Below are 60,948 nucleotides of genomic sequence, written 5' to 3'. Positions count from 1 at the left end.
AATACCACTAACAAGCTGTTGGACAACAACTCACAACAGTGTTGATACCAATCATCTTTTAACGGGGATTTGTCTTAATATTCTTAAAGTGCATTGGCTTTTAAAGCTATTGGCAACTCTGTGGGTAACCGCAATACATCACTTCATAACACACCTGAAGCTGCGCCCGGAGAGCAGCTGACACTGACAGGCACACTTCTAAACGCCGCCCTGACGGAGGAGGCGACGACTCGGAGCACGGGGAACTTCAGAGGGCTTCCTCACTATGAGCCATTGGCTGTATAAATATGGGATCTCGCCCCTGTGGATCACACACTTGACCAATTGCACGTGCAAGAGTCCGATGGGTCATTCGAATTCCGCGATCCTCCGTGGGTAGGCAGTTTCAGTGAGGGGCTGTGCGCGCGTGCGTGTTCGTGTGAATGTGCACTCGTAGAATGTAAAGCCAAAGAAAGAAGAAGAAGAAAAGAAAAAAAAAGAAGAAGAAGAAGAAGAAGGAGAGGGGGACAAGAGAGAGAGGCGGGATCGGTTTGCTCCTTGTTCAATTTCCAGGGTGAAGCAAAAACAATAATCTGTAACAGATCGATCAGCACTTCGCGCTCGCTTTTTTGATTTGATAGATCAGTGGATGTGATGCCCATATATATCATCGACAGGAATTTCCCCGACACATCTGGTAAGTCGCTCACTTAACCACGAGCGCTTCTTTTTAAAACGCGGTGCCATCTGTGTCAGTCGGCGTCGGTGTGTGAGTGTGTGTGCGTGTGAGCGCGCGTGAGTGCATTATTTGTGCATGTGTGCGCGTGCCGGCTGGGTGACACGGGGCAACATACACCGGTTGATTATACCACCCCCTTGGAATTCCCGAGGTGCAACAGGAGATGAGGATCTGGCACGCATCGAACCGTCTTGCTTCACCGCGTGTGCTGCAGCTGCAGATTTGTATCACTGGAGTTTTACCACCGATTGCATTCGGTGCTATCCAAAAACATCAGCATAGCATCACAGCTGGGTATCCAAGCTTAATGTGTGCGTTTGATTCACTGTGCAGCTGTGAGTGCTGTGCCCCATTGTGTTCCATTCCATTCATACTGCTATCAGTGTAAGTGGGAAAGCAATTTAAGAGGTAGACTTCATTCCAGTTTAGATTACAACACCTTTGGGCATCAATTCGCCGACTCCCCACAAATATTTTAAAGTGATTTTAGTCTGCAGTGTGCAGCTAGGCCCAGTGCAGAAGATCATATCCCAGAGAAGGTGTTATACTAAGTTAAAGTAGGCCACATTCCTAAAAGTATTTAAACTCAATTAAGTACATGACATGTTCATGGCTCTCAGGTTGTAAAAAAGTGACTTTGTAAGTTGTGCATGTGTGTGTGTGTGTGCGTGTGTCCCGACGAATGGGTGTCTTTAGGTGTCTCAGTGAATGATGGGTTTCATTTTAAAGAGGTTTGTGAGGTCTCACAAGACATTAAACTGTTAATGTTTCAGATATATCATGGCAGACATAAAAAGAGGGGGAAAAAAGCAAGAGAGAGTTTTGAAACATACCTTCCAAAACACACTAAAGACTAAATGATCAGAGCCACATCAACACAAGTTTAACCCGTTCCTGCATCCTGCAACAGGAGCAGTCACACCAGCAGCAGAAATGACAGCTCACTTTACAAATAACTCGCACTCGTATTAGGTTTTCTTCCCTCACACTCAGTGCCATGGTCAAACTACAGTCAAAGGTTCCTAATCCACCCAGAAGCAATGTTGAACTGGAATCCCTTTAAATGTGCATAAGTCACATAAAATAAGCATAATGCATCACATAAGGATGATGAATGTATGGTTAGAGCTCCTTTAGATTCATATTAAACATGATTTAGTACCTTTCAGTGTCAAGTGTCCATCTCTGCTTTTACGACCCTCCCCGCCTCCCCCCCCCACTCGCCCCTCACCCTTATTTTTGCACATTCTTTTACTCCGTGTTTATGTCCCTTTTTCTTTGAAATACATTTCACAGATGTTTACATTTCTTATCATGGGACTTGTCAGGATTAGCGTGAATTAATATAATACACAGCCACACCAATGCTTACATGCACAAAGGATTTCATTAAAGACTGCAGCTCCTGTGAAGTGTTTGCCTGCATTGCCAAGTTTACGGCCCTCCTGCAGCCAACCAGAGGCAGGGGAAGTTTAGATCATTAACACATCAACTTGGGCCATTCTGCTGTCCCGTCTCCTTTTTTCTTTGGCCTTCGATCATTAATTTTCTGCTCATATTTGCCTGAGTAGAATCACATTGTTCCCACATAAACACTGCAAAAGGGAAATAATCCATTACATGCAGGCTCACCACTGTCCTATAATTAATCGTAGGACCCAGAGTGACATCATGCATGCTGTAGCCTGTCGTGCAGATGTGGAGTTGGGAAAGAAGCCTGTTGGGATCAGAACAGTAAAGGCCAATCACAAGCCTAAACAGGGACTGTAGTTTACTTTACACTGGGCAATTTAGTCATAAAGAACAGTGATAGGGATTTGACATTTGGCAGGTCAGTGGTGATGAAAATAGGTGACACTGCGTGTTGATGGCTGCCTGCTTCTTCACAGGAAGCTAAGAGACTTTGTCCTTTGGTCGGGCGTCGCTCTCATCTCAGCCAGCATGCAGAGAGACCCACCCATCTGCACAGATGCCTCATGACACCAGCTTGGAAAAGTGTGTGTGAGAGCATGGCTGTGGATGTGTGCGTGTCTGTGCTGTAATTGCACGTGTGTGTGTGTGTGCCTTTCGTAAGGGATTAAGGATTAATTGCCTTCAGAGATAGACTTAACTGCACTTTGTAAAGTTCTCACTTGGCCCCAGAGGAAAAGAACAGTGAGGAGCAGAGGAAAGGTCTCTCTTGTTTTCCGTTCTTCAGAAGTGTGTCTTTCTTGTTTTTGTCTGGAGGGTTCTGCCACGAAAGGGTAAGACCTTTCATCGTTCTCGCCTTTTGCTACAATACTGTTTTTTTTATAGCTTATTTGCTTTCTTATCACAGCCAGATTTCTTGTATTTCGCTTTCACTCTTTGAATCTTGTCTAAAAAGTCTGAAGATTTAACTGAATGTTTTCCTTATTAATGTCATCATATACTATCGTTGAATATATATATATTTATATATATATATATAGTATTTGGTATTAACATGCATTTTTGGTTAATATCTTCAACAATGAATTGATTCTTAATTTTTAAATATTGGTAACATGATGAAAATCTGATCTGTTATTTTCAAATTATTTAGCTCATGCATTCATGTATGAATTCAACTTGTTTATATTTTTCATGACTTATAACATCTCTGTTAACTATGTACGTCTCTAAGCCTCTTCTTTTTTTCTGTTTAGGGCAGCAAATAATGATTATGTTCATTATCAATGAATGTATCCATTATTATTCACCAAATAAGAAATCTTCCAATCTCTTGTTTTGTCCAACTAACAGTAAAAAAACAACTCAGTTTATAAGTATGTATATACAGCACAGGAAGCAGCATATTTCACATTTAGGAAGTGTTTAGCATGATTACTTGGTGAATGACGATTCATTGATGATCTGATTTGTTGACGCATTGTTTCAGCTTGACCTCGGTGGTTTCCCTCTTTCAGGTGAGTTGATACAGCTGGCAGCTGAAGGAGGAGACCCGAGTATGACAGAGACCAACCGCCCCAAGTCGGCTAAGAAGTCCCGCTGGACCTCCCTGGAGGTCGGCCTCATTACTATCGTCTCCTTGCTCTTCATCATCATCGTTGCCCTCATCATCCTCTTTACCACACAGAAGACAGGTGAGTGAGGACAGAGTGAGAAATAAATGAAAACCTGAGTGGTTCCTAAATAAACAGACAACAATTTAGTAAACCTGACAGAAAAACAGTGATTTCCTTCAATCGACCACTTTGCTACTTGTAACGACAAATTTCCCCTTTGGGATTAATAAAGTATATATCTATCTATCTATCTTAATGTTGGGAATCATTTCGCTTATCGAAAGTGTCCTTCGGAGCTTTTATTAATGGCAAGAATGCAGTTTGCAAAGGTCCCTTTTACACTTTCCTTTCTGTTCTCAGGCATTTTAAAACAACCTCAAAGCGTTGAGTTTTTTCACAATTTAAACTAATTATCTAACGTATTGATATCTAATATCTTGCTGTTAGTGTATTCAATTCAAATGGATCATTTAAAAATGAACACGGTGAAATCAAACAGACACCAATCTTTCCTCACTTTGGAAAACCAATCGATACTTCATTGAGATCAATCTCACACTGAGTATCACATGGGTCTTTTGATTGTTAATATCATGACTGCTTGCTTTTACCACTTGTTTGGAAAATGGGAATGTTAAATGACTATGGTTGTCATCATGTGCTTTCACACATAACACAAGAAGCAATGCATTTATGGTGGTGTGTGTGTGCGTGTGTTTTTCAGTACGTTTCAGACTGAATTTAATTAACAGTTTAGCACTTAAATTATTCCTGACAGAGTGAAAGCAACACTAAAGTAATTTGGGGTAATCTGCGTGAGAAAGATGAGATGGCAATAGAATATAGTAAAAGGCTAAGATTAGAGTTGAGAGTGGGAGCGTTTGCCATGACGGATGACTGCAAAAATCCCACTGAATGATGATTTGTTTGTCATTTTCTTCCAGATGAAACCTGCACATCGTCTGACTGCACGCAGTCAGGTAAGCATTGTGTTGTTTGTTTTGTTTTCTGTTTATCCTCTTATTTGGAGGGCTTTGCTTTATTCTCAAAGGGGGATAGATTGTGAAAATTGAGACTGTTGCAGAGACCCAGGGCACTTAAAAAAAGAATCCACTTCAACTGTAAATATGTTGGCCACTAAGTGAAAACAGTGATCACGCAGGAACATGTTGCAAAGGGTTATTGTTCTCAAATCAACTGTAGAGAAGTTGTGAAACTGGTAATGTGTGCACAGATTTAATGTGTACAGCGGTTTTCACAGATGGCACGGAGGACACAGCAGTTAGGGCAGCAATCACAGGCAGAGTCAGGCCGGCAGAGTTTAAGAGTTGTAATTAAATAAACAAAAAATAACTGAAAAAGTAGCTCAGTCTCGAGCTCTATCTATTCCTTACAAAATCTATCTCAGCCGGGCCGCTAGCCGACTTACCGCCTTAATCTTCTTCAGGCAGCGGCGAAGTCACTCTTTTCCTCACGTTGTGTTTTTCCCCTCTGTGCTGTTTCCCTCCTTTCCCTTTTATTTCTCCCCCTGATGAGGAGATCACGATCAGGTGTGTCTCTTCCACACCTGATCCTCATGCCCTCCTGATCGAGTGGGTGGAGACTTCTGGAACTTAGACTCCAGCCACCACCTTTCCCCTCAGGAAATACATACAATTTGAACACATCCAAACTCGTATCCCTTAACTGTCAGCAATTCCTGACCTCATGACTCCAGCAATGCCACTGAAACCTTTTTGTAACACACAACCCCATATTCATATCATTTTAAAGTGTTTTCCCATAACTAGCATTCCAAAATAGACCAGTGTCAAATCCTTTATGCACCAGCCTCATAAATATCACATTGTCCTTCACTTCAGGAGTTTATTTTTCGTATTTTTCATTTTAAGTAAAGATACAAAATTATTCTTCTAGTTTCCAAAAACAGACAACAAATCATTTGCGATGCATTTTTGGGCAACCGATGTCCCAATTCAGTCAGATTTGATGGACAGACTTGTCACGAGCGATCGGTCAGCTGCCTCATGTGATGTAAATGCAGCTCAGAAAAGTTCACACATTTCCAGGACTGTTGACAAACTTAACCCAATCAGTGCCATGATACGGTTTTACTTTTGCAAATGCCTGCATATTAGCTTTTCTACAGGTCTATTTGTGATACTGTAATAAAGTTACTTAAATTTTTTTGGGTGTGTTCTGGGGTAAATGATCCTCGCTAAAAGAAGATTTAAAGTGGTCCGTAATCCTGAACTGCTCTGGGTAATAGTCAGAGGAGAACATTGATTCCACTCTTAACATCTGTCCATTCGCTGTAAGGCTCCATCCAGCAGCCGCTTATCATTGGTGGAACAGGTGGCAACACAAGTTACTGAAATCAACACCTCTAAAGATCACAAATTAACACAAGCAGGTTAAAAGCGAAATTGTAAAACCCACACAATATGTGCCGGGCCGGACCGGTCAGGAAAGCTTTGTGAGCTTTACAGTTGCTGGTCGGTGTATTTTGGTTCCCTGAGGAAGATTTTGTCTCCAGTGTTAATGCTCAGCGAAGCTAACCGGCTTATACTGAGCTCTCCAAAATGAAACAAATAAGCATATTTCCCAACTATTAAATGATGAAATGGTAGGCATCTCCTGCATAAAAACAGTCTCTATATGAAGTCCAGTATATTGAAGTAACTTTAGGAAAGCATTTCCTCCAGTTCTCAGGGCTTGTTTCCTCTCTGTCCTTGCAGCTTCTCGCCTCATTGAGAACATGGATGCCAGCGTGGACCCCTGTGACAACTTCTACCAGTACGCCTGTGGGGGCTGGCTGAAGAAGAACATCATACCCGAGACCAGCTCTCGATACAGCACCTTTGACATCTTACGAGACGAGCTGGAGGTCATTCTCAAAGGTCAAACACCTACTCACACACCCACCCGCCCACACAAACAAATCCAGACAGAACGGCCATAACACAGACAGGCAGGGGGACTAATTGCGTATTTATACTGTGTTTATTTTAGTCCATGCTCAAGAGTTGTGAAGCTAGACTAATAAGTCATCTTGCATTGTAAGAGGACGGAGAGCGGATTGATTACGTTCTTTGAGAATACGAGCTGAGGTGGACTGCAGCTCTATAGATATCCCGGATGCCATGGGAGTTTGGCTTCAGTAACACCATGCGAGTGAAGTGTTTGTCAACAGAACTGGCATTATCAGTGTGTGTTCCGCTTTCAGGCTGTTTTCTAAAGACGTCAACACATCTTAATTACAAGTTTGCATGTGTGTGTGTGTGTGTCTCATGTGTTTTGCCAGCTTCTAGCCAGCGTTAGAGTTGTGTTAGTGTCCATTTTTAAGGAGGGTAAAGGTATTTGTGAGAAGGCCAGTCGAGTCCTGAGCAGTGGGTGCTAAATCTTCAGGGCGCACAAACTTCCCACGGACAACTGAAACTTTTCTTTTACCATAAATGTACAATTTATATACCAGTGCCTTCCACTGAAAACGACTCTGCATATACCGCACAAGAAAAGGAGTGATTCAGAGGTGTGAGAGAGATGGATCCTGAGAGGGGAAACATGGGTTTAAAGTGAAGCCTGTCATGTGGACTCTTGTGGATTTGTACCAACCAGAAGCACTTCATCTCTCCGATCTAGATGGGAAAACACATCATTGTGTCTTGGGACAACATGGTGTTCCTTTTGCCATCTGGCCTATAATGACAACTTATTTTTTCCATAATGATAAAGCTGAATGTGGGGGGTAATGGCGAGATGTATATATTTCAATCCAAACTATATGCATGGTATTTAGTCTTTCACGAAAATTGGTTATAACATATTCATGTTTGAAAGGATAGCGCTGCTATCATCACATGATTTGTGTACTGACAGCTTTCCAATTGTCCTTCTTCTTCTGGATGAACACCTTTTTACAGATCAATATAACATCCATTAGGGTTTAGACATTACATGGAATGGTCAATATGCATTTGTATACCATTTTTAGAGGTTGCTTGTATTGGCAAAAGTGCGTCTTCGTTGCCTCTTTGTAGTGTAATTATGAAAGTGGGCTCATGAAACTCTGGCTCTTATTCCTTCACAGTTTTTTGCTTGATCACCAGCTTCTATGGGAGTCACATATCTCTCTCGTTAGATTTCTAACAAACATGACATGTTGGTATGCAGGTGGCAGGAAAAGAGAATGCAGCAACTATGAGAGTTGTCAGAAAAATTCAGCATGTTAACTATTTGGTATATCGCCAACAACGTATTGCCCATCTGTTGTGTACTTTGCTCTCTTCTACATGGCTTAAGACAATTATTTACAAATCACACGCAGGGAGGAAAACTAAAAGAATCACATTGCTCAAACTGGGCTCGATTTTGACATTTTCCTACTACATGTGCATTTGCTTAAATATCATGTCTGTGTGTAAGTGTGTGGCAACATTTCCCATTTTGTTGTATTTGTACTTATCAGGGATCTTTCTATTTTCTGTCTTAAAACAAAGATAGAAACAACAAAAATCCACTTCTGCAGCTGATGATGAATTATTGGACAACGTTTAATGGTTGATGTTTTAAAATCATTGACTTAAGTGATCTAAATTATGCAGTTGTTGCAGAAAGTAATGGAGCAGCTAAAGAACTGGTTTTAATCATTCAGCAGCTTTAATCTCCCCTCCAAACATTGTTGTTGTTGTGATCAACAGTCGGAGTTGGAATGCCTCTGACTGTACTGGAGACACATGTTCAGCTTGACTCTGTGTGTTCGGGTTTCTGCGTGTTTTATCGAGTCATAAAAAGGCATGCTGTGTATCTAAGATCATGCTTGATGTCAAACCACGGTCTGTGTGCGTTCTGTTTTCTTTACATGTTCAGAAGCAACGGGACATACTAGCTGTCAGAATTCTTGTCTTAATGACTTGTGCTCCGGCAGTGTGAGGCCTCAGTCGAGCTGTGACCTCTACTGTAGAGGTGACGTCAAACATGCGACCTCTGATCTCGGGCTTGGCTGCTGCCACCTGCTTGGATACCACAGAGGGATCCTTTGTCGCTGTCAACAGCTGCAGGGGCCTGGAAACACCTGGACTTTGCAACTCTTGGACTTTAGGACGGCAATAAATAAAAAAAAGACTGCATGCATGTGTATGTGTGTGAATAGCTCTGTAGATTTGTGGTAGCTTGTAAATGCTTTGGATTGCTCTCTGCTGCTGTAAAAGGCCATAAATGATTCATAATGGGGACACTGGTTGTGACCACTTGTATGTGTGTTTATGTGTGTGTAAGCGCCTGTTCAAGATTGTTTTTCCACTTTCCCCTACTCAGGTGTGGCATACTGTGCAATAATTTACCCAATGGCCGTGAACATTTTAATTATCAGCTAGTGTATGTCAGCAAGGGGAGTTGAAGAAGGACAACAGACCACAAAGAGGGAAATACAATGTAGGTCACGAAATGTGAAAAATCATGTGGGAGTCATCTCCAAGTTAAGCTCTATGTGCTGACATCTGTCTGCGTGTGAGAACACTGCTTCTATTACACACGGTTTTTCATACTCCAGGTCTAAATCTCATTCAACAGAAACATTTCTCACCAGAGGCAATGCAACACAAGTACCAGCTTATGTTTGTGAGGGGTCTGTGTCGATAGATTAGTGCTCACATGTCATGTGTTTGTCAGGCATGCAGCTAACAATCAAACACGTAATGTCTGTGATAACAATAACTGAAACAGAACTTGCATTAAACACAATAAACGACAAATGGTTTGTTAGGACGACCTTCCAGTCAGAACCATAGCACAACACCCTTCATAGAGTGTTTCTCATGAACATATCAAATAAGCATTGCAGACCAGATCTTTGTCGCCAAGTAAAATAATGTGACTATTAATGCAGCAATTCTTGGCCAACAAAAATACATTGAATAAAAGATCCTGAATTGAATATGTTTTTCTGTCAGCAAGGATGCTTTTGAATAACAGGAAAGACTCAGGAAAGAAATATGTCCTGTTGGCTGCTTCTCAGCCAATACTGGGCACACTTCTTTTCATCAACAGTGAGACTTGCCAACGGCCAATTATTTGACTGATAACATGTTGCTTAGTCAAGGACATAATTGGTATGTGGTGTACAGAAGAAGGCGGGGTTTGGCTTGTGGGCAAATCAGGAGTACCCCAAAAACAATGGTTGTGTTGCTGTTGAACACTTTTATATTTGCTACATGACACTGTTGAGCAGGAAGACTGTGTCAAGCAGCCACTGTAATGATGTTAGCTGACACCAGTTACAAAGTGGGATTGAACTGGTTTGTTCCCATTTATTTTATTATTTTTTTAAAGAAAAAAAAATATGTGTGTATATACAGTATATAATATATATGTATATTTATATATATTTATATATATATATGTATATTTATATATATGTATATTTATATATATATATATATATATCAATCAAGTAGTTCTATTGGGCTGTTATACTGGTTTCAAAGCAGTCTATATTTAAAAAAAATGTTTTTAAACAGTAAACTGCTCTATTGTTGCATATTGAGACTAATGCCTCTCATGAAGTGTCAACTCATTTTAGGTTGCTGCATGTTATTTAACACAATGTATGCTTCATTATGATAGATTGTGAGTTGAACTCCTGAAACAACACTGCAAGTGAAATGCCATGTAGAGGCAGTCAAGGATTAAATGTCAATGCAGAGAAGAAACTCCAAATTCAGATTCTGTATCACGCTGAGTGGTTTGGCTCAAATTGACGTGATGTTTCAAACAAACATCAGGTGGCACAAAATCCATTTTCAAATAAATAGAGAGAGAGTAAGAGAGAGATAGAGATTTTAAGCCTCTGCTGTGGTTGAACATTAGCACCAGGCAGTCAGTAATCCAATCATGCACACATGATCTGTGCCCTTTTGCAGGAAGCGCCCTGTGAAGGGTCCCTATTGCAGAACTTCATTAAGATTATATGAGCACATAAATAGTGCACACATGGTAATGAGAGAATGGAAGGATTAGAAAAATGAAAGGATAGACAGTCATGAAATGAGTGAAACAAGTAAACATGAGGGATATGAATTACTTAAAGCACTGATTAAATTAAAATAATTGAAAAAGATAATGATTAAAAGTGGAATTAAATGTAGAATATCTAATATAACTGCTAAATATAATGAGAGTGGATATTTCATAAATTATGCAACACGATGATCTGATTTGACATGACATGACATTGGAGATTAAAGAAAGGGACACACCTTTAAATATGCTTTCTCTAACAGTTTTTATTGTCATTGAACTCCTGAAAATTACAAAGAAAGGGAAAAAAATTCTATTTGCCCCACTTTTATCTTTTGATCCCGACTCCCTGAGACAAGAGTGATAGACTCAGGGGAGAGTTTGCTGTCAGTTGTCTCTGTAATTCAAGATCCATCCTCTTTCCTGTATTGATCTTGGCATTGCATTGAGATGTAGTGTTGGATTGTGTGTATCTGTTGATCCTGATGCAACATTTCTAAGAGTTAATTTTGATCAGTGACCATTAGTACTGAAACCATGAGTTGTGTGATGGTTTATCAAATGTAAAAGTGCGTGATACTTTCATGTTACCCCCTTGCAGGGTGTCCTTTTAATCGGTAATGACATTTACATTTACATGTCATAACCTTCAGAAATACAAAAAAAGTCTCCCTACAAGCACTTCTGAATCTCTACAAATTCCGGACGAGGTCAAATCAGCATCCACCACCAAGGCATTTGGTTCTCGCCTTAAACGCCATCTCACTTCATTTTGAAAGTTATTAATATTGATATACAGCCTGGCGGCACAGTACAATAGAGGAAAGATATTTAAAATAAAATGGATATACATAATTTGATGTTCGTGATATTATTATTTTTTTCTAAGTTATCAGTAGTTCACATTTGCCTTTTATTATTATTTTTACTATGTCTCTTTCTTTTTCGTTTTCTTTTGGTTTTCTTTTTCTTTTTCCTGTTCTGGTTTTGTTGTTGTTGCTTGTACGACATTTTATGTTTTGATCCATATGTGTGTGTACTGTCTGTGTGCCTGTAGTAGTTGGGAGAGGGGGGGGGGGTTAAATGGTTAGGGGAGGGGCTAAAGGGTCAGGGGAGGGGCCGGCCAACTCCTCATCTCAGAGGAGCCTACAGACCTCGGTCTTTGGACGGTCCTCCATTCGTACATTTTTTCTGTTGTTAATGTCTGTCAGTATGTACACGTTATGTATGTACTTATGGAAAATAAATTACTTACTTACTTACTTACTACTTGTATCTTATTTATTTAATCTGAACAGTGTGATCCGATGACCACCTTGTGGTAGGCTATGTGTTTGAGTATTTCTTGGCTGGGGCCGGTAACCTCCTGAAGGCTCGACTAGTTACCTGGCAAAAAATAGTCCAGCACATATCTCTGTTTGAAACAACAAATTGTATTTTTTTTGCCCTTTGGTACAATATATTTCTGTTAATATGTGAGCTTTATGGGTTCTGGTAGGTGTATTTTCTTATCTCTTGACAGTGACGAAGCAGTTTTCAGTCTTTGTTCTTTCACAAAACCAACCGGCTGCTGGATGTAGTTACATATTTAAGGAATGCTAGTTACATACTGTATATCTCTACATCTATATCGTTTACAGGCAGGCCCGGGGTGGGTAATCGGGAGAATCGGGAGAGTTCCCGGTGGGCCGCTTCACTTCTGGGCCGGTCGAGAATTGTATTTGTTGACATTTGTCACGTTAGTCCATCTTCTCTTAAAGTGGGCTAAACACGTTCCGCATTCTGACACCGCAGCCTCTGCATGGGTTGTACCATGCGAGGAAGTTCACCCCACCCAAATAATAGAGTTGGTTCAGTCCATTATGGAACCAACCAACTCAATTTGGGAGAGGAGCACTTCCTAATCGAGTTGGTTCGGTCCTTAGCCGTCTTTTCCAAAAAGTTTTCTCAGCTCCTGATAGCTGGGCCGGCCCGACCGCAACGATACGCGTCAGGGAGGATGGACGGGAGGAAGAGGGAAGGAGGGGCTGAAAAGCCAGGTTGAAAAAAAGAAAGGCATTGGAGGAGGATGCTGCCAAATGTGCCAAGCTTACAGATTTATTTTCAAGAGGACAAACACAAGTGGCATCTGGTAAAGAGAGACAAAGGCCTAATGATTAGCAACATAACTATTCGGCTAACGTTGTAGCCGTGATTAATATCATTGTAGCGTTGTCAACCTATTCCCAAGCAAAATATTACATTGAATTAAAATATTATCCTTCTTATATCACCCAAAATATGGCGATCCATAGACGTTGCAAATATTATGGAAATATTGATATATACTATTGATATTGATATTGAAGTATGCAGTAATATGACTCTTAATTTTTCTTTGTAGCTTCGGAGTAGCAGATAAGAGTCTCCTGCTGAAAATGATGAGCTCGACATTTGCAATGAGGAGGCCATGACTACAGGGACAGGTAGAGAGGATAACAGAGGAAACAATATGAATTAAAGTTATATATTCTAAGAAAGAGCAGTATATGACAGTACTTGATGAACCAATATGCATTGTTTTCTCAGAAGTGGGTGTAGTAAAGGAGTAAATCACCACTATATAATACTCATGCAAAAAAATGATAATGACCATGACAATGACGGCCCCCATGAGGTCTCACTCCAACAAATCTGGCCTACTGCCTAATCTGAGTCTGACACCCCTGCTATGCCCTTCTGCCTTTTTTAATGTTATGCATATTTTTTGTTAACTTCTCATCTTAAGTGGATTATTTTTGTTGTATTTAACCTTTACATTATTTGTTGGACCATGGTATTAATAAAAGAACTACAGGATAGTAAGAGCTGAACTGTTGCTTCATTTATCCAATTTCCACGACCATAAAAAAAGTGGGCTGGTTTTGAGCCTGAAATTCCCGGGCTGAAAAGTGGCCCCACTCCGGCCCTGTTTACAGGCATAGCCCTCTTGGAGGTGTCGCAAAGCGGTCCATCCCAGTGCACATGCATGGTCATGAAGATGTTATCCGTGGACTTCTGCTCTGTAAGATCCGCTCTTAAGAATCTACATATAAACCCTGTGTCTCCCATAGACCAGCATTTATTCAGAACCAGAGCCGCCCACAGCTTAGAGGGCTACTCCTGAACTCACAGTTTCTGGAGTGTGCGTCCTCCCTTGTTTAACATGCGTGCGTCATACAGACAACGAGTGCTCTGGGCAGAGTTGGTGAGATGCTTCTTCTGCCTCACTCGGGTGAGGAAAATCGCCAGAGAAATTATTCTTGACTAAAAAGAGTGTAAATGGAATATTTAGCTGTAAAGTTGCTGCGCTTCCATCCTCTCTCGTGGAAGGATGGCGAGGCCGACACATAGGTCACTCACTCATTGGGCTGATGTTTGGGCTACGAGAAGCGCTGTCTTGAGAGAGATTTAGGCTATCGCTCGAACCTACTTGGCACCCCTAAGGATGCGCAGAACCATCTGTAAAATATAAAAAAATTGATTTAAAAATAATGCGCCAAAACAGATCTCCCTCCATAGCCCCGGTGGCAGGGTGAAATGGCTGAAGTGTAGGACAATGGCGGACGTTTGGCGGGTGGCTCCTGCTGGTGCAGTTTGTTCTGCAGGCATCATGATGTCTCTTTAAACAGCCGCCGTTTTTATGATGCTCTGTAAGTCTCAAAAAAATGCCTTGGCGGCAGGAAAAGTTGCGTAGAAGGAGAAATATGCTTTAACGGCCCCCGAGATAGACACAAATGCCTCGTCACCCTGTTTGGGAAGTAGACGCATACAATGTTAGGCTAAATTACTGGAGTTAGGTAGTTAGTTCACACTACTTGCTGCTCTTTTGCTCGATTAAACTTACATGACGTGACAATGGTGGAAAAATGACCTTGTCTTTGAACACAATTTTTTAATCACGTCGGCGTCATTTTCATCGGCAATAGTGGTTGCGTAACAACGAGGACAACAATTCCCACAATCCCGCTATACTTCACGATGTCATCAAAGTGTTTTGATCCACAGACGTCTGGCGGCTGAAATTTCATACTGTGCCTTTAAACAACTGTGCTGTAAATGGTAACTGTGGATTTGAGCTCTTAATCCCTGATTATATGAAATGTTGTGCGTTGTGTTTGGCACTGCTTGACTGATCCTCAGATAGTTTAAGCTGAAGTTGAGCTAAAGCTTCAGGTACTCATTGAGTGGGTGTGAGGTTTTCACCTCTTACAACCAAACACTTTCATTCATCATTGGTGGTTTTTAGCAAATACCAAAATTACCATGTGGGTTGAATCCTGATGATGACTCTCATGTTCGATGCTCCTGAAAAGCATCTGCGCATTCTGAAGGAATTGTTACTTTACGTTGTGGCTTTGGTTAGAGCAGAAAAAGTGCATTGTTGGTCCCACTCTTGAGTTAGTTTACACTCTTATCACTCATTTTGATGAGCTGTCTACCTGGAAACTCTTGCCTGGGGCTGAGCTACTGGCGTTCATGCCCACAACAGGTGTTGAAGAGACAATGAATGCAGACAACAAAACAAGCAATGGGGTTCACGCTTGTTTTCAAATGGCCTTTTACTGCCAGACCTTCAGCTTTGCTGATCGCGGATTTTGTTCTCTTGCCTTATTTTTGCTATGACATCTCTTTGATCACATGTTAAGAATTCCCTTGATAGCAACCAGGGATTGAAATATGCATTACATATTGCAATTTGTAGTCTATTTGACAGTGTTGACCTCCACAGCAAATGATCGAAATACTCTTAACCAGTCAAATGGAAAGATCAATTGCAATGCAAGTAATTCATGTGTTTAATCATGTCGTCAATCCTTCAAAGCAAAGATTGGCCATGCACAGTATTGGGGAACAATTTCCGATCGTGCACTGGTGTACTTGCTATTGGTATGCGTTCCTGGTTCCTGCTCTATAAATTAATTATTGCTACGCTTCAGTGCATTCAGTGTTAGATGAAACAATTGATCTTTTCAAAGCTGGCAAGTGTATTGATGCACCATTGCCAGAATAGTGGAAACTGACTGACTATGCTGGTTTAATAAGTGTAAGTCAGCATTAAAGTTGCAATGTGTAAGATCTTGCCATACTTTTTATTTTGTGAGTGTTATCTATCTGGATTAAATCCAAAAAATTAGGGAGAATGAGAAAGTGGCATGCCCTCTTGCGTCATCCTCCCCACAGTCAGGAGACTACTTAGCTTTGGGAGATGGACACAGACCTTTAGTTAGTAGTTAGAGCTCAAATTCAACCAGAGTAAATCTCAGCTCCAGCGGTCTGATCCCAGGGTTCTGCCCGCCGGATCAGCAACATGTCTGTTGTTCCCAATACACAGGTTAGACCCCGCTCTCCATTAGTGCACTCTTATTCCTGTTGGCCGGGGTGTTAGTCGGCTGAATCCGAGTTGTCACAGCTGCCGACTGATGAAACGCAACAAAGGTAATTCTCTTGTCTCTGCCAGCCCTGACTCGAGGCAAGAAACAAACTATCAAACTAGCATTACTTTTGTTTTTATTTACCGATAACTGTAAATGAAGATTGTAAGGAGCCAGTAGTAGTGAAATGATGACCCTTATTTCTTAGGAGCAGGTGAAGACTGTCTTTACAAAGTGCACATGTAAAGACAGTCTTCATAAAAGATGGAATCTGTAAAAAAAAGTTTCATCATTCGTTTTCAGGTAGCTGATTGTTTCTTTTTCATCAGTTTAAGAGAATTTTTTTGTGTTTTTTTGTCCTTTAAGTTTTGTGTTCCTTAAATTCAGTCATAATTAATCCAAAGTGACTTAAAATAAGTGCATTCAACCATGAGTACAAACTCGGGGCCCGATCCGTTCGCAGCACGGTACGCCAGAACCAATGTTTTGAAGGGGATGTGGGCAGCCACTGGTAACCAGTGAAGAGAGCGGAGGAGTGGAGTCGTGTGGGTGAATTTCGGGAGGCTGAAGACCAGTCCAGCTGCTGCATTCTGGATGAGCTGCAGAGGTCGGATGGCCTCAGCAGGTAGAGCTGCCAGTGGGGAATTACAGTAGTCTAGTGAAACGACCAGCGCCTGGACCAGAACCTGTGCCGCCTTCTGAGTAAGAAGAAGAACATGTTCTTGATTTGTCCCCGTGGATTAATGTCATGCTGTGTGTTTGTCACTATGGATTGTCACAGTTTGAAGTCATCACACTATTTTTGCTGGGGCTTTCTGACATAGTGACAGACAAAGTGCCCCAATTAAAGTGATTCAATGATTCTGGACGACAGCAGGATTCTATTTTGAATCAACAAAGATGGCAACATGATGTACCTGAGGTTATTGCACCCCTCTCTCTTTCCTCTTCGCTCTGTCCCATGTACGCTCATTCTTCCTTCATCATTATGTCTTTGTCGTTATTTATTTCCTTCATGCTTGCTCTGTTTCTCTGCTCTATTTGTAGGTGTCCTTGAAAAAACAGTGGAGGGTGAAGCCACTGCTCTTACCAAGGCTAAGACCCTCTATAAGTCCTGCACAAATGAGAGTGAGTCAACTTGCATTAGAAACTACAGACTATTCATTTTTGTATCTTCTATTGTCTTAAAATGAAAAATGTTTCTCACAGTCATCGAAGCTTCTGTACCTCATTTTGCTTGTTGCATTGTCAAACTGTAAGACGTAATCTTTATCAATTATTAGTTTTAAAATATGTATTTTTTACAGCTTTATATGATCCAAACAAATACTTTCTTCAAAAACATTTATCTTTAAAGTGAATTCAATAAACCCCTCACATGCCCTTAAATTAGTATAGATTAAAAAGGCTTTATAATAAGTAGGCCAACATTGCATGAATTTTGCTTGGCAAAAAATAAATATTGTTTTGTAACTAACTTTTGCTTGTTTGTATCTTCGTTTACCGCAAGGTTTAATTGAGCTCAGAGGAGGGGCTCCTTTGCTCGACATGCTGCCTGATGTGTTTGAGTGGCCCGTAGCTGTGGACAACTGGGAGGCCGACTATGGTAGAGTCTTGTTTTCCACTGTCACCCACAGCAGATGTTATCGACAGGCAATCTTTTTCTTTCTTTCTCACTTTTCCTTCTTTCTCCTCTACTCAGGTGAAACATGGAAGTTGGAGAACGTCATCGCCAAGTTGAATGAGAAATATGGAACTCAACTCGTGGTTAACTTTTTCGTCGGCACCGATGACAGAGACTCCAATTCATACATCATTCATGTAGGTGTGAAACTGTAGCCGAAAGCCCTCTCTCGCTCTCCATTGTATAGACCCACATCCATACTCACACTCATACATCATCTCCATCCAGCAGGAAACCCACCACGTTATTCCAATTTGATGTATTTTGAGATACATATGTATATTTTCTTGTCTTTGCCAGTTCGACCAGCAGACAAGCCTCGGCCTCTTGTCCAGAGATTACTACGCCTGCACCGGACCCTTTGCAGAGGTAGGGTTTCTGTATACACACATGCACACTCCTGTAATATCATTCAGGATCGCAACTGATGCACGAGGAGAACAGCTAAATGAGTTTATTTGGGCCAGTTCCACTTGGTAGTGATTCTACTTCCCCAAGAGTTTGTTACGGTAAACTTGATGCCCAAAGAATGGTGAGGGCATCAGTTGAAACATCAGCACCTGACATGAGCTTGTGTTTATTTCTCCACTTGCATGGATTTATGATCAGTTGCGTAAGGACAAATACAAATGTGCTCTGAGGCAGTAAGTGATGATTGAAGCCAAAGAGGCAACACAAAACAGATTTGATTGTGTCTCAATCCAGACCAGATGTGTGCGATTGGAACAAACATCCTCTGCTCTGGTTTTACTTTATAATGTCGATGGAACCGCAGTCATTGGTTAAATTAAAACATGAGACCTGTTTTCCTTCCTGTTTAATCCAAGATTTGATTATCATGAATGAATGTGTGTTTGACAGGCATGTCGGGCCTATAAGCAGTTCATGATTGACCTGGCAAAGCTGATCCGCTCAGACCGGAATTTGAACATCAATGAAACCCTCATCAATGAAGAGGTCACACGAGTAATGGACCTGGAGAGGGACATCGCCAATGTAAGCATGCATGCACTATTTTCCCCAGGAGAAGTCTAAATAGTTGCTGTGATTGTCTCCAAGTCTCTTTCTGTAGGTGACCATGTTTCCAGCAGTAGGCTAATGTATTCCTTATCTTCTATCTTAGCTTTACACAACAGGAGGATTTTCAGAGCAAATTACTTTGCACATGTTTAGCCCAAAGTCTCCCCCATGCTGTGTTTGTGGCTCCCGTCTGGAGCAGCTGCTGTGTAAAACCAGCCCTTAAGCAGCTTGATCCCTACACAACAACTTTTCTCGGACACCAACAGGTTTCCACACCCCGCGTTTGTCATTCTATGCTAGTTCTGTGCTCTGCTCACTGCCACGCTTTACTTCCCCTCTGCTCGACTGCCAGCTTTACAAGGCACTCGCACCCTTCAAGCCCTGACATTTACAGGCCTGGAGCCTTTTGGGACTTCACATATGTTTGTTGCCGCTGGAACTGCGCTGCAGTTGTACACGTGTCAGGAAACAGGAGAGTTATCATGTGACAGCATTCTTGATTTTCTACCTCCCTTTCTTACAATCACTCCAAGGCTACTGATACTCCAGAGGACCGTAACAACCCAGTTTTGCTTTACAACAAGATGGAGTTGGGAGATTTGAACGGCAACTTCTCCCTTGAGGTCGAATCCCAGGTAAAAATAAACTCATTTTCGGTCAAATTCTGCTCTTTCTTTTTCACCTCTTATCCTCTTTCTAATGTTTCTCTTTTTTTCTGTGCTTTTGGACTTGAAGGTATTTAATTGGAGTTACTTCACACAGAAGATAATGGATACAGTCAACATCAGCGTTACTGACACGGAGAAGGTCATCAACTACTCCCCCAACTATTTCAGAAGACTCAACCTCATCTTGGCCAGATACAGCAAGAGGTGTTGGTGTTTGTATTAGCCTGTAGTTGTGTTTGTGTATGATAGCCTGATTGTGGGGGCGGGAGTGCATCGCAATTAAAACGGCACATTACTTATATGTCAGAGCTTTGTGTGAGAAAGAGAGTTTCTTCTAACATCCCTTCTCTCCCCGCAGGGATCTGCAGAACTACATAGTGTGGCGTTTTGCTATGAACATGGTGGTGGGCCTGAGCAAAAATTACAGGGACACCAGGAAAGCCTTCCGCAAGGTACACTGCCACTTAATCTTTCTGTAGATTGTCTCGATAAACAGAATCTGTATCTGATGCAACGGGACAAGATTTAGCAATCGGACGAGTTACGGTTTCCGTTTGTAGTTGACCAATCACATTGGGGCAGGCTTTGGTTTCCTTGCAGGTAAACAGTCCTTTTGGAGAGCAAACAACCCGGACCACATTGCCAGAAACGCTACGCGGTAACCCGTTGGCCATTGTTTTAGAATTATTTTATATTTTTCTTTGCTTAAAATTAAATTGTAAACATATTTTTACTTTAAAAAAAATATTGTACTCATTTATTTTTCCTCCACATTTATAACTTATCATTTATCTTCCGCCGTGTTTCTTATAGTCCTCGAGTGTAATGGTGATGCTACATGAAGGTGCAAATACAGAACTGTCACAAGTCTGTTTACCCAACATGCTGAGTGGTGTACACTGCATCTCTAATTGATCGATGCCTCGTAACTTTCTCTGCAGGCTTTGTCTGGTACAACGTCAGAAACAGCAGTGTGGCGACAGTGTGCACTCTACGTCAACAACAACATGGACAATGCTGTGGGACGACTGTATGTGCAGGAGGCCTTCTCTGAAAAGAGCAAAGAACTGGTCAGTAGGGTGTGGATTATGCTTTCAATCATTTGATTAGATTTACTGCAAAAGAAAAAATCCTCTGGACCTTTACCCACTCACATTGCACTCTGAGAACATGTTTGTGTGTTTGTGTGTGTGTTGAAAGTGACACTGAGCTCAAAGTACATACCAACACCCCTTTGCCCAAATCCATAGCCAAACAGTGTAGGTGTGTACTTGTGCTGAGTTAACTTGCAGCTGGCACACATGCTGCACTTCTAATATAGCAACCTTCTCCCAGCCACAGAGATTCATTTCAAATATGATCATCAGTGGAAGGTAGCTCTTTACTGTACTTGTACTCCTAGATTTTGGGGTTACTTATACTCTACTGGAGTACTTATATTAATGCTACTTAATACGGATACAACCGTACTATGATTTTGAGGCAGACCGTTGCAGGATTTAGTCAATGGCATTTATTTGACATCTATAGTCACTACTGTAGTTCCTTTTTCTGATAAATATTTCACAAGCAAATGGCATCAGCCTTAACAATATGATGTTGGGCAGAGAGACACGGGGGAACAGGGGTGATCAAATGTGAATTTAATGATAAAGGAAATCTTCCTATACAAAACTGGTAGGGCAGGGGAGTCGAAAAATGTATCGGCAATGGGTAAAAAACAATACAAGAGCAAGAAGTGAAGGGAACCCGGGACACGAGAGGCAGGGTAATACACAATAAATCAGAAAACCAACTAAGACTGTGACAAAAATACTAGCTACACATTAATAAAACTATCATACTAATCTAAAATATAACATTATATTATATCACTCATTTTGTTCAGCACGATGAGTACTTAAACTTTTGATTCTATAATTGTTGTATAATGATTGCTATTCATCAAGTTTACTTCAACACACTTTTACTCTCACATGTTGTATGCACAACCTGTGTACTTGTTTAATAATTGGAGACAAATTAAATCACAATCAATAACAGTGGATTATTACCCAAAATGGAAAATCCATTCCATTGGAAACTATCATGATACACACAGCTGTAGTAGCTACTCCATTGCATAATAAACCCTGCATTTGACCCATGCAATTCATATTATAGCATTTAACATGCAGATATAGGCACATATATGCATGCAACCACAGGCATCTAATTATGCATACAGCACAAAGTCATGTGTGCACACACACACACTCACACACACACACACACACCATTTTGTATGCTAAAAGGTTTTCAGAAAAGCCTCATCAGTGTTGTACCCTGTGGTTTGAGGCGAACCGCTGCATGTTGTCCGAGTGGCCATGGGGTGTGTAAGCGAGGGGTCTGCTGATGTGATGAGACGTTGGAATGCCTCTGTCAGCTCGTTGCAGTCTCAGAGAACAACTTAGAGACCTAGGACGTCGGCCTTCTCTTTCACTCCGGTGTTCAGTTATTTCCTCTTTCCTATTAGGCTTTCATTCTTGGTTCAGGAACATTTTTGTGATTTATTCAAATGTTGTTTTCATTTTGTTTCATTTTGTTTGTGCCATCATGGCGGCGTCAGGCAAATCCTGTAAATCAAGAGCAATGCATCATAGAAACGTTCAACTTGCACCACAGCTTCCCCCTAAAAAGTGTGCTTTGGATGTTCATTTTGTGGCATTTCCTTTTAATATGTTGCACAATATGTTGCAAGACTGTTTATGTGTGTGTGTGTGTGTGTGTGCGTGTATGTGTGTGTGTGTGTACTCTCCACTGGGTTATCTCTGCAGACCTTATGAGAAGAACTCCTCCACGATACTCACCACCAGAGAGTTGATGTTTTATCATGATATACATTTGGTTGTCAAATATCAGTGACATTTTTATGATTGTTGTCTCATTCTCCTTTTGTGTGTGTGTGTGTGTCTGGGCATCAGATGGAGGAGATGATTCAAGATATTCGTGCAGTGTTCATTAATAATCTTCATGCCCTGACCTGGATGGATGCAGAGACCAAGATAGCAGCTGTGGAGAAGGTATTGGTTATAATGAACTGCCTGTTTCATTGCTTTGCACTCTATTTTATATGTGATGACTACGACATGTGTTCGTCAAATTGTCTCCTCTACTTTTCTGTAGGCCCGAGCTATTCGGGAACGGATTGGCTATTCTGTCAACATCAAGGATGACGAGTATCTTAACAATGAGTACAAAGATGTAAGTGTCTGAAAATATGTGATTGTGCATGTTTTTCTTCTTTCACGGAGTTAGTGTAACCGTATCCAGAGTGGGTTCATCGTAGCTGCTTATCAGCTCTATGAAAACACGTGGTGAATTCTTGGCTTTTATGAGTTCTGCTGCAGAATATATGACCAAGTGTTGATAGCTCCCATCGAGGCTAATCCTCCTGTTTTCTCTGGCTGTGTGTTGTGCTAGCTGGGGTACAGTGCAGAGGAGCACTTTGAAAACATCCTACAGAACCTGGAGTATGCGCAGAAGAAACGCCTGCGGAAACTCCGAGTCAAAGTCAACAAAGACGAGTATGATTATTAATTGATGTATTACCGGGGACATGATTACATCCTCGCTCTCTCACGGACGCATATGAGTTGTGTAGTAATTTCAAGAAGCAATATTAAATGTTTACGTCCTTACAATTAAATGATTTATTTGCTTATGGTGCTAGTGATCGACACAGCATCAAACATTTAGCACAGTGGCTTCTCCCACACAAACGCCTACGCCCACATACAGTTCATCCTTCCACTAAGCACAGCAACAATGCCAATCGTAGCTCGCTGTTATTGATCACGGGTTTAATTATAATATCAAACGGGACTCATCCTGAACTATAGTGCTCCTCGCTGTATCATTCTTCGATTACATGTTCCCTGTCTTCTGCAGGTGGGTAACTGGAGCTGCTGTTGTCAACGCCTTCTACTCATCCAGCAAAAACCAAATAGGTATTTTCACATGTGCATATGCAAACATACATTTGTGCAATTACTCAACATTTGACATCTTGTAAAGTTGTGTGAAAACAAACGTATTGTGTTGTTCCCTGGTGGCAGTTTTCCCTGCAGGTATCCTCCAGCCGCCTTTCTTCAGCAAAGGCCAGGCTAAATCTCTCAACTTTGGTGGCATTGGCATGGTGATCGGTCACGAGATCACACATGGCTTTGATGACAATGGTATGAATTTCTACACTGTTGCTCTCAATTTTGGCAGATTATTAGACTTTGGATAGAAATATTTCCCTCTCTGTTTTCTGGTACCACAGAAAAGAAGTTTTTTGAAATGCCATTTCTTTGTGCTGCCTCAGATCATACTCCACAGCTTTCATTTTCATTGAGTTATGTGAAGTGATTAAGTTCAATGATGCTTTTATCATGATATCCACAACTGCAAGCCACCGGAAAATCAAATGGGAAAGGTGGTTCGGCTTAGAAAAGTGTCACAATCCTGATTTTTCATGTTGATTCAATCCAACCAGCACACCTTTTATTTGCATTTGGCTTCTTTTTTAAAAGGTCGTCACTATGATAAGGACGGCGACCTCAAAGACTGGTGGACACCTGCCTCCACTAATAGGTTCCTGGACCTATCAAAGTGCATCGTCAATCAGTATAGCAACTTTTCCTGGGACCTGGCCAATGGACTACATGTATGTCTTATAGAAAATCTCTCTCACCTTCTTCTTCCCACGTTTTCACAAAATATAAATGTTCTCAAAAAGTATCACAAAACCTTGTTTATTGTCAAATTGTTTCGCTTTTCAACCTATCCATTTCTATTTTTGCCCCAGTTTTGCAGGCTCGTCTGTTATCTGCTTCGAGTGCCTTTTAATATTCTGTGTTGACATATCAATCCCTCTTGCTCTCTTTGTTTCTCCTACTTTGTCCTATTGCTTTGAACAATGTTTCATTCATCCACTGAGACAATGATTTCTTTTATCCCAAAAAAGTGATATCTGTGATTTGCTGAAAACAAATTACCACCTCCCTTTGTCCTTTTTCATTGCCTATCTATGTGTTTCCCTCCTTATTTCTCGACTCTAGTTAAATGGTAACAACACCCTCGGTGAGAACATTGCTGACAATGGAGGGATACGGCAGGCGTATCAGGTAATGAGCCTGAACACAAACCAGGGAACTCGGCGGTTGTTTCTGTCTGCTCTTTTACATTAATATATGGGTTATTGTGCCAGGTCACTGACAGGCTCATTAGCTTCTGTATACACAACAATGAAGGACATTATGTTGTTTCTGATTTAATCAGATTTTACTAGAGGTAAAGGGCATTCACAGGGTTATATGCAAAACTTGAAACCATAATTATTTAAGTCTGTTATGATTTCATGTAGTTTTTCTATTCAATTTATTCCTCTTAAAATTGTCCATTTAAGACAAAATGTAGATTTGATTTCATTCATGTGAGACACAGTTTCAAACAGGCAACATGCCAGTTCCTCTATTATTAGTTTCACTCTGGCTTACTATTACACAAAGTGACATGATTTAGCATTGACATGGGTTCGATTAGATGATGCAGCAACTTTCAATTTATTTAAATAAAAAACAATTGCAATTGAGTTGACCAGGATATTTTTTAGCACACACACAATTCACCAAATAGTCCATCATGTGAACTGAATAAGAAGTCTACAGGGAGTAATCATAGAAATAAGACATGTTGACGAAGACAACAGAATAACAGCCGTAACTGGAATAATTTCTCTAAAATGTTTCATGTCAATACTGCAGGCCTATAATAACTATGTGAAGGAACATGGAGAGGAGCCATCACTGCCTGGCATTGACCTCTCCCACAATCAACTCTTCTTCCTAAACTTTGCTCAGGTAGTTGATGGATGTATGGTCAGAATGATTTATTACTTGACTGATTGATTTGTTTGATGAATAATGGATAACTGGATGAAAGATTGGAAACAGTGCAGTATATCGTAAATGATATTGGCCGAATGACGTACGATCCTAATCTCTGTTATTTCAGGTGTGGTGTGGAACACATCGACCGGAGCAAGCTGTGAATTCCATTAAAGTAGACGTACACAGTCCAGGGAAATTCAGGTACATTAAGTGGTTTCTGTGACATCAATGTGAGGCAAAGTAGAGTTGTAGCTAACATTTTAAAACCTTGAGAAAACCACATGCCTTTGTAAATTTCCTTTTCAAGTAACTTTCAAATACAGCGACTTAAACCCCAACCAACAATCTCTTCTGTGTGTGTTACAGAGTTCTGGGCTCCCTTCAGAATTTCCCAGAATTTGCCAAAGCATTCCACTGCAACAAGGGCAGCTCCATGGTCCCTGACAACATCTGCCGTGTGTGGTGATCCTCAGACCTCTGGGATGGGGACAGTTCTGACGTGGGTTGCCCCGGTCCCACTGTACCTCACCCTTCTGACTGGCGGAGCCCTCGTTGGGGCTACAGGGAAATGGGATCTCCCCTTAGGCTCGTTACTGGATGGAGCAGGGCTGGTGGACTGACACTGCAGTCTGCACTTCCTTCATGGAAAGCAGTGGACTGTGCCCTCACGGACAGACAGAGCACTGTCTCTCCGACTCTGATACTGTAGTTCATTCAATCAGCCTGATTATTCTGCTACTCACTGGATTGGATGTGGGGTTTTTTCCTGCGTTTTCATCTCGTTTTACTCATCATTTGTGAGTCTGCCAAATTGAGTGTGTTTCAGTCAAAATACTGTAGTTGTCAAGAGAGGGTCGGACAGACAGATGTGTTAAAATCCACTGGCATAAGAATACACCACCCACCCACTCACACTCATCTCACAGGGCTGGACCACTGCACTGTATGTGGGACTGAGCTGTCTGCCTCTCATAAAACCTCAGCTGGTTTCCGCCTTCATCTACATGTTGATACGCTCTACAATGCATCCGAAATGTACTCTTTGTTAATATGTATAACCAGATTAGATAAATTATTACAGATAATTTGAAATGGCTGAATAGACCAGTACATATTTAACCCTAACCATATATTAAACAATACTGTTCTATATATAATGATAATGACTTAACTGCAGTTGAAAGGCAAATAAACCAAATTAAAACGTCTACCTTTAGGGTGGTCATGACTCATTGAGCTGACAATCAACACCAAACCCTTTTTATATGTTCACTGAGCCCCCTGTGTGTTTCTGGATGTACAGTATGTCTCTATGTGTTTCCCAGTCTGTTGAAGTCATAATGATCGATCGCTGCCTACTGTTTGTCAAGCAAATTGGTATGCCTGACACGACCTGTTGTGTCTGAGACTTTGTTCAAGTGAACACAGAATAAGAAAGTCTATCATTCAAGCAATAGTTTTACTTTTTTGCAGAGAGTAAGAAGAGAATATCGATACCTCTCATTTCTTTCCGCTACAGCCAGTAGACGGTTAGACACTCCGTCCAAAGATGAAACACATGCCTGTTAGCATCTCTAAAGCTCACTAATAACCATGTTTCATCTTGTTAAATTAGTGTAAAAACAATAACTTGTGGTCTACAGGGCGTTATGAACCGGACTGTCTCCTGGCTCGGAGCAGTGACCTCTTGACGTCTGCGCCAGCTGCCTGCAAACTGATGGTGCTAACCAATCTGGGGACGTTACCCTTTCTTCTATGCATAAAAGATACCAACATAGCATTAATTGGTTAGCTTTTAAAGTGCTGGTAGGCAGATTTAGACGGAGCCAGGCTAGCTGTCATTATTTTAAGCTAACCATCTACTAGCTGTAACTTTATATGTATGAGAAAGATATGAGTTGTATCAATATTCTCAATTCATGTGAACAAAGTGAATGGGTAATTCACTAAATGTTGAAGAAAGGTGTCGCGATATTTCAGTTTGATCTTGGTTTAATCACATGGAGAGCTTTGAGCATCTTTTTTGTAGTCATTTTGAATCATTATTTAAGATATTGAAGCAAAAGCCAATGGACAGAAAATGATACGCTTAAGCTTTTAGGGTTCTTTGCTGGAACCTAATGGATTTTCCAATTGTTCATCTATTTTTCCAAATTCAGAAGGTTGTATCAAGTTAGTAGATCACAGTTTATTATTCATGGTTTAATATGGTTTTATTTCCAAAGTGTAACTGAGGGCGTTTCTTCACCTTTTTCTTTTGCTTTTCGTGAATGATGCGCCGCAATCATGAAGACCACTTTTTAGACAGTATGTATGTATAGTTTCCTCGTGTTTTGTTCCTTTCATTGTATGTGCAAGCTTTCTGTCCATGTCAACCCCGCTCACTCCCTGAGGCTTTCTTTCTTTCTGCCTCTCTCTGTCACACTCCACCTGTAGAATGACAGATATACCTCAGTTGCCTGTTTTTAGATACTTTATAATAATCATCTTGAGAAGCATTTCTTTCTTTTTAAATAAATATTTAAATAACACGCTGCAGGTGAAGATTTGTCTGTATATTGGTGTCCATATCTGTCACATGTAATCTCTCAAATTGATTCCAAAGACATGTTAGGAAACATTCCTTCAGTGTCAGACTTTTGCACCGCATAACAGTGTGAATGCACAGAATATCTTGGTTCTGCTGACATGACTTGTGTTTTGTCTGGACTTCAGGGACTTTATATAAATAAATTGTGTATAAATGTTCGACATCAAAGCAGAAGTTCTGCAGCATTTCTATTCCTTTCTTTACCTGCAGTGCTGCCTGTGATCATCATGATTAGGTTCAACCGAAGAGAGACGTTGACATTATGTTTTACTCATACGGTATTAACAGACTTGAGGGGAGTATTATGAATATGGGGGTTTAGTATATTTTTGTAATTTCCACAGAGATATAAAAAAAAAACACAAGTTAATTTAAATGCAGCATTAGTCCATATTCTTTCCTCACAAAGTGGACTTGTACACATTGGAGGAGTAAGGGCTATATTGTGTGAAGTTAGGCACAATGCAAAGAAATTAATGTGCAATATCTGCATGGCTGCTCCCAAGCTGCCTGCTGGTAAATGCACCCCATGCTGCAATGAACCAGAAGATTTACTGTATATATTCCTAGGACAGGGAAGGCTTGTACCTCGGCTGAAATTGGAGAGGCAGTCAAGGAGTCAGTGATGTACAGGGAATAAGAAACTATTTATTTTCAAGAAGTTGAGGTGTAAAACAGAGAGCCAAAGAGAATTCTTACAGGATAAAGGATAAGTAGGAGCACCAGAAATGTCAGGCCGATGGGGGAGTGCATGAGGGGCCAAAACCAACACACTTGTGCAAATACACATTAAGTTGGGAAGTTTATGACCTTTATTTAATTTATTTGTTCATTCCAAGTGATAAATGAACATTTGAGTTTCAACCAGTCAAATGTGAATACAGCTGATTGGTGGAGCAGAGCAACAGCATTTTGGTAATTTTACTTCACATTCCACAACATGTGATGATGACCGAAAGCACCAACATGGAGTCAAATAGACAACAACCAACTACAGAATGCAGCTTTTAAACCTTTTCCAGTAGTTAATTTGGCTGCAAGTCATTTCATGTTCGGTATAAAAACAAGTCTGTATTACAGTGACTCTGAGACTCATTCAAGTATTGATTTCAGCTGAATATCAGTTGCAATTGCTTATCTACGTCTTGGTAACTCTTTTGACCCTCAGTGGCTGGAACAATTTGTATAACTGATGCTTCACACCACCCACTTTCCTCGTGCTCTCGCCCTTCGTCATTAGCAGCTTGCTAACGCGTGCTACCATCACAGCTTACATTACGACACCTCAGCATGTTCCTGGGAGGCAGACCAGTGTTTTGAACTTTGTACACCATATACATGTTGCCCTGAGTTAACACAGAGCATAAAGAATGTTTGAAACTTTTAATCTTTCTAAAAAAAAGAAACATGATTTGATTAAATGACATTTGTCAGTGGGAAAATATATTATTCACACCGTGGCACTTTAAACCTTAATTGTAGGAAGTCACCAATGTTAGACCTACTTTTTTTTGCTCTCCTCTGCTCATAAAACCATCCAGTCTTCTTTCATGTGCCCTTTGGGCGACCCTCACAGTGGGTCCAGTGGTATGTGTGTGTGTGTGTGTGTGTGTGTGTAGGGGCGGGGGGGGGGGGCATGCAGCCTCTGGAATGCTTTTCAGTGTGTGTGTGGAGATTTGTGGTGTCCGAGATGTATGAGAGAGGAGCACAGCACAATTACGTGCGTATGTGTGCACACACACACGCACGCCTTTAAGAACAGAAAGTACAAATACACACATTCTGTATTGAGATCATAACAGACAGTTTTGTGGATAATCTGAGCGGGAACTGTGTTATTGCACACTTCATTTAAAAGAGGCTACTATTGTGAAGCACACTCTCATGCACTCATTGGTAAAGGCCACTGATTACCCTCAATTCTGATTTTAAAGAGGCTGCATTTTCTGTAAAATGTTTTAATTGCCATGGCGTTGATCCAATACTCTTCCAAGCTCTGGCATTAAAGAACTTTTTTTTTTCCAATGCCCATTGTATTTAGTGTTCATGATTTATTGGGGAAACACATTGACTTCTTCTATATATACACATGTTGTGTTGACTAATCAGTGAACAGGCAGTAATAGACAGTGCACCTTTTAGCATGCCCTTTTTGTATTGTGTTGAGAGTGTATATATTTGAAATAAGTGACACATGGTGCACGTAGTGGTTTGCCTGTCAGATGTGACATCATCTGCAAATATTGATACAACTATAAGCAACATATTGCACTTCAAATAATCAATATACATATGTAGACCATATGTATAGTTTACTTCTGAAACAAATGCTGATTCAAACATTATAGAGACTAATGATGAACCCTTTCACAATGTTTCCATTCATGGCCAACATGTGTCCATCAATTGGTCGCAAAAATGTAGGAAACAACAAGTTTCACTTGATATCCCAGAATACACACTCTATATCTCCTGTTTGATCCATCACACGCTCACTTCATAATTAATGTAAAACAGTGACATCATGTGGTTGTTCAAAAGATCTGTCGTTCAGCTGAGCCTGCACTCACTGGCTTGAGGGCAGTAACAAGGTTTTCTTAAAACGAGCATCACATTTATTTAAAACAATACATATAATGTTGGTCCTTCAAATGGAAGATATAAGCCATGATTTCAGCATTGAATCGTATTCCTTCTTCACAGGTTAAGCTGCATGTTGGCTTATTTTAATGCACTTCAAGACACATGTGCTGACAGCTCACGGATGCCATTCATGCTCCCCCGCAAAAAGAACATTAATCCTGCAAATCCAGATGAGTAAAGCTTGTTTCGTAGAATTGTAGTTGTTTTAAACCAATGAAGAGTTTAATGAATCAACCACATTTGTCTAGAAATCCACTGCAGCCATTAAAGTAATTGATACTCTGTTAGATGCAGACAGGCGAAAGATCAGTTTCATTATTTTCAGTGACACTGTAGACCAGTGGTTCTCAACCTTTTTTCAGTGATGTACCCTCTGTGAAATACTTTTTTCAGCCAAGTACCCCCAAACCAGCGCAAATAATCGTTGGTAAAAAAAAAAGTAGTAATACACAGCACTGTGCCATCAGTGTCGGATTTATTAAACTGTCAACAATGAACATTGCATTAAACTGAATGCTTTAGCATTTACGTTTTAATGAGAAACTTGTGCTTGTTCTTCACTGAGGATCTTTGTCAGTCTTGGTGGCAGGGAGGCCACTGCTGTGATTAAGCTCTTCTCCAGGCACAGTCTGTTTCTTTGCTTTGTTTTGATCACAGTCATTGCAGAGAAGGAGGCCTCACATAAATATGTGGAGGCAAAGGGCAGTAGCTGCTCCAAAGCTTTCTGTCCCAGGTCAGGGTGCTCCTGCTTCACACACACCCAAAACTGTGTGAGTGTGGATGTGGAAAACTTCATCTGGAGGCCACGGTCAGATGACACTTCCAGGAGTTTCTCCTGATAAGTGACAGGTAGCTTGCTTCTGTTTGCTTCAGACAAGAGAAATGGGTTTCTCACCCAATCCAGCTGTACAGATTTATCCTCCATGTCAGGAAAGTAGGAATGAAAATTTTTAATCACGTTGGTCAAATGTCCCACTATGACCGACTTGACTGGAGCTCTGTCCACATCCTCACGAGAGAGAAAAGCATCCACCTGGGGAAAGCAGGTGAAATCTCCCTCTGCAGAGGACCTTCTCCACAGCTCTGCTTTCTTCAGGAAGCCACCCACCTTGTCATACATGTTTAAAATGCTGGTCTCCTTGCCCTGCAGAGACACATTCAGTTCGTTCAGTTTGCTGAATATATCTGCCAGATAGCACAGCTTTGCAAGCCAGTCTGTGTCCTTGAACAAGGTGGCATGGGGAGACCTGTGCTCGATCAGAAAGGCGTGTACTTCAGATCGTAATTCCAACAGCCGGTTGAGTATTCTCCCTCGAGAGAGCCAGCGTACTTCTGTGTGCAGCAGCAGTGTGTTCAGCTCCCATGTTTCACAGAGGCGGCGAAACAGGCGTGCATTGCGTGGCCTTCATGAAGTTGATCACTTTGATGCTGTCGTTCAAAACGTCATGTAACACAGGACTCATTTTCTTGCACGCCAACGCTTCCCTGTGTATGACACAGTGAGTCCACTTCATATCGGGGTTTTCTTTTTTAATGCGCGCTATGAGTCCTCTCGCGCTGCCCGTCATTGAGGCCGCTGCGTCCGTGCAGATGCTGCGGCAGGATTTCCAGCTCATGCCGTTTTCACAGAAGAAGCTGTTAACAACATCAAAAATGTCCTCTCCTGTTGTTCTTCCCTCCAACGTTTTGCAGAATAGAATGTGCTCATAAATGTCGTCAGTGTCGATGTATCTTACAAAAGCAACAAGTTGTGCATTTCCACTGACATCTATGGATTCATCCAGCTGGAGTGAAAAAGAGTCGCTAATTTTCCCCACAACTTGCTCGACAATGTCTGTTCCCATTTTGTCTATTCTGCGGCAGACAGAGTCATTTGACAAAGGCCCAGTCTTTAACTTCTCCGCTGCGTTTGTGTCCAGCATGGTCTCAGCCAGCACAACAGCGGCAGGAAGGAGCAGGTCTTCGGCTATGGTGAATGGTTTCTTGGCTTTAGCTATGAGCAAAGACACCGCATAAGATGCCTCCAGGGCTTTGGCTGATGTCGTGGAGGCTTTACGCATTGTTTCTTGAGATGACCGGAATTCAGAGAGTTTCCTCTTGAAAAACTCAGGTGGTTTACCAGCGTAATTTGCATGTTTTGTCTTGAGATGGCGCTCAAGATGGGCTGGCTTCATGCTACTGTTGGCTAACCTCTCCCCACAGAAGAAACACAAAGGCTTGGGTGGGTTGCAACTCGTGGACGTAAATCCCATTAAAACATAGTCGTCTGAAAACTGACGGGATTTTGCCGGCTCTGGTTTGGCCTTCTTTGGCACTTGTCCCTCCGTGTTTTCAGCAGCATTGCTGCTACGCTTCAACCACGACTTCATTATTTGAGTTTAAAAGCCGGCAGTGATAGACGGGTCATGACCGTTAGCGTGTGCCACGTTGGGTCAAACCATCCTGATATGGGGGAGACTCTGGGTTTTTAGGATAATTAAATTAAATTGCCTACTTAATATACAATTCAGTTTATGAACTTACACTTGTGTTTTATTGAATATTTATTAAATAACTATTTTTAAAGGATTTTTGAATGGATGCTAATTTTAAATAGATTTTTAAAAAATCTCACGTACCCCCTGGAGTGCCTTCACGTACCCCCAGGGGTACGCGGACCCCCATTTGAGAACCACTGCTGTAGACGATGCAGTCTTGATCAACTGCTTCAAGTTAGGGACAGGCATGAAGGTCCATCCATCAGCTATTGTAACACAACTCCTGTCACAATGGGAAATGCCACTTATTCCTTACATGCAGTGCTTTGTGGGGCTATTAGGTCACAGTCTTCATTTGGCTTTCCATCTCAATGCTCTTTTTAGGCCCATTAATTCACACAGTGGTTTATTAGCATCGTATATCGTTGCACACTGTTGATACACAGATACAGCTGACGAGTCATGTTCAAAGGAAGGGATAAAGAGCCAGATGTTTGGAAACATGTGCTTTTCAAAAGAGAGACATGCAATCCAGTTCCAGTTTTTAATTACCTGAAGAAAGCCTTTTGTACTTGAATATCCTGACATCTGGACTGGCTGTAACGCTTTAATCAAAATGTAGCTGACGTTTAGTTGCAACACAACATCACATTACTTAAATTGTGGGCTTTTGGCATCTGGAATTAATTTAGATTTCTCGAACAGTATGGATCTGGCCTGAAGCTACTGTTACTAGAGAATTTCCATTGAGTCAGGGAAGAGCATCCCATCCACATGCAAGACCCTCTGTTCAGTCCCAACAAGTTTAGGACTAAAGAAAACCCGGCCTTCTCCTTCAGGGTGCGATCACACCAGACGCGACTTGTAAAAGCGCAGCCGCTACTAAAGCGCCTTGGGAAAAATGCGCCGGGCAAAACAGCGCGGTGCGCCTGTGGAGCGGGCCTGCGTGCGCAACCGGGGGATGAAACTTCATTTACGAAATGGCTTCAAGCAGACGTCGTGCTCTTGCCTTTGCTGTATTGTGGTATGAGGAGGAGGAAAAATCTCCAAAAAAGCGTAGGTTTTGGGTTCACGATCTAAAAAAAACGAAGGAAAGAGTACGATGAATACCACACAAAATCAGGAAGGAAGTGGTAAAGTTATAAAGCCTGCCTCTTGCTTGATCCAACTGGTTGCCTTGGCCAAGTGTGACATTGATGAGCGGTGCGCCTCCACTCCTCGCGCTTAAAGTTGAGAATATTTTAACTTTTAAGCGTGCCTAAAAAACGCTAGAAAAACGCGCCGCGTTTGCCGTACCATAGTAAAACAATTGGTTGGCTAGCGACGCGTTTTTTAGAGTCGCGTCTGTTGTGAACGAGCCCTAACTCCCAGTTTGTTAGGCCACGTCTAAAACCACCACTATTACCACGACAATATACCTGCTGCCAATAATGGTATAACTATCAGAACATGACAGAAAACAATATTATATTTTTTATAAATCATATTTAATTAAATGTCCAAGATTAAAACTGTTTAACAAGCTGTTTTGTACACACATTTCATTTTTTAATGATTACTACCATTTATTTTGTTGATATTTCGCAGGATTTTTAGTATTTTAGGAAGGAATATTGATCCCCTCTGGGTCGATCGATATTCGTTAATGTACCACACCTGGAAGACATCTTCATCATGTGGTGCATAACGATCTTTATTCAGGACAGTAATTCCACACTAAGGCTGAGAGTGTGTGAGCTGGTAGGAGTGTGTGTCTTGATGAGTGGAAGTGTGGGGCACTGTTTTTTTTGCATTTATTGATGTTAACAGATGGGGCATGTTACCAGCCTCAACAAGTCTACCAGTTACTACAGCAACCTGATGCTTCATAATTACTTGACTTTGTGTATGTGCAAGCTTCATTGTGCATGTGTATGAATGAGAGTGATTGTTTGTGCTAATGTTTGTTAGTATGAAAATATGTCTGCAAGTTTAGTTTTATATGTGTTTCTGAACCCTGCATCTGGTGGACATTCAAGTATGCCAAGTATACGTGATTCTTTGGCCTGTGCAGGTTTGAATGGCTGACACCTCCTGCTTACTGGGAAGTGGATGTGACACAACCAGACAATCTAATTCTCTGTTATTAAATGGAGACTTGAAAATGCTCTTTAAAGCTAACCACGCTACTATTACAGATTTGTTGGCTCAATTGTAATGGCAGGTTGTAAGCTGACATTTCAGGCAAAACATGCTTCAAGCTGAAATCCAATTGTTAAGCTTAATTCAGTTTTAATCTTGAGTTTCTAAGTGTGCCAGAAGTAAATCAGTTCATCGTGTCCTTATATTTGATAAAAAAAGAGAAAAAAAGTCTCTGTGCAGCTAACAATTAAAAGTGTTTACAAAAGTGCAGCTTCCCACGCAATTTTCTTTCCATTGTTTTTTCTCTACGAGTGTCCCAGATAGCAAACTGACTCTGTTCCAGATCCGCCCCAAATCCGCCGTAGACTCCGGGAAGGCTCCGCAAAACGGGTCCGGATCGGCGGCTAAATGCACAGCGCCGGATCCGGAACAGATGCGCGCTGCGTAATATTGGCGGATACGGGGCGGATACGGGGCGGATCCGCCCCGTATCCGCCAATATTACGCAGATATTCATAAAATATTGACCCTTCCATAAAGCGGCTCATTTGGCCCAGATCAAGCTAACAAATATGCATCAATGCAACAACAACAAAATGCAAACGTAAATAATGTCAAACAGTTTTTTATTTGAAAGGACAAAATTATATACACACACATTTAAAAAAGATATATTTTAAGTCTGCTCGACGTCTACAGTAGCACGCCTCCTGGAGCTACCCCGGTCTGCTGCCAGGTTGAACCACCGAATGGCGTGCTTAAGAACCTGGTCGTCAGTGGACGCATGTGTTGAGTGATTCTTTCTGACAGCATCTGTAATCACACAAGCAGATACAAAATCACATGAATACTCAGTGCAACATAAATCAGACATGCAGTCTAAAATCTAGTGGCTGTCTGGCACTTAAAGTGTGCTATGCTAAATATAGTCAAGTCAAGTCAAGTCAAGTCAAGTCTTTTATTGTCAGATAAACAGAATGACACAGGGTCAGACTGGGCACTGAAATTCTTAGGACAAGGCACCACACAACAACTATCAATAGCCGAACATAATATAACATGACATACACACTGTACAAGAACTCTGAACATAATACTAACATGTAATACACATAATAACTAAACTACAGACAAATGGGAGTAGCAGGTAGTGAAAGCAGGTAGTGCAATAGAAAGTGTAAGTGTAAGTACAAGGCTGAAAGTGACAGTGTATGTAAAGTGACGAGTGTAAAGTGTCGAGTGCAAAGTGTCGATCGTGTGTCAGTGTCCATTTAGCAGCCTGATGGCTCTCGGGAAGAAACTGTTCTCCAGTCTCTGTGTGCGAGACCGGATACTACGGTACCGCCTTCCAGAAGGCAGCCGGGTGAACAGACTGAAGGCTGGATGATGGCAGTCCTTTAGGATCCTGCCAGTCTTCCTGAGGCATCGTGTGCGGTATGTGTCCTGCAGGGCTGGGAGCTCCCTACCGATGATGAACTCCGCAGTCCTGACCACACGACGTAGGGCCTTGCGGTCCTTGGCTGTGCAGCTCCCATACCACACTGTGATGCACCCAGTCAGGATGCTTTCTATTGTGCATCTGTAGAAATTGGTGAGGATGACTGAATCCATGCCAAACTTCTTCAGTCTCCTCAGGAAGAAGAGGCGCTTCCGGGCCGCTTTGACCACCTTGTCTGTGTGAGCAGACCAGGTGAGGTCGTTGCTGATGTTGACCCCGAGGAACCTGAAGCAGCTGACCATCTCCACTCCATAGAGATAATATATCATATAACTATTATGTAAAGGTATAGTTGAGTAACATTCACCTAAATAGAGAATAAAGTTGCAATTCAAACATTTTGTTTAGAAACATGGTTATTCGTAAGTTTGAACACAAAGACCTCCAGGTGAAATCAAATTGTTTTCATTATATATGAGTTACTTACGCAGGAGCAAAGTCTTGGACGTCATTCGATTGAAAGATTTTTTTCCATTAATCCCTTTCCAATTTATGGACTTGCCAACATCATCAGTGAACATGCGTGCGAGGATGTTCCACGTTGCACGTTTTACATCATGTCCTCCGATTGTTCCCAAGGAGGAAATCTAAAATGGATAGAAAAAGTACTATTAATATTTGATATTGTTTTAAAAAACATTACCATCAAACAGGGTATTATCTAGTGTTAATGACATACAATAGATTTTAATGAGCTTTGCGTGAGATTCTTAAAACAAAAAAAAACTCACCACACTCTTCTTCATTAAAGCGTTGGCTGGATCTTTGAGCTGTTGCTCAAACATGTCCACTTCCTCCATTGTGGTCAACGGAAACGGGTCTCTCCACTCCACTTCTTGACCAGACATTTGTGTCACGCTGGGGCGAACAAAGCTGTCAATTTTGGAAGTTAATTGATGGACCTGCTGTGTTAATTGATGGACCTGCTGTCTCCAGCATGGCCATCATTTGAACTTGAGCAGCTATAAAAAAAAACATTAGAATAGCATTTAAAAAAGGGAGAGATTTTACATCAAATATGGAAACATCAAGTGTTATACAACTCCATTAATCCAATCGTAATAATCATATTCACTTGGATTCAATGTGACAGTGTGTATTGCATGTCTCGTATCCAATTTACCATCGTTAACATTGTAAAAAGTGAAATGATTAAAAAGATTCAATTTGAATCCCATAGCCGTTTGAGTTGTTGCTCACCACAGCAGGCAATGGTGTCTGAACCACACCTCGCCCCTCGCCAGGTTGGCGTGTACCCTGCATGGCTTGTTCGCTGTCCTGCTGGTGATGAAGTCCGTGGTGGAGGAGGGGCAAGAGGTGGAGGAGGGGCAATAGGTGGAGGAGGGGCAATAGTTGGAGGAGGGGCAACTGTCCTGCTAGTGGTTGGACCCTTTTTTTTTTGGGGGTGGCGATTTTCAGTCTCGCTGTCTGCATCCGAGTCCCCAAAGAAATGGCTAGAAATGGAGTTAGGAAAAAAATGTATTATTTGTCATACTATAACATTGAATGACAGACACTTTATTTTATTAAGGTAAAAGAGTTCTAAAGAATACAATTTATACACATTTACTCACACAGGCATTGGCTTTCTCCTTTTAGGAATTGCCTCCTCTTCTGAATGGAGATCAGATGTGTCACAGGACATATATTTTGTTAACCATCGCCTTGCCACCAAGTAATCATCTAAAAATTAAGTCAAAACACAATGAAAAGTACAGAATTATGACCAGAACAATGTGATTAAAATGTTGTTTCCCCATATGTAACATAAGGTAAATGTTTTATGTATTTGTTTAAACTGCTAATTATTAGAATATTAATATAATTAGCATACCGCATGATCTAATTATTCTGACATCATGTGTCTGCCAGTCAGGTTGAGGTTCTTCGGCACCGGACCGCCTTGTCCACCCTTTCATCCCTCGGGTAATCTGGCCAAACGCAGCCACCACCACTGTACCAGCTTTGTGGCACGACTGCTACTGTTTTGCTGTCCAAGAATTCAATCAGATGGAACATCCTGAATTACAGAGGAAAGAAACAAACAGTGTCATCAGTCACAGAAATATAACTCTGTTCCAAGAACTTCTGAAAACAATTTAGCAACTAGAAAACAATTTAGCAACTATTAAAGTTCTCTATAACCAGGAGTATGACAATTACCATTTGGAAAACATGAGAATAGGTCTCGGTCGCCTCAAGTGAATACTGCCAGTTGTGCTGCTTGGTGGAACTTCCAACTGAGAACTGTAAAGGCGAACTGTGTACCTGGAAACTTCTATGACTTTTAGCTAAAAGAGCCAAGATGTTTTTGTCCATTAGCTTTAGTGTGTTTGTGCATTTAAGAACTTGATTTTCTTGAAATAAGAGTTTAAACAAATGTTTTATTGACACACCCAAGTCCATAAATCGACAATTTGTTTTGCAAATGCACATTAGATACCTAAAACGTATGAAATAGGGGTATAGCCACAAAACCATCCCTATGAGGCAAAACAGCACATTTCTGAACAAGCGCTGACATTTTAACACACTTAAGTGGATCAGATGGTTGGACAATTTTATGAATATTCAAATAGTCAGAGTTGAAAGGGTAAGTGAAGAACAAAGACTTCTCTGAACACTCCTTGTATATCACATACACTCCATCATTGCATTCTACAATGTTATGTATATAACAAATTTCATTTCCAATGACAAAAACATTATCCCCGGTTGAAATTTTAACAGTCCACTTGTCACAGGCCATTTCACCATACTGTGCTTTCACTGACATGCCACCTACAAGTGGTCCAACAAAGTGTGTTTTTTTTAAATGGCTAACATTTAAAGGAGTGTCTGGTCTTCTTTTCTCTGACAATCGTCTGATAATTTGTGCAAGGGGAAACTCTGGTTTTCTGACAAGCTTTTTCAGCGTGTGCAGGTAACTTTCATACGGAAATGCAGAGAATGAGTCGAGGCAACCATGTTGTTGAACTTCATCTGCCAGATGAACCAAACCGTGGATATTATAAACGATTTGATCTTTGCCATATATCTCACCAAAGTGACTGACAAAAGATCGAAGTAGTGTGTGTGCATACTGTGCATTACTAGATAGTCTAGGACTGACTAAAATGGCAATACCAGAGAAGAGTAGCATGAAATTGCTGTACATATTTCTGTCCAGAAAGGTTCCTAGTATTACAGGTCCTGTGTACAGTAGAAACTGACGTAATTCTGTTGCCTTCCACCGATCCAATTCTCGTAGTGATCTAGGTTTCGGGCAAACTCCACAGGAATATAGGGACGCATTTCTATCAATTTTGCCGACATTCTTTCAACAATGTTTGCAGGCATTCGGAAAATTAGAGGACCCCTGAGCCAGATGTGTAGCAATCGTCTAACAACACCCAAACAAACCAAATGCATGTAATCCAAAGGGAATTGCGAAACCATGCCGACACCGCTGCCAAGAAATGGATGTGGCCCCTCATGATGATGAGCCTCATCTACCATGTTTTCAAACGATTCGTCAGTCCTTACAGCAAAGTCTGTAGATGGATATGTCATGCGTCTGTTAATGTATTTCCCAGGCTGCATACATTTGTCACAACCATGGTAGCCATTGTGGTTCTTTGTATTCTTAACAAATGATCTGGCTGGTGTGTCACAAATGACTGTGTCCAGTTGAAGCTTCAATGTCTTACCCTCTATATCAAAACCGTTTTCAAGCTGTTGCAACTCTGTAACAAAATCTTCAAGGAACTCTTTTGCTGAGCTGGGTTTCTTTGGTCCACAGAATAAACCTATTACGACTGGTTCTTTCATGGGAACATTCAATAGCAGACCAAGGATGGGCCACAGTTGCAGACTAGAGCTTTTGAATAAAGGAAGTCCATCTATATGTATTTGCAACTTCAAAATGAAACTGTCTGCTAGTGTATGCACATAATTTGACAGTGTATTTCTCAGCGAAAGCAGAATACCAAAATAGTGGTACTGTCCCCCAGCCTTTTCCAGGATGGAGTATTTAGTTTTAGTCCCAAGAAGAGTCCTGGCATCCCTTGGAAGGTCAGAATGGAAAATAAGTATGCCCAATAGTGCTGTCAAAGCAACCAAAGAAATGCCAAAGTGTGTGGCCCAGTTAGAAATACTTGCAGACAGGGACAAGGTTTCAAGTTGCTCATCAGACTGTTCAGAATCAGACGTCAGACTCTGCCCATCACTGGCCACAAAGGCAAAACCATCAATTATATCTGCTTCTACTTCCATGGCACCTTCCTCCTCACTAAAGCCTAATCCAGTTGTAGTGTCCAGACAATTTGCATCTTCTGTGCAATTTATACTTTCCAAAGACTCCCCACTGACATCTACATGTTCCCTCTCTGGTGTCAGTTGAAAGGCAGTTCTATCTGCGAGTCGTCCCTAATTTGGTCAAGTCTTTTTGAACATCTTGACGGACCCTCGTCTAATGGTGGAGTTGGAGACAAGCCCAGTCTTTCTGTTCATTTTATCTAAAACAAACCAAAATAAAAATGTTTTAATAAAAACACTACGCTATACATTAAGATAGTATTTTAATGGATTAAAACAAATCTGGTCATTTTAAAGTTAAACAGGTTATACAATTCCCTCTCAAATGTGTCTTTAAGTTGCTGTGAAAACTTCCCTCCAAAAAGACATGCTTACCTGAATTGTAGAGATCGATCCAGATGAACACTTCTGTAAAACTGAGGATGACATTTCAAATTGTAAATTATGTGTTGAGAACTCAATACATACGAATTAAATAAAAACAGGTTTGTGCTGGCCATCTTTATTAGCTTGCGAGCTAGCGCCTCGTTATTAGCTCGTAAGCTAGCGCCTCGTTATTAGCTCGTGAGCTAGCGCCTCGTTATTAGCTCGTGAGCTAGCGCCCTCGTTATTACCTTGCCCAGCTTCAATCGCGCATTTGGGTTGGAGCTTAAGTATACTAAGTATACTTAAGCTCCAACCCAAGAACCACTGAAAATTCAGCGCTAGCTGCAGAAGATAGCTCACCCTAACCCTAACCGAGATAGTTCGAAAACTAGCCATAATTCGACAGTAGCAACACAATTCAACACTTACCTAAGTAATATGTCTGGCGCGAAGAGCTGCAGGTTTGAAAATTCCAGTTTGGAAAGTCGAGGCGCAGAAGTCAGAGGAGCAACGATTTAGCCGCCACACCGCTGTGTGAACCGGATGCGGATGCGGGCGGATCCGGTTCACATGACCAAACCGAGTGCGACAGTAAGGCGGATCTAGCGACCTGAGGGCGGATCTAGCGACAGTAGGGCGGATCTAGCGACCTGAGGGCGGATCTAGCGACAGTAGGGCGGATCTAGCGACCTGAGGGCGGATCCGCCCCGGAATCGGCTGCTATCTGGGGTGGAACTACTCAAAATAAATAAAACAGACTTGTGGTAGCCCTGACAATGGCATTACCAGTCCTAACACACAGTAGTTGTGATGCCCAGCAGTGTGACATAGAAGACACAAACATGTAAAAGATTTTAAAAAAGGGCTAAAAACAGCTCTAGATTTATTATGATATAAAAATGGCGCGCTACTAGAGCTGTACACGTGTCGCTATGTCACTCCTTTGCAATCCAAATATGTTAATTTCCATTCAGTAGTTGCAAAATGCCAAGGTGGCAACAAACTCTGTGCATCAAAACAGTAGTCCACAAACCAATGGGTGACCTCACGATGATGTCTACTTCTAAATCGTTTGCTTTTAGTCTCACATGTCACGAACCAGGCCGCACGGACATGACAACAAAAGGGAGATACACACAAGTGGTAGTTAACAGAAAGGGTTTTATTCAAGTTAGATAACATAATTTAGGTAGCATGAACATAACTTGGCAGAATAAACAGTGGCGTGTGGCAGTGGCGTCCCTAGCCCCGAATGTTTTTTCATTAGCCCCGAATGTTTTCAACCAAAAAAAAAAAAAGATTTGGTACACAAGTGGTTAACACCTCCAGGTCGCACGTGACGTCATTCACCCAAAGCAGCGGAGTCAGACTGGCAGCAGGCGCACGTAACAGCAAGCTGCTGTCTGAGAGTGTTTCTATGTCTACAAATTTCGCTGCTTCACTCTTCTGGGCTAAGCCCAGCGCCGCCGCTCCCATAACGCGCATCGCTCTGCCGTGATACGCGCTGACACATCCGCGCACACAGGTGAGCACACTCTCACTCGAAAAACTCACTAGCACCCCCCCCCCCCCCCCTAGATCATAATAATTCAGTGCAACCAGTGAAAAGCGAAACAAGGTAAAATATTTGTCAATATAAAGTTTTACTGAGTTTTACACTCCATATATTCTCAAAACAATAATGTGCAACCTTTGCTGAACAAAATGAAACGAGTACAGATATGAGTCATCACGTGTTATTATTATTATATGTTGCGATGAGCTTTCCACCACTACACCTCTTGTTAAAACGGGGTTACAGGCATTGATGTGGCTACTCTCAATTAATGCTCAATGTTGAGCTCTTATTTTGAAGGGCAAAAGCAGGAAAGCCGAACTAATGGAGATTCTTGGTAGCCTATGTCGCCAAGAATCCCAGTCATCTCGCACGCGCTGCGTAACCTGTTAACGCAACCCCCTCGTTGTCTTTAATTCGATGAAAGACAAATATGTCAAAGGAAACTCTCTTCAAAGCTAAACATCATTACCACTGGACAATATCAAATCTTAAGTGCAATCCATATGGATCCAATCAGGGCCGGAGTGGGGCCACTTTTCAGCCCGGGAATTTCAGGCTCAAGACCAGCCCACTTTTTTCATGGTATAGTGGAAATTGGATAAATGAAGCAACAGTTCAGCTCTTACTATCCTGTAGTTCTTTTATTAATACCATGGTCCAACAAATAATGTAACGGTTAAATACAACAATAATAATCCACTTTAGATGAGAAGTTAACAAAAAATATGCACAACATTAAAAAAGGCAGAAGGACGTAGCAGGGGTGTCAGACTCAGATGAGGCAGTAGGCCAGATTTGTTGGAGTGAGACCTCATGGGGGCCGTCATTGTCATTGTCATTATCATTTTTCTGCATGAGTATTATATAGTGGTGATTTACTCCTTTACTACACCCACTTCTGAGCAAACAATGCACGTTGGTTCATCAAGTACTGTACTGCTCTTTCTTAGAATATATAACTTTAATTCATATAGTTTCCTCTGTTATCCTCTCTACCTGTCCCTGTAGTCATGGCCTCCTCATTGCAAATGTCGGGCTCATCATTTTCAGCAGGAGACTCTTATCTGCTGCTCCGAAGCTACAAAGAAAAATTAAGAGTGATATTTCTGCATATTTCAATATCAATATCAATAGTATATATCAATATTTGCATTATATTTGCAAAGTCTATGGATCGCCATATTTTGGGTGATATAAAAAGGCTAATATTTTAATTCAATGTAATATTTTGCTTGGGAATAGGTTGACAACGCTACAATGATATTAATCACGGCTACAACGTTAGCCGAATAGTTATGTTGCTAATCATTAGGCCTTTGTCTCTCTTTACCAGTTGCCGCTTGTGTTTCTCCTCTTGAAAATAAATCTGTAAACTTGGCACATTTGGCAGCATCCTCCTCCAATGCCTTTCTTTTTTTCAACCTGGCTTTTTGAGCCCCTCCTGCCCTCTTCCTCCCGTCCATCCTCCCTGACGCGTATCGTTGCGGTCGGGCCGGCCCAGCTATCAGGAGCTGAGAAAACTTTTTGTAAAAGACGGCTCAGGACCGAACCAACTCTATTTTGGAGGGGTGAAGTTCTCCTCTCCCAAATTGAGTTGGTTGGTTCCATAATGGACTGAACCAACTCTATTATTTGGGAGGGGTGAACTTCCTCGCATGGTACAACCCATGCAGAGGCTGCGGTGTCAGAATGCTGAACGTGTGTAGCCCACTTTAAGAGAAGATGGACTAACGTGACAAATGTCAACAAATAAAATTCTCGATCGGCCCAGAAGTGAAGCGGCCCACCGGGAACTCTCCCGATTACTCACTCCGGGCCTGGATCCAATTACTCAGTTTTAGCATTTCCAAATCTGCAAAAATAGCTGATCAAAAACATTAATAATAAAAACATAGCGATTATCTTTTCGTCCCTGTGTCCCCTGGACTCGAGCAGAAATTCATTTCTGCGCTGAATTCAATTTCTTCCTCACGGACCTCTTTTCTGCCAAAGAAAGAGAATCAAAACCCATTAGTCGAAGAAACACACAGGCTGGAGCTGCAGTCTATCTGGCTGGTAAGTTTGGCAAATAAAGCAGTTTCAGCATTACATTACATGTCATTTAGCAGACGCTTTTATCCAAAGCGACTTACAATAAGTGCATTTCAACCTAGAGTACAAACTAAGAACAACAAGAATACAGGAAGTAACATTTCCTCAACATAGTCGAACTACAAAAGTACCATAAGTAAGTGCTATCTAAGTGCCACTGAAGTGCTAATCTGTGTTTTAATCCAGATATAGTCGGAAAAGGTGTGTTTTCAGTCTCCGACGGAAGATGTAGAGACTTTCTGCTGTCCTGATGTCAGTGGGAGCTCGTTCCACCACTGAGGAGCCAGGACAGCAAACAGTCTGGATTTCGAGTGATTAGCTCGAGGTGCAGGAGGCACAAGTCGATTGGCTGTTGCCGAGCGGAGCGTGTGCGGTGTGACCATATCCCGGATGTAGACGGGGCGATCCGTCAGAGCACGCGCCAGGACCAGTGTTTTGAAGCGGATGCGAGCAGCCACGGTAACCAGTGGAAGGCGGAGAGCGGAGTGGTGTGGGTGAATTTCGAGGCTGAAGACCAGTCGAGCTGCTGCATTCTGGATGAGCTGCAGGGGTCGGATGGCCTTAGCAGGTAGACCAGCCAGGAGGAGTTGCAGTAGTCGAGGTGAAATGACCAGAGCCTGGATCAGAACCTGCGCCGCCTTCTGAGTAAGAAGAGGACGTATCTCCTGATGTTGTGCAGCATGTACCTACAGGAACGTCGTCGCTGGCGATGTTGGCCGTCAGGAGAGTTGACTGTCGAGTGTCACCCGAGGTTCCTGGCAGTCCGGTAGGGGCCAAGACAGAGCTGTTGAAGGTGATAGTCAGGTCGTGGGTGGGGAGCCTTTCCTGGAAGGAATAGTAGCTCAGTCTTGTCAGGGTTGATCTTCAGGTGGTGAGCAGACATCCACTGAGAGATGTCAGTCAGACAGGCAGAGATTCGTGCTGCCACCCGTGTTTCGGACGGTGGAGACGGGAAGCTCACTTGGGTGTCATCAGCATAGCTATGGTAGGAGAAGCCATGCAGAGCGAACCGAGAATTTGTGTACAGAGAGAAGAGGAGGGACCCAGGACGGAGCCTTGAGGAACCCCAGTGTGAGAGGACAAGGATCAGACACAGATCCTCTCCAAGTTACCCGTAGGTGCGGTCTTTAAGGTAGGAAGAGAAAAGAGTGCAGTGCCTGAGATCCCCAGGTCCTGAAGAGAAGAGATCAGGATCTGGTGGTTCACGGTCAAATGCTGCAGAAAGGTCGAGAAGGATAAGGACAGAGAGAGAGGCTGCTCTAGCAGTGTGAAGCTGCTCAGAGACAGCAAGGAGGGCCGTCTCTGTCAGTGGCCGCCTTGAATCCAGACTGGTGAGGGTCAAGAAGGTTGTTACTGTGGAGATAGGAGGACACTTGGCTCAAGATAGCTCGCTCAGAGTTTTGGAGAAAAGGAAGAAGAGACCGGTCTGTGCTGACGTGGGTCTTCAGGAGAGGGTTGACTCGCCTCCTTCAGAGAGTTAGGAAACAGCCAGTGAGGAGCTGTTAATAAGATGGGTGAGGAAGGTCAGAAGGTCAGGAGCAATAGCCTGGAGAATGGGAGACGGACGGGTCAAGGCGCAGGTGGTCGGTCGGGCGGAGGTCACCAAGCTAAGAACTTGATTGGGAGAAGGGGTGAAAGAGGAAGAGAGGGGATGAAGAAGTTAGTGTTGGTGAGGTGATAGAAGATGGATTTGTAAAGGAGGAGCGTATGTCGTCTATCTTGTTTGTAAAGTAGTCAAAGTGGCTCGACAAAGGGTGGAAGGAGGAGGGGACAGGGGGATCAAGGAGGTTGGAAAAGATAGAGAGTTTTTGGGGTTAGAGAAGGAAGACTGAATTTTGGTCAGGTAGAACGAGCTTTTGGCTGCAGAGATAGAGGAAGAGAAGGAGGAGAGGAGAGATTGATAGAAGAGCAAGTCTTCCGCTTGATTCGATTTGCGCCATTTTCTTTCCGCCGCTCGCAGGGTGGCTCTCTCGGCACCGAGTCCGACAACCACGGAGCCGGAGAGGATTTCCGAACCAGTCGTGTCTTAAAAGGACAAAGAGAATCAAGAGATGAAGAGAGGAGAGTGTCTGCGGCAGAGTTAGGATGCATGAGTGAGAAGCAGTCAGTTGAGGGGAGAGCAGATAGGACAGAGGAGGCAAGAGAGGAGGGACAGAGGTGCGAATGTTGCGGCGTACAGGTGCAGAGTCTGTAGATATGGGTGGGTTGTCAGTACCAGAGAGCGAGAGAGAGTAAGAGATGAAGAAGTGGTCAGAGACATGGAGAGGAGTCACAGTGAGGTTAGAGGTAGAGCAGTTTCTTGTGAAAATGTAGTCAAGGTGGTTGCCGGCTTTGTGAGTAGGAGGAGGGACTGAGTGAGAGGTTAAAGGAAGACAATAAGAGTAAGAGATCACATGACTTCTCTGTCTGGATGTTAAAGTCACCCAGAAGGATGAGCGGGCCGTGTTCATGAGTTCGATAGGAGGACGTCTAGCTCGTCAAGAAATCTCCCAAAGAACCAGGGGACGGTGAGAACAACAATGTGAAGTTGGACCGGATGAGTAACGGTCACCGCATGAAACTCAAAAGTCAGTGGGATAAAGAGTGGAAGCGGTAGGGACAGAAACACCATGTGGGTGAGATGAGTAAACCTGTACCTCCACCCCGACCAGAGGGTCTGGGTGTGTGGCTAAAGGAGAAGGCAGAGGAGAGAGCAGCCGGGGTAGACGTGTTGTCTGCTGTGATCCAGGTCTCAGTGAGAGCCAGGAAGTCAAGCGACTGCTCCACAGCAAAGCCAGAGATGAAGTCGGCCTTGCGGTTGGCTGACTGACAGTTCCAGAGGCCTCCTGTGACCAGGTGCTGGGTGTGAGTAACGGGTAGGAAGGATAACAGAGGAGGGTTCGGTACATGAATGAGCGAGTCCTATAGTAACTACGTAGAGATAAGCACAGGTATGGAAAAGACACACATATTCAAAAATGGGGAAGACTCCAACGGAAGACTCCTATGTCTTTGTCCTCGAGTCTCGACTCCAACGGAAGACTCCTATGTCTTTGTCCTCGAGTCTCGACTCAACGGAAGACTCCTATGTCTTTGTCCTCCGAGTCTCGACTCCAACGGAAGACTCCTATGTCTTTGTCCTCCGAGTCTCGACTCCAACGGAAGACTCCTATGTCTTTGTCCTCCGAGTCTCGACTCCAACGGAAGACTCCTATGTCTTTGTCCTCAGTCTCGACTCCAACGGAAGACTCCTATGTCTTTGTCCTCCGAGTCTTCGTCCGATGTCACACTGACGCTGCAGAAAACCCCCCGGTTATGAGCCCAAGTTAGTGCCAATACCTCCAGCAGCGTTGACGCCCCTTGGCTTTTGGTATTCAAATGACACTCAATAGAAACCAGGTGACGATCGCTCGTCCAATCAGTGAAGATTCAGGTGTCGGAACACAGGACACACCTCTCTACCAAAACAACTCCTTAAAACAGGACAGACTAACAATCTAGCAGCTTTAATCAACAAATACAACAGTAACTTTAGCAGATAAAACTAGTTTAAAGAAGATACTTAGCAGGATCCAAGTAGTCAGTAGTCTCGCCTCACAGGTAGAAAATGCATGCTAGCGTGCTTAAAAAATGAGAGATATGTCATAACACTGACATATGGACATTTAGTAACCATTTTCAACAAGGGATTATTATGCATAAGGGCACCAAATTAATGTAAATTATGACTATAGTTATTACAATCAGCATGAGGGATAATGGCAACCAATCCAGCTGTAATACCTTCACTCAATTCCACAAATATCAAGACTCAAGAATGTCTCTGCAGTTTTGCGTCAATCAATATAGTTGTGGAGCTCTGTATCAAAGTGGTGTACAGTCTGACAGCCATAGGACACACTGATGATACATGCATATACAAGCATATTGTAATTTTTAAAGGGAAAATAATGTACCCAAGCAATAATGAAGACAAAGTAGACAACTGCTGTGCAGCCAACAATCCATCCTACAATCAGCATAATAGGGAAGACTTTGATGGATAAAGCTGTCAGTTAAATATAGAAACAAGTATTGGGAGTGTGTGCTAAAATGCTTTGTATTAAAAATAAAACATATATTTGTTTCCCCCGATATGTAGGTCAAATGTGGCTTTCTTACCTCTCTCTGCAGTCATCTTTTTATTGCAATGGGTGCATCACCAGGCTCCGTGCTGTGAAGAGTTCACGCTGGCATCCGGCAGGGAAGGGTGAAACAAATCATGGGGGCTTGTATTCAAATCCATCCTTAGCCCCTCATCAAACCCATCTCACGCTAAAGCCTGAACCTTCCCCCTCAACATTCACAAAACACATTGTAGACAGAAACCTACATTTGTTTTTTTATTTGTTCAGTCATCTTTCGGATGTGAGGCCATTGTAGTCACATCCTCTTCTCTGTGGACCTGGTCCCAGCTGTGCTTGGCCCTGTGCTCATCTTCCTGGATCCCTCTGGAGGAGCTGTTGCAGCTGAGACCAGCAACTTTGTCTCTAGAGGGCTTTCTGCTTGTTCTTTCGTTAGTCTAACACAATGGGTCAATATCAGAGCCACAGGAAGACAAAGACACCTTGTTTTAATGAATAGCATTGGATCAAAATGTAGTTTTATGAGTTTCGCTGTGTCTAACTTGGTATACTGCCCATATGCAGAAACCACGCGGAAGCTTTACATAATCTTTTGACATTTTGAGAAATGTGCTTATTCTTCGCAAGATTTAGATAAGATCTCGACAACTTTCATGTCTGTTGGATGAATATGAAGCTCCTTCCAGATACATTTAACTCACCTGATGTCGACTTGGGGGGTTTGGATAATCTATACTCATGTAACACCCGTCCCGTGGTGCTATATCGTATTATTTGAATCTGCTAGGTGTAGCAGTACTATGGGCGGGGTCTTGGGTAGTTTTAAAATTAATGGTGCAATTACCTATTCTTACAAATAAATATAATGGTTCTTACAACTCTTGCTCTCTTTTTCTGAAAACTGAAATAACTGCCGTTGCCTCCAATAGAATTACGGTAGCTAAATAAAAAGGTTTGTGCCTCTTATTTAGTCTTTTTTTAGCTTTTGTTTCAATTGTATTTTACCTCTTATTTATACAATTCTTGAACTTTGACACACCTAAGATACTTCAGCTGCCTACAAATACAGTTTGGTATTTATTAGCATGTATAGAACAAATAAAATGAAATGCAGATCCATTATGAAAGACATATCAAATGAGATACTATGCAATATCAACAAACCCCAAAATGATTATGAATTCCTCTTCGGAACATCTTAAATATGTGAACATCAATATACGTAACCCATGTCACACACACACACTCACAATAACAAAACCCCTGTAGCCGGCCTGAATCACAGCCACTTGTCCACAATCAATCAATGAAACTTTTATTTCAGACTCACGGTCCAGATAGTACAAAACATTAAATAGAATAAATTACATACAAACTCAACAGTAAAATACATAGACCTACGAATGCCTTATAAATAAACAGCTGTATCAATGTCTCCACAGCTGGGAGTGGTAGCGCGTAGAACTAAACTTTATGTTTGTTAAAACCATGACGATTTCATTTTCGGAGTCATTTACCCGGCAGATACATTTATACATAAGATTTATTAAAACAGCTTGGAAAGTATTAACTCCTGCAGCCACAAACATTTCACTGGCACTACTCCATCTCGGTCTCTTCAGTAATATTCTCATGGCATCATTATAAGCTACTTGAAGTTTATGTAAGCTTGCTTTTTCATAATTAGACTCTAAACAGAGACATCTTCACTCCATCTGTACACATACTAAACTTGCGTGAGAGAATGTTTGCTTGTGCATACATCATACGACGTTGCCTATAGATGTCTCCATCATCAGGCATCTGTTCTTTAATAAAATTTGCAAGATAGTTGACCTTACCACAGACACTGAGGTAATTATCAGACCATTTGAAGTCAGGGAATGTTACACTTGTGTCCCCTTTGGTTCCACAGATCAGGATAGCACTCTTACTGACATTGCATTTTATGTCATGTTCCATGTACCATATACAGTAGCCTACATACTGTAAGGAGCTGCTGAAGACCAGCACTACATAGCCACTCAAGCAATAAACAAAAAAGGCTTTACTTTAACATAACACTTATTTACCTCGTAGATCACACAAGTCCAAACCATAGGATAACTGGTCACCACTAAGTAATGAACAGTATTGCTCTCATACAATATTCACGAATCACTCAACATTGTGTTAATTAGCTTATGCTTTCCTCGAACACACAACACCTCTTGATCCGCTTAAGTCCCACCCCTCTACCTGAGAATGAGATTGGATTGGTCTCAGGACAACCCAATTAACACAAAGAAAAAGTAAGATTGACAGATTACTCAGCTAAAACAAGTTAGGCATTTAGACAGAAGGCACATATTCTGAATCATGTTCACAGCACGATGCTCATTTGCATGAACTCTAACCTTTAAACTGTAAAGATTGACTCTCTTATTTCTACACTCATCCACTTTTAACTTAATGTTTTAGAAAACTACTTACATCCTGATGTCTCAATGATCATTTGTAGACAGGGCTACACTAACAACAGTGGAAGTGTTTTGTTACATTGGGACAGAGACTGTCTGTCACAGAGGCTGTTTTCAGCCGTTCATATTTCCCAGAATATCAAACTATTTCTGGCTAGAAAGAGGGCAAAGGAGAGAAGATGAGAGATATGAGAGTAGAGGAGCAGTAATTACTGGAGAGGCTTGAGAACCAACCAAGACTGAAGGAGGAGAGCAGAGGAAGAGAGAGATCGGGTGGTCTAGAAAGTGGAGAGAAGAGGAAGAACAAAAGGACAGGAGTGAACGATGGAGAGAGGGGCACTCATGGTGTAATTGGATGAATCCAACTTATCATTTCCAGGATAATGCCTGCTCCTGATGACAGCTCTCTTTTTCTTACTCTAACCCATCTCATCTTTTATAGGCAACTCTAATTCATCCCTACTGCATATTGTACATCTCAGCAAGACTGCGTGTAACCTATCATTATTATGGTGATACCTGCTATCACTGAAAAGTTTGATTGTGGATGACTATCAAATAAACAAAATGTACTCGGGTATTTGGTCAAATCTGACGAAATGTTAAATGACTGCATTTATATGCGCTAAACAATTTGCCTCTCATACTCACCTTTACACACAGATGGTGATAGAACTGTCATGAAGTTGCTGGTCTGCCCATCGGGAGCTACTTGGGATTCAGTATCTTGCTCAAGGACAATTTGAGATGCCAGAGATCAAACACCTGCACCTTGCAATTAACGGACAACCTGCTCGACCTCCTGAGCCCGACCTCAACAATTTGTCATCACACAAACTGGATCTCGGCTCACAAGAGGTGCAGCAAGAGGGGATTGTATTGTCCCACTGTATTGGAATAGTGCTCTCAGTCAGACTGCTTTTTCTGTACAATTTGCAATAGACTGGAACTCATTGCAGGGCCGATCAGAGATCTCCAAACACACAGTTCATTTAAAGTTCAGTTCAAGAAATGGTTAGTATTTATCCAGCCCTGTTAGGACTAAAACATAACTTCTCCTTACTATCCTCAATCTGTTCGTGGAGAACTTTCCTTCTGTCTGTCTGTGTTGACTACCTGTCTGTTGTCAGCTGTCTGTATGTCCTGACTTTGTTGGTCGACCATTCACTTTACCTGTGTGTAGGTCTTTTGTTGTTGTTTAGATGTGTCTGACTGATTTATATATTTCATGTATTCTGCATGCTTTTGTGTCATGTGTGTTTATTCTGTCCATTTTAACATAGTTCTCCCTTATTTTATTTGCTTTGTGTGTTTTGAATTTGTGAGCCAATGTGTTGCATGTCTTGTTAGTACTTGACAATGTCACAAGTTCACACGTGTAAGCTCAAGTGCAGAAGAACTGTCCGACTCTGGATTTGAGGAACAAATGTTTATACTTAAAACCAGACTGGTCATGAGCGAATTGACACGAGGGGCCAAACACACACCAATCGGGCAGGGAACAAAGCAAAGACTGGGAGAATATATAAGGTGGGGAAACACAGGTGTGGGACATCAGGAATCAGCGAGACGGGAATGACACAATCAGGAGAGGCTGAGGGCAGGTGCAGGGAATGACCAATTCCTGGGGAGACAGACACAGCATTAACAGGATGTTACAGACAATGTCTAACAGTCTCCTGAATGAGGATACTCATTATTCTCACGATTAATTGTTTGTGCACCCATTGAAAAGCGTAAATATTGTATAAACCTTGTATATGTAATCTTATGTTCTTAGGTTTGTTTTGTGACATCTGCCTCTCGGGACTACACATTAAAAATAGCTTCTTGGCTAACTCTGGCACATTTCCGGAAATGTTCATTTTAATGTGCACTGTCCCTTATACCAAAAAAACCAAAGTAGAAAAAAGAAAAGAAAGGCTGCAGCCGCCACTGAAATAAGTGCATGACAAAAAGAACTACAGATGAAAAATAGCCTCTTGGATAACTCTGGCACATTTACAGAAATGTTTTTATAAATGTGCACTCTCCCATATATAAAAAAAGAAAAGAAAAGCTGCAGTCGCCACTGAAATAAGTGTACAACTCAGAGAAGGCTGTAGTTAATATCAAATGTTACAACATTGTGACATCTTTTCTGAAACTACTTTCCACGGCAATCTGAAAGAACACACATGGGTTTAGCTCCTTTACTCTGCGGGACTCTCACTCTGCCTGCAATAACAAACTCAAGTCATTTCCTCCTCTCAGTAAGACACAGTCCGATTCCCCTCCCATGTGACAGTGATTGCTGTATATCAAATGCTTTGTCTTCCTTCCTTTGGATCTACAAAAAATAACTCGCAGCTACTGCTGCTTCAAACAGGTATCCATACCTTCTGAATATGGGTTTGAATTTTGAGCAAACAGAATCACTTCATTTGTTGAAAAACTGGGATATATTGCAATGCACTGTTTAATTAACAGCAACAAAAATCAATGGATATAATGCACAACATTTCTTTTATTAGGATATTGGATCTTTCTGGTTTATTTTATCTGACTGTATTAAGAACGTTTATAATTATATTAATAATAACAATAATAATAATTCTAATTATATATATTAGGGCTGTGAAACGATTAACATTTTTAATCGGGTTAATCACAGGTTTTTGTGGATTAATCATGATTAATCACATATTACCGATATTCTCGGTATATTTTGTGAGAACATAGAGATTTATGACAAAAGACGGATATATACATTTATACATTCTTCAATTCAATTCAATTAAGTTTATTTGTATAGCCCAATTTCACAAATTACAAATTTGTCTCGGAGTGCTTTACAATCTGTACACATAGACATCCCTGCCCCAAAACCTCACATCGGACCAGGAAAAACTCCCAAATAACCCTTCAGGGGGAAAAAAAGGGAAGAAACCTGCAGGAGAGCAACAGAGGAGGATCCCTCTCCAGGATGGACAGATGCAATAGATGTAATGTGTACAGAAGGACAGATTTAGAGTTAAAATACATTCAATGAATGTGACAGAGTGTATGAATAGTTCATAGTAGGCATATTCCACGATGGAGACCTCCACGATCCATCAGGCAGATGGCGGTGGGGAGGAGGAGTGGGCGGAGTCTCAACAGGACAGTGGCGTAGTCAGGAGCAGGAATTCCACGACCCAGACCTCGATGATCCATCAGGCAGATGGGATCTATGCGTCTCATAGGGTCCGATGATCCATGGGGCGTGAAGTCAAAAGGACTCCGGGGAGAAAGCAGAGTTAGTAGCGTGTGATTGAGATGAAAATTCATCCTTAAGGAGAGAAAAAGAGGAGATAGGTACTCAGTGCATCCTAAAACGTCCCGGCAGCTATAAGCCTATAGCAGCATATCAAGGGGCTGGACCAGGGCAAACCTGATTCAGCCCTAACTATAACTCTGTCAAAGAGGAAAGTCTTAAGTCTACTCTTAAGCGAGGTGACTGTGTCTGCCTCCCGGACTGAAATTGGGCTGGTTCCATAAAAGAGGAGCTCTGGCTCCCATTCTACTTTAAGACTCTAGGAACTACAAGTAGTCCGCATTTAGTGAGCGTAGCTCTCTAGTGGGCAATATAATTACTACAAGCTCCTTAAGATATGATGGTGCATCACCAATCAAGGCTTTGTACGTTAAGAGAATAATTTTAAAAGTGATTCTTGATTTTACTGGAGCCAGTGCAGAGCAGCTAGTGCAGGAGTGATGTGATCTCTTTCTTAGTTTTGGTGAGAACACGAGCTGCAGCCTTCTGGATCAACTGGAGGGACCTAAGAGATTTATTAGAGCAGCCTGCTAATAAGGGGTTGCAGTAATCCAGTCTCGAAGTAACGAACGCGTGAACCAATTTTCTGCATCTTTTTGAGACAAGCTGTGCCTGATTTTGAAATATTACGTAGATGAAAGAATGCAGTCCTTGAGATTTGCTGTGCGTGGGAGTTAAAGGACAAGTCCCGATCAAAGATAGCAAGAATTCTTTACAGTGGTGTTGGATGCTAGGGCAATGCCGTCTACAGAAACCACATCACCAGATAATTGATCTCTGAGGTGCTCAGGGCCGATTAAAATTACTTCGGTTTTGTCTGGTTTAACATCAAGAAGTTGCAGGTCATCCATGTTTTATGTCTTTAACCCTTGTATTGCCTTAGGGTCATTTGACCCGAATCAATATACACCCTCCCCCGCTTTAGGATTAATTTGACCCCATTCAATGTTTAATGTCGGTGTTCTTTCGGTGATCAACAAACAAACATAAAGTGCCTCACACTTAAACTTGGAAAACAATATTAATTCTAATAATTTTCTGGAGGTTTTAATTGCTGGCGTCAAATTGAACCCAAAGGGTAAAATATGTTAGTAAATATAAAGGTAACAGGAGGGTGAAACATTGAATCGGGTCAAAATGACCCAAAAGGGAGGAGGTGTAATATTGATTCGGGTCAAAATGACCCTAAGGCAACACAAGGGTTAAGACATGCTTGAATTTTACCGAGTTGGTTGCTCTCCTCTGGTTTTATCGATAAATATAGTTGATTATCATCTGCATAACAATGAAAGTTTATGGAGTGTTTCCTGATAATATTGCCCAAAGGAAGCATGTATAAGGTAAATAAAATTGGTCCAAGCACAGAACCTTGTGGAACTCCGTGATTAACGTTGGTGGTTATCGAGGCGTCATCGTTTACAAATACAAACTGAGATCGATCTGATAAATAGGATTTAAAACCAAATTAGTGCCGTGCCTGAAATGCCAATCGACTGCTCCAGTCTCTGTAACAGGATGTCATGGTCAATGGTGTCGAATGCAGCACTAAGGTCTAACAAGACCAGGACAGAGAGGAGTCCTTTATCTGCTGCCATTAAGAGGTCATTTGTAATTTTCACCAGTGCTGTCTCGGTGCTGTGGTGTTTTCTAAATCCTGATTGAAATTTCTCAAATAAACTATTATGATGTAGAAAGTCGCACAACTGATTTGCGACCACTTTCTCAAGGATCTTGGAGAGGAAGGGGAGGTTAGAGATACAATGGTGCTGCAACTCAGCAGTTATTTAGCAGTTTTCTTCCATATGGAACATTAATACATCTTCATCCTAAATCAGAATCAGAATCAGAATCAGAATCAGAAACAGTTTTATTGCCAGGAATGTTTACACAAACGAGGAATTTTTTTTGGTGGAAGGTGCAACATTTGGACATGACAAACAAACAACAATCAACACGACAGAAAGACAACAAGTAATGTGAAAGTGTTTGGGTGTGTGCTTCAAGTGGTGTGTTTTAGTTAAAAGTGTATATTACAGCGTGGCGTGTGTTTGTTAAAGTGCATGCAAATAAAGTGGCATGTGTGTGAGGAGGCCTCAAGTTAAAGTGCATGTTACACTCATCCACTTTTAACTTAATGTTTTAGAAAACTACTTACATCCTGATGTCTCAATGATCATTTGTAGACAGGGCTACACTAACAACAGTGGAAGTGTTTTGTTACATTGGGACAGAGACTGTCTGTCACAGAGGCTGTTTTCAGCCGTTCATATTTCCCAGAATATCAAACTATTTCTGGCTAGAAAGAGGGCAAAGGAGAGAAGATGAGAGATATGAGTAGAGGAGCAGTAATTACTGGAGAGGCTTGAGAACCAACCAAGACTGAAGGAGGAGAGCAGAGGAAGAGAGAGATCGGGTGGTCTAGAAAGTGGAGAGAAGAGGAAGAACAAAAGGACAGGAGTGAACGATGGAGAGAGGGGCACTCATGGTGTAATTGGATGAATCCAACTTATCATTTCCAGGATAATGCCTGCTCCTGATGACAGCTCTCTTTTTCTTACTCTAACCCATCTCATCTTTTATAGGCAACTCTAATTCATCCCTACTGCATATTGTACATCTCAGCAAGACTGCGTGTAACCTATCATTATTATGGTGATACCTGCTATCACTGAAAAGTTTGATTGTGGATGACTATCAAATAAACAAAATGTACTCGGGTATTTGGTCAAATCTGACGAAATGTTAAATGACTGCATTTATATGCGCTAAACAATTTGCCTCTCATACTCACCTTTACACACAGATGGTGATAGAACTGTCATGAAGTTGCTGGTCTGCCCATCGGGAGCTACTTGGGATTCAGTATCTTGCTCAAGGACAATTTGAGATGCCAGAGATCAAACACCTGCACCTTGCAATTAACGGACAACCTGCTCGACCTCCTGAGCCCGACCTCAACAATTTGTCATCACACAAACTGGATCTCGGCTCACAAGAGGTGCAGCAAGAGGGGATTGTATTGTCCCACTGTATTGGAATAGTGCTCTCAGTCAGACTGCTTTTTCTGTACAATTTGCAATAGACTGGAACTCATTGCAGGGCCGATCAGAGATCTCCAAACACACAGTTCATTTAAAGTTCAGTTCAAGAAATGGTTAGTATTTATCCAGCCCTGTTAGGACTAAAACATAACTTCTCCTTACTATCCTCAATCTGTTCGTGGAGAACTTTCCTTCTGTCTGTCTGTGTTGACTACCTGTCTGTTGTCAGCTGTCTGTATGTCCTGACTTTGTTGGTCGACCATTCACTTTACCTGTGTGTAGGTCTTTTGTTGTTGTTTAGATGTGTCTGACTGATTTATATATTTCATGTATTCTGCATGCTTTTGTGTCATGTGTGTTTATTCTGTCCATTTTAACATAGTTCTCCCTTATTTTATTTGCTTTGTGTGTTTTGAATTTGTGAGCCAATGTGTTGCATGTCTTGTTAGTACTTGACAATGTCACAAGTTCACACGTGTAAGCTCAAGTGCAGAAGAACTGTCCGACTCTGGATTTGAGGAACAAATGTTTATACTTAAAACCAGACTGGTCATGAGCGAATTGACACGAGGGGCCAAACACACACCAATCGGGCAGGGAACAAAGCAAAGACTGGGAGAATATATAAGGTGGGGAAACACAGGTGTGGGACATCAGGAATCAGCGAGACGGGAATGACACAATCAGGAGAGGCTGAGGGCAGGTGCAGGAATGACCAATTCCTGGGGAGACAGACACAGCATTAACAGGATGTTACAGACAATGTCTAACAGTCTCCTGAATGAGGATACTCATTATTCTCACGATTAATTGTTTGTGCACCCATTGAAAAGCGTAAATATTGTATAAACCTTGTATATGTAATCTTATGTTCTTAGGTTTGTTTTGTGACATCTGCCTCTCGGACTACACATTAAAAATAGCTTGGCTAACTCTGGCACATTTCCGGAAATGTTCATTTTAATGTGCACTGTCCCTTATACCAAAAAAACCAAAGTAGAAAAAAGAAAAGAAAGGCTGCAGCCGCCACTGAAATAAGTGCATGACAAAAAGAACTACAGATGAAAATAGCCTCTTGGATAACTCTGGCACATTTACAGAAATGTTTTTATAAATGTGCACTCTCCCATATAAAAAAAGAAAAGAAAGCTGCAGTCGCCACTGAAATAAGTGTACAACTCAGAGAAGGCTGTAGTTAATATCAAATGTTACAACATTGTGACATCTTTTCTGAAACTACTTTCCACGGCAATCTGAAAGAACACACATGGGTTTAGCTCCTTTACTCTGCGGGACTCTCACTCTGCCTGCAATAACAAACTCAAGTCATTTCCTCCTCTCAGTAAGACACAGTCCGATTCCCCTCCCATGTGACAGTGATTGCTGTATATCAAATGCTTTGTCTTCCTTCCTTTGGATCTACAAAAAATAACTCGCAGCTACTGCTGCTTCAAACAGGTATCCATACCTTCTGAATATGGGTTTGAATTTTGAGCAAACAGAATCACTTCATTTGTTGAAAAACTGGGATATATTGCAATGCACTGTTTAATTAACAGCAAACAAAATCATTGGATATAATGCACAACATTTCTTTTATTAGGATATTGGATCTTTCTGGTTTATTTTATCTGACTGTATTAAGAACGTTTATAATTATATTAATAATAACAATAATAATAATAATAATTATATATGTATATATATATATATAATATTAAATGTTAACTTGAATGTATGATGCCTAAGTATCTAAGACCATATGTTAATGAACTAATTCTATTTAAAATGTTAAAAATGTTGGATTTCCTTTGCTGCACTGCTCTCTTCCGGTGGTGTGTATCTTTGCTGCCTCCCTGAGATTACCCATGGGTTTATGGAGGGGAGTCCTGCACGCTGATGGTAAAGTCTGTTCAACATGGCACTTATCAGGCAAAGGATGACTGGGGCTCTGTTCCCTGATCATGTGAATGCACCACTGCCTGAGTAGGGTTTCACGAGTGAGAAGGTAATGCAGCTGAAATGACAGATTATGAAGAAATAAACATTTTCTTTGTTTGTATAGCTGAACTAAGTATACACACTCTTTCAACAGATGTCTTGAATTCTTTCTTGCTATTATTTTCCTGTATTTTACCTGCTAGAGTTTGACATGGGAGCTTGAGGCTATGATCTTCTCATTAACAATAACCTAGACCTCCTGTCCAACTTCACCCGTGGCTATCTGGCAGCTGATGCTTGCCAAGCAGCGAGCACTACTGTTATCAGCCATTGCTATGGTGACAAGACAGGAAGCTCATTTGGAAAACTCAGAATGTGAATCTGTGCCTATACACTGCCAGTTCAGCCTCCATTGTTTTGTCAAACAAGCTTGAGGTGTTAGATATACCCATGGTGTCGATAACTGTGTTGCAAACATAATGATGATTCATGAATGTTAGTTTTGTTTTGCTTTATTAACATAAGTCTCTAATCTTTTCTTGAGCATTTGTGTTTGGGTCTCAATGTATTTTCTAGGTTTATGTGGCTTTGTTATGCTTGCTCCTTCCAAATCAAATATCATACCCCTTTTCCACCCAAACTAAACACACCAGAAAAGGATGTGTGTGCGCTGTTTTGATGGAGACGGATGGAATGTGTGGCTGAGATGACAGAAAGAAAGAGGCGGAAAAAGGGCGGAAATCAGCGTGTGCCCTTGGGTGCCATGTTTCTATCACTGCCGAGCAGAGCTGGAGCAGATGATATCCATGACTACTCGAGTCGTGTGTCCAGGAATTAATGCAGAATGTAACCTTTTGCACTAAAGACAAAGGCAGATGTTATTCGGTGTGAATGTTTTTTTTGTCCAGTGGGAAAGGGGCTTTAAGGAATTACCTTTGAGAAAAGCACAAGCCTAAAAAAAATAGGAGCTCTGCACACGAGCAGCTCATATACATTTCTCAACTTAAATGTCTATTTCTGTTTTTTCA

General features: G+C 41.6%; 1 protein-coding gene and 1 long non-coding RNA gene across 4 annotated transcripts; one reads left to right on the top strand and one right to left on the bottom strand.

The window, feature by feature from the left end:
• The first annotated feature begins 251 nt into the window (after positions 1-251).
• Positions 252-28,189, top strand: LOC130211047 (neprilysin-like). Of its 3 annotated transcripts, none has more exons than XM_056441644.1 (23): positions 252-676; positions 3,646-3,822; positions 4,689-4,724; positions 6,483-6,644; positions 17,202-17,282; positions 17,665-17,760; positions 17,857-17,975; positions 18,139-18,207; positions 18,700-18,834; positions 19,392-19,493; positions 19,594-19,730; positions 19,885-19,978; positions 20,468-20,596; positions 22,490-22,588; positions 22,692-22,769; positions 22,989-23,092; positions 23,457-23,515; positions 23,624-23,743; positions 24,083-24,216; positions 24,611-24,676; positions 25,316-25,411; positions 25,566-25,642; positions 25,808-28,189. In XM_056441644.1, the coding sequence occupies exons 1-23, from the start codon at positions 634-636 to the stop codon at positions 25,905-25,907; spliced, it is 2,313 nt and encodes a 770-aa protein (XP_056297619.1). In that variant the 5' UTR covers positions 252-633; the 3' UTR covers positions 25,908-28,189. The 3 variants fall into 3 exon arrangements, with proteins under 3 accessions (XP_056297619.1, XP_056297621.1, XP_056297622.1); XM_056441646.1 differs by lacking the exon at positions 252-676 and adding an exon at positions 2,604-2,961; XM_056441647.1 differs by lacking the exon at positions 252-676 and adding an exon at positions 2,604-2,961 and having other exon boundaries at positions 3,618-3,822.
• Positions 28,190-37,698: 9,509 nt separating this feature from the next.
• LOC130211232 (uncharacterized) lies at positions 37,699-38,894 on the bottom strand. Its single transcript, XR_008834969.1, has 4 exons — positions 38,605-38,894; positions 38,345-38,453; positions 37,971-38,224; positions 37,699-37,732 (listed from the first exon to the last, which is right to left on the bottom strand). It is a non-coding gene; the product is annotated as an uncharacterized LOC130211232 (long non-coding RNA).
• Positions 38,895-60,948: the final 22,054 nt, after the last annotated feature.

The sequence above is a fragment of the Pseudoliparis swirei genome, chromosome 20 (assembly GCF_029220125.1).
Source record: "Pseudoliparis swirei isolate HS2019 ecotype Mariana Trench chromosome 20, NWPU_hadal_v1, whole genome shotgun sequence".
Classification (NCBI taxonomy): domain Eukaryota; kingdom Metazoa; phylum Chordata; class Actinopteri; order Perciformes; family Liparidae; genus Pseudoliparis; species Pseudoliparis swirei.
Note: the sequence above shows the minus strand (reverse complement) of the source record. Positions and strands in the feature narration are given on the sequence as shown.

Excerpts from the sequence above, each read along its gene's own strand:
- LOC130211047 (XM_056441644.1), top strand. The coding sequence starts at position 634 with ATGCCCATATATATCATCGACAGGAATTTCCCCGACACATCTG. Across the intron at positions 6,645-17,201 it reads GCTGGAGGTCATTCTCAAAG|GTGTCCTTGAAAAAACAGTG; the intron begins GTCAAACACCTA and ends CTCTATTTGTAG. Across the intron at positions 24,677-25,315 it reads GGATACGGCAGGCGTATCAG|GCCTATAATAACTATGTGAA; the intron begins GTAATGAGCCTG and ends TCAATACTGCAG.